The following is a 72,089-nucleotide window of genomic DNA, read 5'->3' on the forward strand; positions in this document are numbered from 1 at the left end:
ATGCAGAGGACTTGGTCGATCATAGGTGATCAAGTTGGGTTTATGCAAGAGGTTTAAGGCCTCCGATATTGAGCTTAACTGAAACTGTACTCAGGCATGGGAGATGCTATATTTGCAGTTCAATATTCATTCTGGATTGTTGTCTGATGTTTTATGTAGTTAGTAAAACTCCTTTTGTGATGAGCAGTGTGCTCTAGGTTGTTGGCCTTCCTGCATGTGGAGGCCCCTTATTGTAATATTTATTCATCTGATAAGTGGATAGATATTGTTGGTCTCCAATCCCACTGTGGTTTTTCCTCTTTGAGGTTTTCCAAGTATAAATATGTGGTGTTATGGTGTTTATCTTTGTAGTTGCATTGTTGATTATTGTTATATGCTTTTATGTTTATCGGTTGCTGAGTTGTTGTATTAATAAGGTTAAAATTCTCCATTCTGATAGAACACTGATTCACCCCCCCTCTCAGTGTTCTTGGATCCCAACAATTGGTATCAGAGCCTGGTGCCTCAAAGTAAGTCTAACAGCTTGAGGAAGATCCTGTATCCAAAATTTATAGAGATAAGTTTAAGGAAGGAACTTCAAGTAGCACTTGAAGACTATGATGTTGAAAGATTGAGGAACATGAAGATGCAAGATGAGTTGAGATCTACGAAGGAATTCATTTTTACTCTGCAAGATAGGTTGTCATCTGCCCAAGCTAAAAGGAAGGAACTTTTACAAAATCAGGATGATGAAGAGAAGGATTCCCTCAAGGAACAATGCCAAAAGCTGAGTCGGGAGAATATTGTCATGAAGAATGAAATGCAAGCCCTAACTATGAGGATGTCCAAGCAGATTGAAGACCAAAAGAATACTGAAGAAAATCTTGCTATATCTCTGAAAGATAGATCTAAGGAATGCATTAGGTTGGTTCATGAAAATGATGTGCTGAGAACTGAATTGGTGCAATCACAGAACAATGAGCAAGAATTGGAAAGAATGGTAACAATACTGAGAGATGATTTGACTATTTCAAATGAATACAAAGATAAGTTCAAGGTTAGTTCCGCTAATCTTGATGAATTATTGAAGGATTAAAGGGACACTGGAGACACTAGAGGTCTTGGATTTAAGCATGGAGAAATATTTGGTACTGCAAATGAAGATCAGACATCCGGTCAGAAGGTCAACCAGAATCTGAGGTCATCGGTAAGGCAACCCAATGCACATAAATTTATTGGTAGATTCTTTGTTTGCAATAAATTTGGTCATATGGCTAGGCATTGTAGAAATAGAGCGAATCATAATAATAATGCAGTTCCCAGTCAATGTTCAAATTGTAAGAAGTATGGTCATAGGACAAAAGATTTTAGAATGAATGTGAAATGTCATGCATGTGGAAAGTTTGGATATATGGCTAATCAATGCAGTTCAAGGAATGGTCAAGGTTACAGTAAGGAAATTTAGAAGAACAATGTCACTTTTTATGCATGCAACAAAGTAGGACATATTGCTAAATTTTGCAGAAGCAAGAAACCAACGACAAGAAGTGATAAATCTAATGAGAAGGGAAAGCAGAAGGTTGATGACATTTGGGAGGAGCATGCGAAGAAGTTGGTTATGAAGTCGGAGGCTCAACTGACATAATCAATTGCCCTAGATGCTCATTTGGTTGAAGGATATACCTCGGATACTCAATCGGCTGAGTAGAATGTTCCTACACCAGCAAGAAACTCATCTGGTAACTAAGGCATTCACCTTAGGGGGAGGCAAATTGATGACAAATCTTGCATTGCCCTTATTAGTGGTCTGAAAACCTGTTTCAGATCTTTGGAAGTCAGTTTGAAGGTTAACCGACAAAGATTTGTTGGATCTTGGATCTAGTTTGGTTTACTAGTAAGTCACTTTATGAGTTATGGTTTGGTCATACATCTACAGTTAAGTATTTCAGAATCTCTGGTAGTGAATTGGAAGTTTGATCCTAGATGTAATGAATGGATATTTATTGGTTATTATAATGAAAGCAAAGCATATAGATGTTATAATAAATGATTACAAAGAATTGTGGAGAGCACTAATGTCAAGGTGGATGAGCTGAATATAATCAAATTAGAATTTATGAGCAAGAGCTGACAGTGGAAATGGTCTTAACTGAACCGCTAACACCTATACCAGAACATAATGCTAAACCAATTACTCCGACAATATCAGAAAATTCAACAGTAACTGAAGATCAGCAAAGAGGAACAAAGAATCAAAAGATTCCTAGGTATGTACGGCTGAATCATTCACAAGATCAGATAATTGGACAAGAAGAAGGTTGGCAGCTGGTGAGGTATGCTTGATTTCTTTAATTGTGCCGACATCAGTTATTGAATCTTGTAAGGATGAATATTGGATGAAATCTATGGAAGAGGAATTGGATCAGTTAGAAAAGGACAACACATGGACTTGGATGTTATTGGAACTAGGCTTGATTGGTTTGCAATGGATATTTTTCAGGAAGGAAGGAATTGATTATGTTGAATCCTTGCTTCGGTAGCTAGGATTTTTAGATATTTTCAAGGATTTTCCGGTATGGTTTCTGTTTTATGATGACTTTACACATTAAGCATGTTCAGATGCGGATTGGGCTAGAGATATAGGTAACCAGATAGGCTAATCTGGTGAAGCTTTCTTTCTTGGAAAGAAACTTGTTTCATGGATCAACAAGGAGCAGTCATGTACTTCTTTATATACTACTGAAGCTGATTATGTTTCTGCTACTACTAATTGTACACAAGTTCTAAGGATGAAGCATATGTTGAAGGATATCAAGATGGATTGTAATGTACCGGTAGTTATTCACTGTGATAACTCTATTGCTATTGACATATCAAAGAATCTGGTATTTCTATCAAGTATAATTTTTTGAAGGAGTAGGTGGAAGAAAATGAAGTCAGATTGGTTTGAGGAATCATTTGAGCATTTGAGAGACAGGTTGAGTTTTTCTACCCCTCCAGTAGAGACTTGAGTGATGTTGATTGGCATCAGTCCGGTATGCATTATCAGAGCTATTATTCATTCTAGATTGATGTGGTGATGCTACTACTCAGGGGGAGTAGTTAGTCTTATGGTTCAAAGGATTTATAATTTTTGCTTTGATATTTATGTCAAATCTTAGGCATTGATGTCAAAGGGGGAGAGATATTTATGTGAAATACAGAGCTTAATAGAGATATCAGTCCAAGGGAAGATTATTGGCACACAAAGGAGAAACAAGATTTCAGATTGGTTGTTTCCCATTGGGGGATTTTGGTTGAGGTCTATGGATGGTTAATTGGTATAGAGATATTTGGTTCGGAACCTCATTGTCATATCATCTTGGGGAGATTGTTGGTTGTCTTCCATTGGGGGAGATTTGTTTGGCATTTCTTGGTACTTGGATGTTTTTCACATCTAGTGTTGCCATCAATGCCAAAGGGGGAGATTGTTGGCAATTTGAAGGAATTGATTATGTGTTGCATTGATGTTTTGTCATTTATGTCCACACTAGTTGCTTTGGCTATTTACCGGTATCCAGTTGGTCTCGATAGGATGATTGGTTTCTAGTTGGTAAGATCATGTTGATCCGGTATACTCTAGTATGCTTTGGTATGTGGAATTGGTTTGGATTGGTTATTCATGTGTTCCTGATGTGTATCACATTCAGTTGGTTCGGGATTTGATGATCCAGAAGCTATAACTTGTTTTAGTAAGCCTTTTGGTTATCGGTAAGGGTTTCACCGACAGAGCTTTGTTGAAGATCTTTTGATATTATGAATAAGTGGTGTTGGTGCAGATTCTAGAAGGGATTCAAGATGCTGATGGTTATCATGTTCGTGTTCCAGTTGTTCGTGGTGTTTCATTTGGTTTATGGCGACGTATTATAGGTCCGGTGGTTATTCTACTAGCTTATGGACCACTTTATGTAACGTGTGGGTTGATGCTTCCGATGCGTTACTGGTCGGATTCATTGATTGGATTATGTTGTTTCAGTCTTAGGCCAACTTGGTTGATCATTAGATTATGGGTTTAAGTTATGAATTCATTGTATTATCTTTTAGGTGGCTGACCTAATTATTTAGGTCCCGGGTTGCTATAAATATGATGTAAGGTCTCTTTGTAGATTAGATGAGATCATGGTATACAAGCGAATAATGTAATAATCATTCATGCAGAGGATTTGGTCGATCAATGCAGAGGATTTGGTCGATCATAGGTGATCGAGTTGGGTTTATGCAAGAGGTTTAAGGCCTCCAATATTGAGCTTAACCGAAACTATACTCAGGCATGGGAGATGCTATACTTGCAGTTCAATCTTCATTCTGGATTGTTGTCTGATGTTTTCTATAGTCAGTGAGACTCCTTTTGTGATGAGTAGTGTGCTCTAGGTTGTTTCCCTTCTTACATGTGCAGGCCCCTTATTGTAATATTTATTCATCTGATCAGTGGATAGATATTCTGGGTCTCCAATCCCACCGTGCTTTTTCCTCTTTGAGGTTTTCCACGTATAAATCTATTGTGTTATGGTGTTTATCTTTGTGGTTGCATTGTTGATTATTGTTATATGCTTTTATTTTTACCGGTTCCTGAGTTGGTGTATTAATAAGGTTAAAATTCTCCATTATGGTAGCACACTAATTCACCCCCCCTCTTAGTGTTCTTGGATCCCAACACACTTGAATTGAAGACACACATAAATGTCCCAAACATTCCTCCAAATCCGTAGATCAAGATATTACAATGCAAAGCAATATAAATCAGATTACTGACATTGTCACCACTGAACAATTGAGAAACTAGCCACAACATAGATAATCATAACTCACTCAAATATTCATGCAGACCTCTGAAAATTGCACTGAATTGTCTATACACAAACCTCTACAAACCCTTTAATCCGCAAATTGTGATCATCAACATGCTAAACAAATCAACTCATTGACCTTCACTGCAACACTATCACAGAGAAATATGTTGACATCAATGACAACACATCTCTTAGAGATCATTTAAGCACATATTTGCAACATACTAAAAACAATCTCCTCAAACATCCAAAAATCTCCCCCTTTGGCATTGATGGCAACATATGATGTGAAAAATAATCAATGTTAAGGAAATCAACAACTTTCTCTTACTACTCTCTCCCTCTTGCAGATAACTCTCTCCCCCTGAAATCACTACAAAATTTTTTCACATGAATCTCTCCCTCTTTGACATTAATGATAAAGACACATATTTGCACCACAACACTCAAAATTGATTTATTGACTACTCCCCCTGAGTAGCAGACTCCACTCATCAATTCGGATCACAATATATGATTGTGAAATGCACCAGACTAATGTATAACAATGCATCTTAGTTCTGATCAAGAGGGGAAATCACCCCCAGCTTCCCTTTGAGATACTCAAAGGTCTCCTTAGGCAAAGACTTTGTGAAAATATCTGCAAGTTGTTCCTTTGTAGGCACATACTCCAATTTGACTTCCTTATCATTTACCTTGTCTCTCAAAAAGTGAAACTTGATTGATATATGCTTAGTCTTGGAATGCAACACTGGATTCTTAGAAATGTTAATTGCACTTGAATTGTCATAGTAGATAGCAATAGGCTCATCACACACTACTTTTATATCCTTCAACATCTTCTTCATCCACACTACCTGAGTACAATTGTTAGCAGCAACAATATATTTTGCCTCTGCAGTAGATAGAGAAATTGAATTTTTCTTTTTACTCAACCATGAAACCAACCTTTTTCCTAAGAAAAATGCACCACCACTAGTACTCTTCCAGTCATCAACATCTCTTGCCCAATCAACATCAGTAAAGACACTCAAAGTAAAATTGTCATCTTTGGGATACCATAAACCAAAATCAATAATTCCTTTCAGATATCTATAGATTCTTTTAACATCTACAACATGAGATTCCTTAGGATCAACTTGAAATCTAGCAACAAGACAAACAACATTCATGATATACAGTCTAGTCTAAGTCAAATATAGCAATCCACTAATCATAGATCTATATTTGGTTTAATTTGCTTTAGGGGAATCATCATCCTTAGTCAACTTACATCCAGTCACCATAGGAGTACCAATTGGCTTTGTATCCTCTAAACCAAACTTCTTCAACAACTCTTTCACATACTTGGAGTGTGATATAAAAATTCCTTTTTCTGACTATGTAATTTGCAATCATAGAAAGAATTTCATCTCTCGAATCATACACGGTTGGGAAAAATGGTATCTCAACCTTGCATTTACATGAGGTTACTATTTATAGTAAGTTTTCATTTGAGCACGATAAGCATTCCAATAAAGTTATGTCACAAGATCGCAACTAGTTTTGAAGATATTAAATTTTACATTTTGGAGGGGTGCAATGAAAAGTTTAAACTTAATTTTGAGGACTTCAGAGGCCCCAAAATGCCTTGAAAATTGGGTGTAAGCAGCGTAGTAGCTTATGAGGCAATAGAGAACTTTGTGAGCTTTCTAGTGCTTCAAACGATTCGTCAATAGGACACACGGTTTTCAAGTTATGGCCTCTGAAAGTTTGTACTCCTGAAATACGAAATATAAAATACATCAGACACATAAATGAGCTATAAAAGGGAGGGACACATGTTGATGTGTGTTTTAACATGTCATAGGGCATCTAGAAGGGAGATAAGGTCGGCTACACCTTATTGGGTGGTTTTAGCCCATGGTTTTATAATAACGTTTGATGATTTCTTGTATTGTATCTCCTATATATGAGGTGTGCGAGATAGAGGTTGTGTGTAAGAGTCTTATGGATATTGAGTTACCTCTGAATATTTGATTAGTGGTACTCCTATGAAGAGATTGCTCTGCAAGTATTTGTAATCTGTTTTTGATTGCTGAATAATATATTGGGCGACTTTTGGAGTGTGGGGTTTTTCTATCGAAAGAGTTTTCCCCACGTAAATCACTGTGTTATGGTTTGAATGTTATTATGTCTTTTTTCATTTTTTGTAACTATTGTGACGATTTGTAAAAGTTTTTGCATTACCCTCCTCTCAAGGTTAGTGTAGGAAGTTGTTTTGCTACTTAACTTCATTACATAGACATCTCAAACTCATTCTACATTTCATTAGAAAGATCTTTGCACAAACTATCATTTTCTTCAAAAATAAAGTCATCAACAAAAACTTCAACAATCATAATGTTATCATGATCAATCTTGAAATATAGATTACTATCAGTAGTACCTTTGTTAAATCCTAGCTTCAGTATATACTTATCCAAGCTGGCATACCATGCTCTTGGTTCTTGCTTCAATCCATACAATGCTTTCTTCAACCGACACACCATATCCCTTTGATCAGTCAACTGAAATCTATCTGGTAGCTCTATGTACACCTCTTCTTCCAATTCACCATTTAGGAATTCAGATTTGACATCTATCTGATAGACTCTAAAATATTTGTAAGCAACATAAGCAAGAAATAGTCTAACTTCAATCCTTGCCACTAGAGAAAAAGTTTCCTCAAAATCAACACCTTCTCTTTGAGAATATCCATTACAAACAAGTCTAGCTTTGCTCCTAACAACTTCACCTTGCTCATTCAATTTATTCCGGAAGACCCATTTAGTCCCTATTATATTTTTGTCTTTAGGTCTAGGAACAAGAATCCATGTTTTATTCTTTTCAGTCTAATTCAATTCTTCTTCCATCGCTTTTACCCAATGTTCATCTTTACAAGCTTCATTCACATCTTTAGGTTCAATCTTAGAAATCAAACAATACTCAACATGATCTTCTACAATTCTTCTCCTAGTCTGAACACCTTTATTTCTATCTCCTATAATTTGATTTTTAGAATGATTCAACCTTACATACTCGAGAGTCTTAGGATTTTCTTGTTTCTCAGACTCTTGAGTTCTTTCTTTTGCGCTTTCACTAGTTCCTTCACCTCGATTTACTGGATTCACCAGAACAATCTAAACTTGATTCTGAATATGAGGTTGCTTCCCTTTATTTGTACTGTCATTTTGATCATTTGAATCATATCCACAAGATTTGATATGTCTCTCATTGATCTCATCAACACTAACATTAACACTCTCAACTATCTTTCTTAGTCTCTTGTTGTAACATCGGTAGGCCTTTCTTTTAGTAGAATAGCCAAGAAATATTCCTTCATCACATCTAGGATCTAACTTCCCTAAATCTTCATCTCTTTTGATATAGCATTTAATTCTAAAATTTCTGAAATATTTAACAGTAGGAGCATGACCAAACCATAGTTCATAAGGAGTCTTACCAGCATCACCTTTGATACACACCCGGTTAAGAGTGTAAACGACAATACTCACACTTTCTCTTTAATAAACATGTGAAACATTTCCTTGCATCATCATTGTCCTAGAAGCTTCCTAAATAGTTATGTTCTTCCTTTCCACAACACCATTTTGCTGAGGGGTTCTCAAAGAAGACAATTGTCTTCTTATCCCATGCTCTTCACAATATGAATTAAATTCACCATAAATGAATTCTCCACCTCTGTCAGATCTCAGACACTTTAGCTTCAGACCTATCTCAGTCTCAACCATAGCTTTGAAAACCTTGAACTTCTCTGAAGCTTCAGATTTCTCCCTTAAGAAAGTAACCCAAATCATTCTTGAATAATCATCAATAAACAACATGAAACATCTTTCTCCTTGCAAGCTTCTAACTCTAGAAAGTCCACACAAATCAATATGCACAAAGATCTAATAATCAACTTGAAAAATGCTTCTTACTTTTGAAAGATATTCTGGTTTATTTCCCTAACTAACATTCTTTGCACATAGGGTTAGCATGTTTCATCAACTTAGGAAGATCTCTCACATCCTAAGTAGAACTTATCTTAACAATGTTATCAAAATTTACATGGAACATCCTCCTATGCCACAACCAACTTTCATCAACTTGAGCAATCAAACATATTTTACTAGAGCTATTCAAGTGAAAGATATTACCTTTAGTCTGTGTACCTGATGCAATCTCTATTTCAGAGCTACCCAAGCTTCTACACTTGCCATTCTTGAACTGAAGATCATAACCTTTTTCTACCATCTATCCAACACTGAAAATATTATACTTTAGGCCTTCTATATATAAGACATCATTAGTATTGTGCTTACCATCAAGAGAAATAGTGATGAACTTATAAGGCACTGAGAGGGGGGAGGGGGGGGTGAATCAGTGCAAGTAAAAACAATATAAATCTTATCACCAACTTTAACAACTTAAAACTTATCAAGCATATGAGAAATATCACCACATAAGCAAATGACTAATGAAACAAATTCCACATAACACGAGATTATACGTGGTAAACCCAAAGGGGAAAAACCATGGTGGTAGTTGGTACCCACAAGATTCACTATCTGCATAATAGAAATCTTGACCGGTTAAGGTCTTACAACTATGCCCTATTAGGAGAAGACCCGGTTAAGAGTCACTCGGTTAAGGGATTAGAATGATAAGCCCTGTTAGGAGCAATGACCTGTTAGGATCAACCTCACAAGAGGATTTAACACTCTGATTCAGATCTAACCTGTTAGGGGATTTATAGATTAAGGTCTGTTAGGACCTACCCGATTAGGGGATTTTGCTGCTGCAAACTATTTGGAAAACAATAGTGAGAATATCTTTAAGTAACACCTTCTATGTCTGATAAGATCCACTTCCGATCCTTAAAACATCAACAACACTTCATTACATATCTTTCGTAAACACCGCATGATCACATTCACAATATTTGCTCATGAATTCTCTCTTCACACACATACCAACTGTATACCTCATCACACTTTTTATAAACATTTACATTTAGTCGGCTACAACCTTGGAACAATTTCCTAGGTTCAATGAATCTAGACAAACTTACATCACACACTTTACATATGTTGGCCACCGACATAACAATTTAAAACTTGTGTCGTGTTACCGATTTAAGTGACTAAATCACTATCGGTTAAGTGTTCTACCGATTTGTTTGTTCTGTAAATCAAATCTTGCTCATCCAGTTGAATCTACCAATTCGGTTGAGAACATAGCTCCAAATACCTATCACCAACATCACTGTAAAACCGCATCATCCAATTCTTCATGAATCGCCTGTACTGATTGTCAAAATGCTACTTTGTCTCAGTTTACTTGTTGAGATCCTAATTACTGGTTCTCTATAAAACTGTCTTTTGTATTGGTTAACCCTTATCGGTTGGCTTCTAAGACTTAGATGACTACAAAAACATTGTTACCATCAATGAAAACACAAAACTTAGTCATCAAATGTGAATCTCAATCTCTTCATCACATTTACTAACTAATAATATATCGGTTGCATAACAACAACAATCTTTACCGGTTCAATCAAATGCCAACAATCTCCCCCTTTGGCATTGATGGCAACACTTAGGAAAAAAAAATTATCAACTAAGTGTGCAAAACAAAAATTGACTACATGACATATACATCCCCCTTAGCAATTGCATGCTATAACAAAATAAATACAATACTCATACTATTACATACAAAATTTTGACTCAACTCTTACTCCCCCTTTGACAACAATCCCAAATGAAATAAAAATACATGCGATATCAAAATTTGCATTAGAGCATGTAAATATATATAAGAGTCATAATGTCTTTACATAGGAATTATGGGAAAAAGTTCACTAAAATGAGACTTCAAATTTTTAAAGTCATTGTGCGGAGTCTCTAAAATTATGCCTGCGATCTCCACATGAGACTTGATTTGTCCAGCTAGCTCCTCCATAGAATCAACAATGCTCATTTTCGGTGTAGCAAGAATGTCTTCACATTCCTTGTATGCTCTCTGCAATACTTTGACCTTCGGTATAAGCTGTGTTTGAAGTTCCTGCAGGGATTTGACTCTCTTCACCCATTCTTGCTCATATATTTTTAGCTTGTGCTAAAGTTATACAACTGATCTTCCAAAATGAATAGAAGAGTCATTAAGGGGCTTAAATGACTCACTTACAACCTCAAGTTCATGCTCAACTTCTTCTCTTTTCTTCTTCAAATCAACACAAAATAAGGAAAATGTTGAAATAGTAGAGAGGATTTTACCTCCGGTTTTTTATGCTTCCTTCAAATAATCCTTATTAACAGTAAGAGCCACTTTACCTTTATCAATTTCAGACATCAAGTGCTTCGCCCTCTTCTTCTTGAAAATTTTCTCCACATTGATATAAGTTGCATCCTCCAATGACTTCATTTTCTCTCTGGCATCAGAAACAAGTTGTCCAAGCTTGTCAATAGGTGTAGCAAAATTTCCTGTATCAGTCTCCGGTGGGAGACTAGACAAAATATCTACTGCACTCCTTATGGTCTCTGCCACCTTCTATTGTTCTTTCATCCTCTTCTTTTTAGCTCGGGATTGCATGGTAGTTGCAATCTCCATTAACTCAGTAGAACTCAGTTTATCCATGTCAAGAGGTCCTTGGATGCTTAATGCATCATCATCTTCTTCATTGACAACTTTCTTTCTGGAATCAAGTGACAAAGGTGTCACTATGGGTTCAGTCTTTTTTGCCTTATTCTCCTCTGTTCCCTCTTTATTTTTCAGTTTTCTCTTCTTCCTTTTCCTTTTCAGTTTCTTCATTCTTCTCTTCTTCTTGCTTTTCTTCATTATTGTCTGTTACCGGTGGTGGTTGAGTATCTACAGTCTAATTATCTATCGATGGATCCTTGTCCTTCTTTTCTTCTTCTTCATCCTTTTGTCCTTCCTGTTCCTGATTTTTCTCATGTTGTTCAGACATTTGAACATCTACATCATACACATCTATATTATTAGTATTATTATCAACATTATCACCAGTATCATCATCAGGAATAAACACCAGTTAAGTTTGTGTGTTCACTGGTTGGTCATCTAGCACAATGTCATCGGGCTTAAAATTAGTAGGTTTAATACCTTCTGGAAAATATTCACCCTAAGTTTTATAGGTTCAACATCCTTATCATATTCCTCTTTAGTAGGAATTAGACCCAAAGACTTCTTTAACAAAATTTCAATCTCTTGCTGGACTGATTGAGTCTCATCGACTAATATCCTTGTTGGTCTTTTCTTAGATCTAAAGGAAGATTTTGCTTTCAACAAAATATCATCTAATTCTTCCTTTGTGGCTTTCGGTTGAAGATTTTTGAGTGTATACTCAACAAATTCTTTGTCCCGCTTCATTGCAACTTACCACCTTGCATCAATTTTGTTGTATAATGAATTTGAGATTTTCCCTTGCAGCTCAATAAGGGCTTTACTATATTTATTCATCATATACACAACTGCAACTTCTATTAACCTTTGTTCATTCTCACCAAGATTATCATATAATTTATTCAATCCCTTAAGAACACCATATTCCATAATACTTCTTAACAATTTATCAAGAGCAGTAGGTTTATTTACTGGTTTCTCCACAGATTTGACAATGGAGGTTTCAACGACCTTAGATTTCTTGTGGCTAGTCCTTAGGACTTTCTTCTCTTTCTCAAATTCAGTGTCTTCATCATCTGCATCTGTCGATGCTGGTTTCTGAGCTTGTTGCTTCTTTCTTTTACCAATTTTAATTGGTTAAGTTGGAGGATCAACAACCTTTCCTCTTTTCTAGAACTGAATCTTTGAAGATTTTACTATTGGTTTCTCTTTCTTTACAGCTGTTGGTTTCTCTTTTCATGCAGCTTTCCCTTTTCCAGCTATTGTTTGCATACTGATGGAGGTGCTAGTTGGAGTACTATATGTTCTAGCTTGTTGAGTAGCATGCTTTGCTCTAGCTTCAGCAATGGCTTCCTTTGTGATTCCAACTTTCTCAGCAAAGTCTTCAACTTCCTTTCTAATTTTCTTAGTTATCACCGGTTTCTGGAGTTCAGAGTGTACTTGTAGGGATTTCTCCTTGTAAGTGCCAAATCTCTTTGTTGTTGTATCAATCGGTTGTCCAAGTAGATGGTCTGCGTATGCAATTAATAGATCTTTATCAACTTCATATCCCATCGGCATAACCCAAGTAGTTTGGGGTTCTACAACTTCATTCATACAAGTATCTGTGTCCACCATAAAACAAATTATTTTCTCATATTGGTTAACTACCTCTGTTGGTATCCTTTCTCTTCCATGCATTTTCTTCTAAAAATCCTTGAAGTATCTCCATGCAATCTTATCAAAATCATTACCTAGCATCCTAATGCCATTCTTCATTTGCATTAAAGCAGGTCTTCCTCCAATCCATTGAATATGTCCAATACCAGAAAAGAATTTTGAAAATAAAAGAATATACCAAGTATGAGTTGACCAAATTTGAACCTCAATATTTTGTCCTTCTTAATGGCCTCTAGGTTCAACATCAATTGACTTCTCAATACTTTAGATAGATCATAATCCACATATTATATGATCATTCGGTGAGCGGTATGAGTAGCATCTACCGATACACTGTTAATTCTATTTGAGTAGTATACTCTGTAACTAATCACCATTGAAGCATATTTCATTGCCGGATCACTAATATTGTTCACTGTCATAGCTCTGCCATCCCATTTGGATCTTGTTAGCTTTTCTACATCATTATTTGGAATGAATCTTAGTAAAGGTACCTCACTAGTTGCACAAAGTCCGGTGACTGTGTGAATAGATTCCTTAGAGATTTTATGTGGTCGATCGAGCCACATAAACTAATCATGTATCCTGCTAAGCACATATCTAACATGTTCATCAATAAAGTTATCAATAAAGTTAAGTGCATGATGAAAATCTTTGTCGGTAACCTTCTTGTATTGTTCCTTCAAGATACCATTTTCATCACACAGTGCTCTATATTGGTAAAAAATAACAACCATACCCAAATCTTCCAATTTGCAATGGTAATATGATCTAACATCTTCAACATGTAGTACACCGTAGGGTGCTCCAGATAGGGCTCCGACGAGATCATTTTCTTCGGATTTAAATGGATGTCTTTTAATTTAGGTCGTGGCCTATCGATAACATCGACTAGATGTGGTGTATCCATTTCCAACAAATCACACTTCAGAACAAGATTCTTGAAAAATACCTTTTCCTTCTTTTGCACTAGGGTTTCAGACACCGATGAAGTTCTCTAAACCCATTGCCAATCACTTTGAATCTCTGTCAAACAGGTTAGTTTCTGCAAACACAAGTTCTAATGTTCTCTATTCACTCTCCAAGTGCTCATACAAATACAATGTGACAAATAAAATTCAAAAAATTCCTTTTATTTGGCAATTATCTACCATATTAAATGCCATTACTGGTAAAACCCTAAAATGTCTTATAAGTCTATATCGGCTCTCATAACATCAAACCTATCAGTTTGATCACAAAATCACTTCTTAAAATCATATTACATCAAAGTATGCAAATTTCACATACCTCATGGTCCTTTAGGGGGTTTGGAAATAGGTCTAACATTAAGTTCCCCCTAAGCTGTGTAAACAACTTAGTTTATCGGTGAAGGGTTCTCCACACTAGGTTAAGAAATAGGATCCTCAAATAATTTTACTTCAGTTACCTCATCATCCTTCTTTTTCCAGATTCTATTCATTTCTGCTCTAGTCTCCTCCACATCAACTTTCATCTTCCCTTTTCGGTCACCAGATTGATTCACCGATTTGTTTACTTTAGCTCTGCAGAATTTTGCTATATGTCCCAGTTTATGACAATGATAACAAGCCATACCAGAAGTTCTCCAAGGTCAAGCATTGCCTCTGCCAGTCCTTCGACTTCTGTAGTTCATAGCCACATGACCAAAGTTATTACAGATTGTGCATACCACATTCATTCTCTTCTCCATCTCATAGGGACTCGATCGGTTAGCATAGGGTCTTTGCCAATTTGGACTTCTTCGATCATTTAAATTCCTTCTCCAATCACCAACAGATCTCTAATTCATGTGAGGTATTGGATTATTAGCTCCATACCTGCATTCAATAGATCTATGCCCATACATGTTGCATGTGAAACAATAACCTTCAAATCTTCTAGGCACATATCTCTGATAAGTATTAGGTCTATAACCAGTATTAACATCATATCTGCTTCTACAGACATTAGCAGTATGTCCCGGCTTATGGAAATTGAAACAAAGATGCTTATAAGATTTCTTACCAGTGGTTTTCTGAGTCTTAGGAACAGGTTTACCTTCATGCATGTTGACCTTAGTACCAAAAGGTTCTCCTTTCTCAAATGTATTGTATCCTAACCTGGATGTATCACCGTTCATCCTCTGAGATTGGATCTGTTCATCCAACATGCTAGAACTCTTCTTAAATTTTGCAAGCTTCTCATTAGCTTCTGCAAGCTCTTTAGTAAGATCTTCATTCTGCTTCATAAGAGTCTCTTTAAGAGACATTGCCATATCAAGATATTCTTTGATTTCTTCTTTTAATTCTTTTTCCTTATGATAGTGTGCATATAGAGTGCCATTTTCTTGATTTATCTAAAGATCTCATGATCTTTCTCTTTGATCTTGTCTTCAATTGCCATTCTTGATTCAAGCTCCTGACTCATCCGGATTGTAAGGGCTTCAAGCTCTCTCCTCAAGTTAGTTTTCTCACCATTTAGTTTCTCTAGTTCCTCAACCAATGCATCTATGTTTACTTCATCAAAAGAGCTGCTTTCAGAGACTTCCAATAGTTGTTTCATAAGCTCTTTCCTTTTAGCAAGTGAAGTTTTATACTTGCCTCTAAAAGTTTCTAGGGCATCCTTAGTTTCAACAAGTTTATGAGACAACTCTCTATCACTCATGTCCCCCATGTATGCCTTAGGAATCCATCTCAAGCGGTTAGGCCTCAAAGAAGGTTGGCTTTGATACCAATTGATGAACTTATAAGGCACTGAGGGGGGGGGGGTGAATCAGTGCAAGTAAAAACAATATAAATCTGATCACCAACTTTAACAACTTAAAATTTATCAAGCATATGAAAAATATCACCACATAAACATATGCCCAATAAAACAAATTCCACACAACACAAGAGATTATACGTGGAAAACCCAAAAGGGAAAAACCACGGTGGGAGTTGGTACCCACAAGATTCACTATCTGCAGAATAGAAATCTTGACCAGTTAAGGTCTTACAACTATGCCATGTTAGGAGCATACCCAATTAAGAGTCACACGGTTTAGGGATTAGAATGATAAGCCCTGTTAGGAGCAATGACCTGTTAGGATCAACCTCGCAAGAGGATTTAACACTTTGATTCAGAGCTACCCTGTTAGGGGATTTACGGATTAAGGTATGTTAGGACCTACCTGGCTAGGGGATTTTGCTGCTACAAACTATTAGGAAAACAACAATGATAATATCTTCAAGTAACACCTTCTGTGTTTGATAAGATCTACTTCCGATCCTTAAAACATCAACAACACTTTATTACAGATCTTCCCTAAACACCGCATGATCACATTCACAATATTTTCTCATGAATTCTCTCTTCACACACATACCGACTTTATACCTCATCACACTTTTTATAAACATTTACATTTAGTTGGCTACAACCTTGGAACAATTTCCTAGGTTCAATGAATCTAGACAGACTTACATCGCACACTTTACATATGTCAGCCACCGACATAATAATTTAAAACTTGTGTCGTGTTATCGATTTAAGTGACTAAATCACTACCGATTAAGTGTTCTACCAGTTTGTTTGTCCTGTAAATCAAATCTCGCTCATCCAATTGAATTTGCCAATGTGGTTGAGAACATAGCTCCAAATACTTGTCACCAACATCGTTGTCAAACCACATCATCCAACTCTTCATGAATTGCCCATATCGATTGTCGGAATGTTACTTTGTCTTAGTTTATCGGTTGAGATCCTAATTACCGATTCTCTGTAAAACTATCTTTTGTACCGGTTAACCCTTATTGACTGGCTTCTAAGACTTAGACGACTACAAAAATATTGTTGCCACCAATGACAACACAAAACTTAGTCATCAAACATGAATCTCAATCTCTTCATCAAATTTACTAACTAATCATATACCGGTTGCATAACAACAACAATATTTACCGGTTTAGTCAAATGCCAACAAATAGAACCTCTACCATGGATTATACTAGCTTTGTCATCTCCAAATTTCACAAGTCCTCCTTCATAATTTTCAAAGCTCGCAAATTTACTCTTATCATCTATCATATGATGAGAGCATCCACTGTTTATAACCCATTCATCTTTCTCTTCAACATGTGCAGCCAAAGCTCTTTCCACATTCATACAACTAGTAGAATCAGTAGGTATTGGATCATCTTCCTTGATAACAATAAACACCCATTCATTATCACTTGTATTCCTTTATCTAATTCATCATTGGCTCCTTTAGGTAATATCTTGGAAATCAGTGCTTCAAGCTCCTCAAGTACTCACTCTTCCTCTTCCATCTCCTTCATGTCTTTATCATATCTTGACATCCTCCTTGAATAAATTTCTCTTGAATCATATCTCTGCTTATACTTTCCAAAAACAATGGTTTTGAATGCAGATTCTACCTTAGGAAGGGAGTCACCAAACTCACTCAATTCAAAGGTTGATAACTTACCAATCAACATGTATTTGGTCACATCAGTCACGGTCCAGATCTCCTCAATAGCAACAACTTTGTGTTTGTAGGATGCAGGTAAGGACTTGAGAACTTTAGCAACAATCTCTGATTCTTCCAACTTTCCACCAACACATTTGATATTGCACACTAGTTCATTCACCTTCTGCATAAAAGAAGTAATAATCACATCTTTGCCCATCCTCAACATCTCATATTTTTCCTTTAAGCTCTACAACTTAGCAATCTTCACATAGTTACCACCTTCATATAGGGTTTCCAACTTCTTCCAGATGTCATGAGCAGTCTACAATTCCATAACATTAGTCATCTTAGAATCTGTCAAGGCACTCAACAATGCATCAGTAGCCCTAATATTGCATTCAACTTCCTTTATCTCATCCAGAGTTGAAGGTCCATTTGTAGGAATCGTATACTTGTTCTTTGTAATAGTCCAATAAGATTCACCAATGCATCTCATATGACACTCCATGCGACTCTTCCAAAGAGAGTAGTTAATTCCATCAAATCTTGGACTATCCTTCTTATAAGATGCCATCCTGGATCACCTCAAGCAGTTAAACTTCTCCAGAGAACCCGCTTTGATACCAATTGATGAAATATGACTGATTCTGGGCAGACAGCTGAGAGGGGGGGTGAATCAGTTGTCACAAAAACTTACACAATTCAAATTTATTCTCAGATCTGATTATTAAGCATGAATCAACAACACAACATGAACTCACATAACACCAAGAATTTTGACATGAAAAACCTGGTCAAAGGAAAAACTACAGTGGGAACCTACCCACAATATGATGACACTCTGTTAGAAGTATACAAAATATTACAATGTGAAATGTGCATGCATTCAGGCACAATACCTAGAGCTCATTGCTCAAAAACAAGAAAGGGCTACAACCCAGGGAATACTCACTATCTTACAAACACATTCAGATCACATCCGGAAGATCATGAACTGAAGAATAACATCTCTTAATGCCTGGTTATAGTTCCGGTTAAGCATAACTTCTTATTCACTCTTCTTTGCCTCCGAAATATTAATACATTATTCACTCATACATTTGATTCTCATCAATACACATCACCTCTCCATACCACACTCAATTACAAAAGCTATTACATATTGTAGACACCTAAAATTGTCTAGTCTAATTAAATAAATATTTTTATTTATTTAATTATCTTAGCCTAATTCATCTATTAATTAAATAAATCTTTATTTATTTAATTAATTCATTTATCCTCTTCTAGCCTTATTTCTCATTTAAATAAATACATTTATTTATTTAAATTATCATTCTCCTAAATTAAATAAATATTTTATTTATTTAATTATCCCACTTCTTCTATTAATTAAATAAATCTTTATCTATTTAATTAATTCATTAACCTTTTCTATCCATGACACATGTTATTCATCTCTTAATTCATACACTACCTACCCTCTCATTATTTTATTATTTTCTCTACCTACCCTCTAATCATAGCCAACCATTATCTTTTACACCTCTCAATCTTATCCCTCCATTTCATATAGTGTCTTCTATATAAGAGGATACTTCCTTCATTATCAACCCTAATCACTCTATGCATCCTAATCAATTGATTACCCTCACTATGCATTCAGCCCCGACTATGCTTTCGAACTTGCATATGCAATCAAGCCTACTTGCAACCACATTTTCGTTCTTTGTTGAGCTCTTGTGCACATAAAATCTGAGAGCAAATATATCAAGCAAGATCAATGGAGATAGGAAGAATGGAGATTCAAACCCTATTGGACATGTGATGGTACAATCTTTGTGATTTCATTTGATTTGCATTGTCTTAGGTAATCTTCATATGTTATGGTGGATCTTTGTTGTTGTTAGGCTAGGGTTTTGTGGTTGAATTCATTTAGCCTTTCAATCATTTTTGTTTCAATTTTCACCATATACATTTTGGCACGCTCGGTGGGACATGAATTTTTATTAGATCTATGTTTTTTGCAAGTTTTCCTAACCATATATTGCTGTTTTGTAAAACAATTTGGAGAATAACATTATGCAGCTAGGGTTTTGGACACAAAATCAAGATCTTGGAGAGATTCGATCATATCTCACAAACGGCTTGGAAATTTTGCACCAAAGTTGTTTTGCAGGTTGAAGACAGTATCAGGAGCTCTCAAAGAAAAATCCAGATCTATTGGAGCATATTTTAATTTTCTATGAATTTTTTATGAGTTTTCATAAAAAATTAATTTTGAGAGCAAATGAGCGAATTTTTTAGATTTTGATTTTGATGCAAAATTTTTCCTAAAAAAATGGATATTTAAAAATTAGGATTTTTCCTTATTTTGATCAGATCTCACAAACGGCTTTGAATTTTGGCATAAATTTTTTTGTACAGGTCAGGAAAAGCATTAGAAGCATTCAATAAAAAATTCAGATTTTTCAGATCAAATTTTCATTTTATATGAATTTTTTATGAGTTTTCATAAATAATTAATTTTGAGAGCAAATTAGAGATTTTTTTGGATTTTCTTACATTTCTGGAAATATCTCAGAATTATACATAGGATCTATTCTTTGTGATTTTAAATTTGATGCAAAATCATTCCTCAAAAATTGGATCTTTGAAAATTAGGGTTTTGCATTATTTTACTCATATCTCACAAACTGCTTGGATTTGTTGCAGAAATTTATTTATGCAGGTTTGGAAGACCATTAGGACTCTCCAATAAAAATTTCAGATTTTTTGGATCGAATTTGCATTTTATATGAATTTTTTATGATTTTCATAAAAAAATAATTTTTGGAGCAAATTAGCAAATTTTTTGGATTTTCTTACATTTCTGGAAATATCTTAACATTTTACAGATGGTATTTTTTTATGATGAATCAGATCTTTGAATTGGTCAACAAAATGCATTGTTGAAGGCCCCTATTTCACAAAGTCTTTTGGATCTAAAATTTACCTAACTTGTGTGCTTGTAGGAAGAGGTGATCATTTGAAACAATTCAAACTACTAACAAATCTTTGTTACAGGACCTTGACAAGGATTTTATTTTGATCTTTATTGTGTGCCTTGTTTTCATAGATTATCAAACACTTCAATTGGTGCACTAAAATTGAACCAGTGTCTTTTGTGTCTTGGGCAATAGGCTCTTTTTGTTTCATCTTTAGAGGGCTTGTCTCCCCGTGTGGTCATTAGGACTACTAGTGAGGAGAGAACGACCCAAGTGGTAGCGAGGAAAACCCACCTCTTCCGAACCACCATAAACATTTATATTCATGGTGAAAACTATGGATAACGTGTGCTGATTAGTTCATACCGACACTATGTCTCCCCATAAACCCGTTTGATCAAATTTATTTGATCAGTTGTAGGGCGTAACCCCTACCAGCTGGGAGCCTTTTATATTTATAGAGCTGAAAGTGCTGCATGTATGGCCACACAAGCGGATACCCTTACTAGCACCTTTTTGTTTTAGAAGCCAAAATCCTTCTAGTTGTTGGGGTAGGAGGTCGGACCTCTGGTAGCGGCCCACACACATATGGTTATTAGTAGAGATACAAAGTTCACCACAGGGAGTTTTCGTGGGGATTGATGCTTGGTTGCCTTGAGAAGTGAGTGCTGAGGGTGGAGCCAGTGGGGTCAAGCATCTAAGTATCCGCTCTGAATAGCGTAGCCTCGGGGGAAACTCCATGCGGGATCAACAACTATTGTCTTGGCCAGCCATAAGAATTGTGCTTGACTTATTTTAAACAATCAAACATTCAAGACCAAACAACAAAACATTGTGTCTTTTGTGTCTTCAAGTGTATGCAATTTTTTTTTTACATCAAACAACACATTTTTCTTTGAGTCATTTTGAGTCTAGACACTTGCAAACATTGAGTCTTCATCAACATTGTGTCCTCTTATCATGAAAATACAGTCAAAATTTCAGATTTGGTCACAACAAACTACTTCACAAATTGGAAAAATTTATAGTCCAACAAACAAGAGCAATCAGTTTCAGAATTCTTGAGCTTCCTAAAGTTATTTCTCTAGATTTTCATCTAGCATTCAACCTATCTTTGGGTCTCACAGAGTCCATCATTTCTTTACACCTTACATTACATTCACATTTGTCTAAACTTGAGTCAAAAGGTCACTTGCTTGTCCTCATCATACTTTGTCAACACACTACATACAACAACATTTTGCTAAGTGGTCCCTCATCAAGGTCTATCACCTTTGGGTCTCATTTGGTCTTACTTAGAGTCAAGGTCAACTTATCTCATCAAGAGAAACTATCATCTCTTTGGAAGCCACACCTACTCTACTACATACATACTTGGTCTTACACTTTGGACATTGCAAGTACACCTTAGATTCATTTACATTTCATCCAACTCTTGGTCTTCCATACTTTGTCCATTTTCATCTAGTCTCACACATCTTGGTCAATACCTAGTTCATGGTTGAAACCCGTTCCCAAAAATCTAGAAGAGAAACTAAAGAGGCTCAAGAGTCCGCAAACATGAGTGTTTATGAGTATGACAATGATGTATTTTTCAATACTGATCATAACACATTACCTGACATGGATGCCTATAGAAACATTCCAAATGTTGAGAACATGGACACTATAAACAACAATGATACACACAATGACAATATGGACAACATTTCAATACATTCAACAGAAGTGGAAGACTCCATTATGGATCCCCATTTCAATTGATTGGTTGAGGAAATAATGAGGAGGGATAGACAATATTTCTTACAAATGATGGCACAAAGTGGAACCAAGATCCCTCATGATTTTGACATGTCTCAAATAATGGAAAATTGACCTTTGCAACAACCTCACCTCAACATGGCTCAAAGGAGGCCTAATAGTGGAGGCAATAGAAGACCACATATGGTGCCTGAATCACCATCATCTTTGTTTGAAAAACCAGAGGTCCCATACAGACATGGTCAAGCATATGATACTCACCTTCGCAGACCATTATGGAAGTCTTATGCAGAAAAATATACTCAATTACATACCAATGCTAAGGACCAACCACCAAAGCAATTGGATATCCAAAGGCATGCTCAAAATTTGAACACAAGGAAACCCCGCGTCAAATTTGGGGGCAACACACTAGAACAAACTCATGACATTCCTATAGAGTATGGTATACATGGACAAAACAGATATGTTGTTCCTCAACATGACTCTATACCAAGTGGTCCATATACGCAGCATCATATAGACCTCTTCCATATGAACATGTGTATGATCAATATCATCCATATATGCAACATGCTCCTCCTCCAATTGGTGCCTCAAGCATGGGGTATGGTCCAAGAAGTCGATCTCCACCTAAGAACAATTTGGAGCAACAAATCGGGGACTTACAAAAGAAAATGGAGGACATAAATACACCGAAGCCAACATACACAATGAGAGACATATGCCCTTATCCATTTGACAAGAGCATTCCAATGCCTCCTTTTCCTACACACTTTATGACACCTAAGTTTGATAAGTATAGAGGAAAAGGGGATTCTAAGGCACACATAAGATAGCTTTTCACAGCTTGCATTGAGATAGCTTCAGAAGAGACATATTTGATGAGATTATTCCCACAAAGCCTATTTGATCAAGCTATGGAATGGTTCTCCCAACTTCCACCTGGTATTAAGTCATGGGGTGACTTAGCAGAGGCATTTATTCAACATTTCTCCTACAACATAGAAACAGACATATCAGTCACTACTTTGTGCAACACCAAGCAAAAGGATGTAGAACCTTTTTCATCATTTTTACAAAGATGGAGAAATCTAGCTAGCAGATGCTCTTGTGAAATTCCACAAAAACAAATGGTAGAAATGTTCACCCAGAATGTTAACAAAGACATTGGCTATGATCTAAGGAAAGCTTGTTTGTCCACCTTCAAGGACATCATTGAAAAAGGCTTAGCGATAGAAAAGGTCCTAATGGAACAAGGAGTCATTAAGATATTCAAGGAAAACAAAGATGACTTTAAAGGAAAAGACAAGCCAAGATTTTGGAATAAAAACAAGAACATAGTCAATGATGGTGTTGTTGATGCCAATACGGTACAACCAAAAATCATTTTTTCTAGATCAAGTTCTACAAACAATCAAGTGAATACTCAAACAACTTCAAAGTCACGAAGGAAGTACACCCCATTGGGAGAACCACTTGAGTTAGTTTTCAAAAAGCTAGTGGCAAACAAGATAATAACATTTCCAGATCCACCTCCATATGAACCAAAGGTTAAACCAAATTGGTGGAATGATGATGAGTATTGTGAATTTCATAAGAGCAAGGGTCATAAAACAAGAAATTGCCATCGACTGAAGAACATCATACAAGATCTCATTGATAGAGGTGACATTGAGATTGAAGGGCACTCATCCAATCAAGAACATGAAATATTTAAGGAACCATTCCCAAAATAGGAAAAAGGAAAAGCTAAAGCCACAGATGACCAGACCAACTATACCAGAGCATCTTATAACTATGATTCAACTATCAATCACATTTCGATGGACAATTATGTCTCTACCATTGTCATCAAGGACAAAATGCCCGAGAATTCTACCCAAAGACCCAAGATTGTCCTAAAAGTCATTGGATCTTCTTCCGAACCTACCTCTGAATGTAATGTTACAACTCGTAGAGGTAAATTCACTTTGCAAGGTGCTCCAGCTAAAAACACTGCTTCCTCATCAACCAAGCTTGAGTACGATCTTGTAGAACAATTAGGGAAGACACCTGCGCTCATCTCCATCCTTGAGCTCTTACGCATATCCCCCGCACATAAAGCATTCTTGACAAAATCTTGAGAGACACCTCTATCCCCACTGATCTGAACATGGACCAATTTCAAGCCATGGTGGGATACCTTTCCATTCCATACTCCCTTACATTCACGAAAGCCAATGACGCCTCCGTAAGTCAGCCACATAATTCACCTTTACACATTGAAGCCTTCATACACAAACATCGAATAAAACGAGTCCTGATAGATGGAGGAGCGGGTCTAAACATTTGTACATTGAGCACTATTAAACAATTGGGATATTCAGATAAAGTTGTGAATTCTACAAACAAAATTACCATCAAAGCATAGGATGATGAAGAGTGTTCATCCAAAGGCACAGTCACCTTACCTCTCAGAGTTGGGCCAGTTACAAAGGATGTGGTTTGTCAAGTCCTAGACCTAGATCTCACATACAATATATTACTAGGACGTCCTTGGATTTATGAAATGAGGGCAGTCCCATCTACATATCACCAATGCATTAAGTTTCCACACAATGGAGTTGAAGTGACTGTAAAAGCTGACCCAGACCCATTCATATATTGCAACAATCTGCGACCTAGATCAAAAATAACAATGCTAGTCAATCGAGAAGTTGTTTCTTCATCAGCATATGTTGATCCAGAATCATTGAAAGCTTCTACATCAAAACAAACAAAGATCAAAGAAAAATTCAAGGTTAGAGACCTAGGATGTGGTGAGTATATTTTTCATGTTGATCAACTCCCACTATCTCCTAAGGTATTCAGTCGATAGGAACAATCTATAAATAATTTGCAAGGAATTGGATGTGAACCACCTAGTGTTGTGGCTATTGAGTCTGAATGCAAATCTCCTCTAGTGGTGCAAGCAACTCTTGATATCAATAGTCCTAAGAGTGGATCCAACAAAGAATCTATTGAGTGTATCGCCAACCCTCTTGAGAAATCACATAGCTTTACCATTTCATCCACTCATTCCATTTCCACTTTGCTCCTAGACTTGGGTCAACAAGAATTACAAAAGCTCTTACTTATTGGGGATCAAAAATCAAGCTTTGAAAAGAAAAATCTAAAAGTAAAAAATAAAGAAAAATCCTTTAGTTCAAATCAAAATCAAAAGCTATTGGACTCTGCAAAAATCAAAGTCAAGGATAAAAATTCTATGAAAGAAAAAGAGAAAGAGATGATCTCCCCTAAAATCAAAATAACTGGGGGCAAAGGTTCTACAATTTCAAGAAAACAAGAATACTTGTTGATCCTAAATCTCCAACATGTCATGATACTTTCACTTCTTTTTGCAATCATAAGCCTTCATAACTCATCCACTTGTTTCACACATCCATTCCCTTTTGGCGATACATCATGGACCTTTAATGGAGCTTCCTTGAAGGACTTTGTTGTTAGGGATGCCTAGACTTCTTTAGGTGACATGCATATGGGAAAACGTAGTCCACACACTAGTAATTCTATCTCAGTTCCTTTATCAAGGAAGACAGTCACTCAAGCTACACATCATTCAGTCAAGGAATGACACAACTACAATCATAAAGTCAAGCCTCGCACATTTGAGGCAGGGGACTTAGTTCTTAGAGAAAATCCTAAAAATCAGCAAGACAGAGAGAAGAAGGGCAAGTTCGAACCAAATTGGCTTGGTCCTTACATCATTACGACAACATATGGATCTGGTGCATATCAGCTCTCAACCACAAAGGGTGAACCCTTGGATGATCCTATCAACAACATACACCTTTGCAGGTTTTACACATAGCTCGTTAGAATATCCTAATTTAAAAATACAAAAAAAAATTAAAAAAATTAAAAAAATTAAAAAAAACAAAAAAAAAAATCATAAAAAAAGAAAAAATCGTTACTTGGTGAAAACCTGGCAAACAGGCGCCTTGTGACAACAAAAAGAATCAAAAAAATAAAAAAAGTAAAGAGAAAACATTTTCATCCAACGGTGAAAACCACTTCGGTGGCGCCCTGGGCAAGTACCGTGGTGAAAACTGGGTCAACAATGCCATGCGTAGAGACATTGCTCCTCTCTCCTTCAGGATTCCATTTCATCCTTTCACTTTGCACACACTCACAACCTATCCATGCATAATAAACTTATCCATTCCCATCATGGCTTGTCATTGATCTACCTAAGATTGGTTCGCCATTCATAATAAACCCCCCTTTTCACCCCTTTCCATCCATAATAAATCAGCTCCTATCTGTGGCTAAGGCAAAGCCTACGTCTAGTAATAGGTGTGGAACTAAGAACATCACATGTTTCGAGGAGTACAATTTCTTCTACTTTTCTTCAGTCTATCTGCGCACAATCCACCATAAAGCAACACTTGCATCACCAATCCACAATAAAGTTTCGCTTTCTCCGCAATAAAGTATCAGTTTCATGGATTCAGTTAGTTTCAGATGAGACATAGCAGCAACAATGGGCTTCAACAAATCAAATCTTTCAGCAAACTCAAACAACATTATGGTTCAGTGCTATCTATCCTTTTTGTGAAAATAAACATTGTGACCACAATCAAATACGACTTATACAAGTGATAAGAGACACTAAACTTGAGGGTTACAATAGATGTTGGTGTCGAGTCTTGGTTTTCTTTTGATTTCATCTTTAGGTGACATGTCTTTTAGCTTTTCCGGGATATCTTTGACTAGAGATTTTATCTCCAGGATGTCTTTGACTAGAAAGGTGAGGATGGGGTATCGTCACCTATTTTTCTTTTGCTGTCTATGGATTGTCTCTTAGTAATGCTATGACTTGTCCAAGGATATGAGGACACTGAGAGTCTAGTGTGAACTGGGGCATTCCTTGTTTGCAACTGTCTTATCTCCATGCAAATAGGTACAATGACTTTCTGGGTCGAACATATGCCTCGATTGTCATAACCTACTTGCCATAATAAAGCTCAATGATGATAATGCACAAGAAGCTCTTTCACTTTCATATCTTCTATCTTCCATCCCCATTTCTTGATTGACCTCCATCATCCTTCTTGAGTCCGTGTAGCCTGCTATCACATGACTGAGTATATTGACACACCAAAAACATTTGCATTTCATGTAGTTGCACCTGCATTACCACATATAAGCATTTCATACATACATATAGATATCACAATTGCATCACATCCTGCATACAACACATGTTAGAAAATTATACATTTTCATCATGTAAATAATCATTTGCATTATCATATTCATCTACATTTCATACATTCACATTTGCATTGGCATAACATATAAAACATAAAAGAACAAAAAATATTGCATTTCATTATGTACATATTTGCATCCATATCATAAGAATCACATAGAAACATACATCATGAAACATCTCATCACATAGGTACACATGCATATAGCTGCTGCAAAGATGAATCATCTCATATATATATCAAAATCATAAGTGTCATGATACAATGATGTCAAAATACATATGGCAAAATCACTCGAAGGTGTCTACATCATTATACAAAATTGTACAAAATTGATACATAGGGAGCCCTCTATGGCTATGATGAACTCCCTCCCTCGGAGCCAGTCGGCCTCAACAGAGTCTGAGCCCTGGAAGGACCCACCCCAAGATCATCTCTCCCCCATCCCATAGCTAACCCTCATGTCTCCCTATCCTGGCAGAGGAATCCACAAATCACTACTGCTAGTACTGCTAGTAATGCTAATCCTGTCCGTGTCATGGTATCCCAAACCACGCGTCCAGCCGTCATCTCCAATCTCGGATCCTGGAACATTCATCTCAGTGCATCTGTCTCCGTCTCGATTGTAAAGAACTAACTCCCGATCGATCGATATCCTCAGAATCCTATATATATCCTCCAAGGTGACTGTCATCTCACCCATCGGCAAATGGAACGTGCATGTCTCAGAGTGCCATCTCTCAGCAAGCACAGTCAGCAACCCCATGTTCACTCGAAACTCAGGCACATACAAAATATGTCGCAGGCCCATAACCTCAATCGCAGTTCTGTCCTCAAATGTCAGCTCTGGTTGTAACCTCTGAGTCGACGAGAATCTCTCTCGTGACTCTAGCATAGGTAGGTACTCCTGCAGTCAAGCAAATCAACTGTGTCAGTCAAAGTGACACTCACTGTTCATCACAAAGTATTGCTTCTATTCTAGTGACATTCATTGTTCATCACAAAGTGTTGCTATTTATCCTAGTGGTACTCCCTGTTCATCACAAAGTGCTACGTGTTTTTGCACTCCCTGTTCATCACAAAGTGTTTCTTACATTTGCACTCACTTTTCATCACAAAGTGTTGCTCTTTTTTTTAGTACTCCCTGTTCATCACAAAGTACTTTGTCTTGGTACTCACTGTTCATCACAAAGTGCCTTGATCTATCCTAGTCTTCTCTAGAGGACCTTCTTGAGTGTATCCTCTCAGCAGCTTATCCAATCGACAACGTATGTTCATCACAGAACTGTCGATTTGCCCTAGAAGACATAAATGCGCATTCATGACATAGACGTGCCTAGCTAACCCAGACGTGTCTAGCACTGACGTAGACGCGCCTTAACATTTTTCCCTCCCACTTGACATTTTTCTAGACATACCTAAAGTGCATTTATTTCCCTACCTAGCATGCATTTATGAAAATATTTATTGTGACAAAGTACAAGGAGGTTTTGTGGTACTTAGCGGCTCTCGTGCATCTACTGGCCTTTGAAATCAGCGAATGCGATCGAATCTGTGCACCAATGCCATCATTGCTAACTGTTGCTGCTCTATTCTCTCTCTACACTTTGATCTCTTGGATGTGTGGATGATAATGAGGATGTTTTCCCCTCGTGGTCTATCTTATAGACTACCCTAGCCCTAGCCCTAGCCCTCATTTCCCGAGTCAGTCTTCTTTATCCCGTGACTCTGTCACTCTATCCTATCCGGTCAGTCCATTCTAGCCTTTCTTTCTTCTCGAGAAATTGTTTACGATCTTTTCAGACATTTTCATCCAATCTCTCGAGGGGGCATATCATTCCCATCTTGGGGCAACTTTGTATCAGTTCATCTTATCTTCTTTGAATCAACACGACAAGCTGCATTGTCTCAAAGAGGGGCAAAATGTAGACACCTAAAATTGTCCAGTCTAATTAAATAAATATTTTTATTTTTTTAATTATCTTAGCCTAATTCATCTATTAATTAAATAAATCTTTATTTATTTAATTAATTCATTTATCCTCTTCTAGCCTTATTTCTCATTTAAATAAATACATTTATTTATTTAAATTATCATTCTCCTAAATTAAATAAATATTTTATTTATTTAATTATCCCACTTCTTCTATTAATTAAATAAATCTTTATTTATTTAATTAATTCATTAACCTTTTCTACCCATGACACATGTCATTCATCTCTTAATTCATACACTACCTACCCTCTCATTATTTTATTATTTTCTCTACCTACCCTCTAATCATAGCCGACCATTTATCTTTTACACCTCTCAATCTTATCCCTCTATTTCTTATAGTGTCTTCTATATAAGGAAATGCTTCCTTCACTAACTAACTAACTCACTATGCATTCAGCCTCGACTACGCTTTCGAACTTGCATATGTAATCAAGCCTACTTGCAACCACATTTCCGTTCTTTGTTAAGCTCTTGTGCACATAAAATCTAAGAGCAAATATATCAAGCAAGATCAATGGAGATAGGAAGAATGGAGATTCAAACCCTATTGGACATGTGATGGTACAATCTTTGTGATTTCATTTGATTTGCATTGTCTTAGGTAATCTTCATATGTTATGGTGGATCTTTGTTGTTGTTAGGCTAGGGTTTTGTGGTTGAATTCATTTAGCCTTTCAATCATTGTTGTTTCCATTTTCACCATATACACATATATGTATACATGACATCAACCTTGAAAAAGATCAACAAGGTTGGCTCAACACTCGTCACCTATTTACAAAATATAGTCACACATGCTACAATATCAGATGCGGATGAAGCAATATTGTCTAAGACATAGCACAAACCTATATCACATGCCTCAAATGTGAAACACCTCCAAGAATTATACATCGAACATCCGCAACATGCTACAAGCATCTGGTCAGCCAAAACAATGAAGAACACCAACACATCAAATAAAATCATCAATTTTCGTGCACAACAATCAATGCGGACCACCAACACAAAAGGTACACGATCTAGAAACATCCACAAGCATCATGAATTACCACTGCAATGAATCAAATTACTAGAAACATCATCATTATACTGAACTTCAAGAACACTAACTGCAACGATTGCCAACCTGGAAAAATCACTTATGAAGCACTAAACCACAAACCACTTGAGTTGAAGACACACATCAATGTCCCAAACATTCCTAAGATATTACAATGTAGAGAAATGAAAATCAAATTATTAACACTTTGTCACCACTGAACAACTGAGAAACTAGCCACAACACAGATAATCATAACTCACTCAAATCTTCTTGCAGACCTCTGAAAGTTGCATTGAATCATCTATACACAAACCTCTACAAACTCTTTAATCCACAAAATCTCATCATCAACATGCTGAACAAATCAATTCACTGACCTTCACCGCAACACTGTCACAGAGAAATATGTTGATATCAATGACAACACATCTCTCATATATCATTTAAGCACATATTTGCAGCATACTAACAACAATCTCCTCAAACATCCAACAAAATACTTGTTGGAAACAAAATTATAAAGTTATTTATCAAAAAATAAATATTATTTGATTTCTCTACCTTGTAGATTGGGTCAGTGGGTTGAAGATTACATAATTGTCAGAAAGAAAACTACGGTTGCTAATTGCACTTTTGCAAAAATGAAAAACTTGATTTCTTATAAATGAGTGATTGTTCAAAGGAGTTAATTGATGATGAACCTACTCCATCTTCAAAAAGCCAAAAACCAGTTGTTCAGAATGTTAAAGAGCATACTCATGTAATAACAAAAATAATTGGCTTGTAGAAGTAGGAATCAATGAGGAAATTAGTGAGCCAATATATATGAATGGACCCTTTTTTTCTCAACAAAAATCAAAACATGAAGACAAATATTTTGTAGATTCTGTAATTAGTCTAAATATTGATTTAGACAATATTCTAAAAATTTTGTACAAAGTTTTGATTTTTCAACCTTACAACAGAAAGACGAATGGGAACAACATGTATTGGTTAAGAAATAACTTTTTGAGTATGAGAAAAAATAGTCTTTATCTTAGAGTGATCATTTTGAACAATTAAGGCCTTATACTACTTCAGGCTATATTTTAAACATTGATATATTAATAGAACCTTATGATGTTGTTTGTACATGAACATGTACTTTAGAAAATTTCTTTAACACAAGAGGAAACTAGAATGATCCACCCAAGGTGCTATATGTTGCTAGATTAATGTTTGGAATACTTAGGCATTGGTGGAATTGTCTTCCAAATTCAAGACCTTCCATATAAATAGATGAAAACAGTGTTTGTATTAGAGATATTGATATGGGTCAAAATGACATTTCTACTAGTAGTTTTGGTCAACTCAATTTGTTGTAACTGTTGGCAAGAGACATTGTACCAGTGAAGATTCATGTATGGAGATTGCTTCGGGGTTGTCATCGATGGCAACTCAGTCAATAAACTCTATCTGGTATATGCAAATTAGATCTACCGAAAGTCATATTGTTTATCAGGCATAAGTCTGGAAGGTGGAACACAGTATCCAGTAGAGCATGAGATCATGGTGCATATCTTGACATTGGTGTTGTAATTTGGGTTGCAGTGATTAAGATAGTTGATTCATGATTTGAGGCAACTTACTTTGCAATTCCAACCTCCAGTGTCAATTCTAGTGCAAGATTCAAGGTCCGGTATTCGGTGATTCCGAAAGAACAGAGCTAATGTGTTGATCAGTTGGGTATTGTGTGATCCGAAATGCTTGAGTTGCTACCGGTGATTGGTGTTGTGTTTGAGGTAATTGGGTCATTATGTGTGAAGCTTGTCATCATCTATTTTGGGTCTGCATATGCATTTGTGGGTGGATTGAGCCGACATGATGATACTACACGTTTCATATTGTGTAGTTTTGTGAAGCCGACATGGTTAGTGATTCTTTTTGTTGGTGCAGATATATAATATTGAATTGGTTGATCATTTTGACATATGTTATGTGTGAAGAGAGTTTATAAGAGTGAATTTGCAAGGTTGGTGAATGTGATTGAAGGTTTTGATCGTCTGGTGAGTGTCCGAGTAGGAAAAGAGAGTAGAGTGACAGATCAGGTGCAGGAGACAATCTGAGCCTAACCGGAACTGCATTTTGGCATAGTTAGATGCTATAATTTAGTTCATTCATCATTGTAATCATTTGTATTAACCTGTAAGACCATGAGCTTTCCTCCAGGTTATAGCCCCTTTGTAATTGAGTAGTGAGCTCTAGGTAGTGTGCCTGAATGCAAGTGCATTCCCATTATGTAATATTATCATACTTCCGTCCATAGTATAATAATATTGTGGGTTCAAATCCTATCGTGGTTTTTCCCTTTCCGGGTTTCCATGTAAAAATTCCAGTGTTATGGTTGTTTGGTTGTTTGCTTTGAGTTTCAGCATATTACTTTCTTTCTTATGCATCTAGTGGATTAAGAATCAACTTAATAAGTTTGCAAATTATAAAACACTGATTCAACCCCCCCCTTCTCAGTGTTCATTGATTCCAACAGTAACTAGATCAATTTTGTGGTGATTGAAAGAATATTGCTATAGAAGTTGATTTTTTTGTTTAGTTTAAATCTTCAAAGTTGAGGTGTCTTCCACACAAACAATTGAGTCTTTGAGAAATACTTGTTGGAAACAAAATTACAAAATGATTTATCAACAAAGAAATATTATTTTGTATTCTCTACCTTGTAGATTGGGTTAATGTGTAGATGATTACATACTTGAAAAAATGAAAACTATAGTTGCTAATTACTTATTTGCAAAAATGAAGAACTTGATTGCCTATAAATTGCAAAAGCAATGTGTAATGGGTTCTTTAAATGCAAATACAAAATAATTTAATTCTAGTTGCAATTTGAAATAATTTTGTAATAATCCACCAACAAATAGTTTTAAAGGATTTGCTAATATTAGACAATTCGATTAGAAGACGTGTGAAAAGAGTTACATTTATAAAATATGAAGAAATTATATAATAGTTATAGAAAAAATACCCACTATGAAGGCGAAAAAGATTTTCAAAGAAAATCTAAATACAAAATTGTTCCTTTCAAAAGGAAACAATTTGGAAAAAAAAGGGTTAAACAACTTCCTTATCTCCTTAGGTAAAAAAGATTAAGAAAAGTCTGAAAAGGAATAAAATGTTTTATTTGCAATTTAAAGGACCTCACTATGCTACAAATTTTATGTTTGTACCTAAATAACATGATGTTGATGAGCCGCAGATAGACGGATTTACCGAAAAGGGCAGGATTCAACAATTGTAGAACGACTCCAAGAAAAAACTCGATCACCAGATTATTCATCCAAGGGAGCAACACATTGGAGAAAAGAATCCTGATAAAAAAGAAATAAAAAGACTGGCACAAACATTAGAGTCATTGCGTGAGGTTTCAAAACGAAGCTATAGATAGGGCACAAATAAATGGATGAAAAAATTAGAACTTGCCCAAGAAACGAACCGCTAAGAATCAATTTTCCCATAGGAATGCTTTTATCACCATTTATATCTAAGATTAAGAGAATATGATAAGGACCAAAATTGGAATATTATCTCATCCTTAAAAGCTAATTTAGAATAAACCTTATTTTATGTATTAGTTAAAATTATGAATGACTCATATAGTATGATGAAACATAAAAATAAAAATATTTCTTATTTAGATCATTACTCTTCTAATGATGAAGATGCTTTTTTTAGTGTCATAACTTGTCATTTGTCCAATTTACACCTCATGTTTGTGCCCCTAATTTAGCGTGCCCTCTCCTCATCACCTTTCTAGGTCTGTTTTGTGCCTATTCTCTAGCTTTGAGGCCATGAACACCCATTAGTGGGTCCCATGGTGAGGTAACCCTGCCCTCTAAGCCTTATCTTGGTCCTGTATGTAGAAGGACTATGACGGCCATGGTCTACCATGGTCCCTCTCAATGGGGCCCAAATTTAAATTGGGCAGGTATTGTCTTTCTCCAATAGGAACTGATCCCCGTGGATTTGCATGACCGTTGGAGGTCGTCCTAATTAATAATTTACCTTAGAGATACCCCTATATAAAGACGGTATATCAATTCATTTTAATCTAAGTCTCTTTCTACAAGTAATCTATCCAATCTAAGCAATCTATCACTCTTGCATCTATGAAGCATTCATTATCAAGCATTTTATGAGATCTTCAAGGCTGCATATTCTTCATTTAACCATTGTGGAGAAAATTACATCATTCCTATGCAAGCATGTGTGTATGATTAGGGTTTTGTCATGTTCATGACATTTCATATAACATATGTGATTACATTCAAAGAATAAAGCATCATCATTAACAATTGCAAATCTGAGGTATATCTTTCTAGTATTTATTTCAGTATTTGCAATATTTCATTCAAGGTTAATTCCTAAATCGGGGTTTGACTTAGACAAACTCCCATTCCCAACAATTTCCCCCTTCTTTCTGTGTGTAGGAAACATGTACCAAGCTGCATTTGAGAGAATTGATAGGATTCATAAAGACGAACAAGATGAGAACTTCAGAGGACCGACAACAAAACGGTATCAAAAAATTAGGTTGAACATTTGTGAATAGGCCCGAATGATCTTCTTTTGCTTAGATCTAGGTTGGTGTCTTTGTACGACGATTGTAGATCATTGTTTATGTCCAATCTCTTCATATTCACACATTTACCCTAATTTCAACATTTTCACAATTCAACTTAGAAAGAGGGAATCAAAACCCTAACCTAGGTGGAACCTAATCATACTTTCAGAGCTTTTTCCTTAGAGGGATCAAGCCTAGATCTATTAGGTCCCTCCCTCTTTCAATGTGATAGTCTTTTAAGAAAAATTAGTGGTTTTCTTACCTTGATTGGTGAAACCCTATTTTTTACCATTACAATTTTATTATTTCGTGTTAAAACAATCTCTCAAAGACGTCCAAAATAAAATTGAGATGGAAAAAATACAAGATCCTTACAAAAATGGAGGCATAAGGGAGGAACAAATAACCACAGTAAAAAAACACATGCACAAATTAAAAGACTTGCAAGAGAAAAGGATAAAATATATAGAATACACAAACATTTGTATATAGTATATATATGTATGTATGTATATATATAGTCTATATATGTATGTATGTATTTATTTTTACTTTTCATTTTATTTTCCAATTGTTTCTTTGTACATTGGTCTTTTTTTAATTTTTTCTATGTTTGTTATGTTACTTATTTCACTTTCTATATTTAGACTCATGTTTTGTTTTCCCCCAGTTGGATGTCATAATTTGTATGTCATTTTTCATTCTTAGCACTTATGCTTTCCTATGTTCTTTCTCCCATATTTTACTTTATTAATGGTTATACATGTCTAGATGTGTATTTTGATTTTGCTTCATCTTTCCCACTTTGGGTGTTCTTTTATTCCTTATTTATTTATTCATCACTCCATTCTTATCATTTTATCATCTCCATGCATTTATATATATAAGCCTTATCTCATTTCAATATTTTATCATCACAAGATATTACACCACCTTATCACCCTTCTAGATCCTCTTATCATATTGCCTCTATTTGGGGTTATTATTAAATTACATGTACTTACATACTTATAACCTACTTATTTATGCTTATATACTTATATCATTTTGATATTTTATCATTACAAGAGACTAAACCTTCTTATTATCCTTCTAGAACATCTTATCATATTGTCTATATTTGGGGTTATTATTATTACATGTGCTTCCATGCTTATAACTTATCAATTTGTGCTTGCATACAAGTTATATTTTGATTTTTACTACATTTTGATTATATTTCTATGGTTTTAATCTAGCCTTTAGGGGACCACCTTTGTTTCATAATTTTCCTATATTGGGGGCAACTTCACCTTGACAATTATCTCTACCTTATGTGCTTTACATCACTAGCATTAAGTATTTTTCAGTTTGTTTGTCACATAATGACATTTATCTAATGATTTAAGTGCTTACATGCATACATAATATTCAATTACCTTTACCTCATCATACATCATTTCCCCCTCTCCTTTAATTCCTTGTACATCCATTAGACACAATCAATTGAAGGGGCACTTGAAACTATCATTATTAGTATTTGGGAAGTGATTTATATTACACCATGAATCATTATTATACTTAGACAAATCTTGATCACATTATACTCTTGCAGCTAAATAGAGTTCTATCTCATTATTGTAATTGAGCATACAATATTTTTCATGATTGAGTGAAGCTACACTACGTGACCATATTGAATCTCTCATATATATATTTTTGCAATTAAAAAAGTGTTTTTGTATTTATTTTTATATTCTAATCCTTGTCTCTTTATTTCTTTTTTTCATAGACAATTGAAGCTACTTGTTTCTCAATGACCATCTCACTTGTGTGATAAAAGCTACTTATTGCATATATTTTCTTTGTTTTGCATGTTCCTATGGAGCACCAATGTCAAAGAGGAACACAAGAAGAATCCAAGATTTTTCTATTACTTTATATGGACGAATTATTCTTTTGAAATGTGTAAATATTTACTATCATGAGTGGTTAAGAATGATCATATTTTGGAGTGTATGCTCATATTAGATTTACATTATCCTCAAAGCGAGGCAAAACAAAATAGTAAAATTTGCATACCCACACCAATTTTCATTTAGTTTTGGACTCATATTGATGGAATTGCTAATTATAATTAAATATCAACAAGTGACACTCTCCTATTGGGTTTGCCTCACAACTCAATGCCCTTCCCTATCTATTTTACATTCATTTACATCCATTTTCATACATTTGGTCTCATCCCATCTCTATTAGTGAATATTCACATATATCCATTTTGGCGACTCTGCTGGGGAGCGACATACCAGTGTGCTTTGTTCCTCAGACATTGTAAGGTACCTTCTTTAGAATGAATGTTGGTGACTCTGTTTGAAAGATCAAATTTAGAACAATGGTTTGGTACAAAGGAAAGTTGGAAAGTGATAGTGAAAGTGACGATGAAGACTATATATATCCAAAGAAGCAGGTTTCTGATGAGCCCATACAAGTTGAATTCTTGAAGAACTTTTATGGTGGCATGCAGTTTACTCCTGATAAGATTCACCCTGCCTTACATCAAGTGTTGCGAAGCATTGAAGAAAAAGATGGAAAGGAGATTGGTTTTCTTGCGTGTGATCATTTACCTAAATCAACAACAATCAAGATAGACAAAGACAAAAGTGACCTTCCTCCTATATCAGTTGCTCAACAGAATCAAAGTCTTGATAATCCCGAACAAGTCAACTTCTTGAAAAGTTTCTATAGTGGAAAGAAACTTGATCCTCATAAAATTAATCCTTCTCTACTTCAAACTCTGCAAAAGATTGAGGAAAAAGATGGAAGAGAGAACCAAATTTTTGCTCGTAATTGTATTCTTGAATCAACAATGGATAATAATGTCGATGCTCATTCTCCTCCACCCATTTCACAACAAAATCAGATTCTCGATGATTCACATATCAAATTTTTGAAAAGCTTCTATGGAAATAGGAAACTTGATCATGCCAAAGTACATCCTTCTTTGCTTCAAACATTGCAAGAGATGAAACAAAAAGAAGGAGAAAATTGTTTTCTTGAAGATGTGCATGCTCCTGATGAGATGTCTCGTGATCCAAGTTTTGAAAAAGATCCATCACATTATGCATGTGTTAAGGAAGATGAAGCCATATTGGCTCATAAAGGTACATTTAAAAAGAAAGATCAAGATGAAGTGTGTGAAGAAGAGAAAAAAGGTTGCATTGAAAAATGCCATGAGCATTATGAAGATCACCATAGCAAGGACGAGGTCTTCCATGAACTTGAAAACAAGGAGCTTGAAGGAGAAATAGATGATTTCAAGACTCCCATGCAACTCAAGCTTCAAGAAAATGGTGAAGAGGAGAGAAGTAAAGAAGAATCCCCTATAGTTCTCATTCCAACTTGGTGTCTCAATTCTTCTGATGATGACTTTCTATGTGGAGAGGATATTCTCATTCATCCATCACTAACAGTGGAAGATGAAGACTTTTCCGAGGAAATCAAAGGTATGATACCTAGTGGACAACTTTGTACAGATATGACCAATGAAGAAGCAACCATAGGTAAAATTTTATAGGCATATTCTTTATCTTCAAAAATGGAGACCTCTACTGAACTTCTAGATCAACCCCAAGAGAAAGAAGATGAACCATCAAGCATCCACTCTTTACCATTTATGCCACTTGAGTATGAAGTTTTCAAATTCCATGAAGAGTGTGATGAAGAGGAATCATTGGGACAAGAGAACACAAAAAGTAATACAGATGTCTATGAGCAAGTTGAAAATGAAATCTATAAAGGCATATCAACAAATGTCCTTATCTCGATGGAATTGCAATCTATGCCTTATGAAGTTTCCAAGGTTCAAAGCAATCCTCCTTTTGAATCTTTAAACCAAGAAGACACCCCTATCAAAGAGGATAGTTTTGGGAACTGTACCAAAAATGCAGAGATAAATGAGGTAATGGATGATTTAATGAAGGAAACCAATGAAGTTAATTCCCATAATGATTGTATTCCAGATTGGTGTTTGAAGGCTTCAAATGATGACTTCTCCTATGGTAAAAGTGTGTACCTCAATCCTTGGTTTTCAGATGAGTGTATTTCTACAGGTGTTTTTCAAGCTGACAATCATGAACAAGATTCGATGGATGTGTCAACTCAAATTTATTCACATTATAGATTATATGAAGGTTGTCCAATTTGTGGATTAATTTATTGCAAACCAGACTATTAGAGGGATCTTCAGATAGAGGGTATAGGCATGCTTGAGAATATTTCACAAATTGCCAATAATGTTCTACGTGGTACCCAAATCTTTCAAGAGAGCTCGTAGATTTATGATGAGATATGGTTATTTGGTTCATTTCTCAGAGATATTTCTCATCTTCAACATGTTTATTTTGCCAGTTTGATGAGCTTACAGGTGCCACATGGATGCACGCCACTTATCCGCAAAGGTGCCTATTTCTCTCAGCCTGTGAATGGTTTTGTATAACAATCCTGAGGAGGTTTGAGGTAGGCTTTTCCTACCATGTACATACTTTAGTTAAAAGTTTTGTTGTGTTCGTCCCATTTTTGTTTTGTGTCTGGTTTCTCTAGCTATTCCCTGTGTTGTTTCCTTTCTAACTCTATTGCCCAATGGACATCGCACTAGCCTGCGAACCAGAGCTTTTGAGTTCATCCTGCGTCCTTTGCAGTCCTTGTCCCCAGTCAAAGCCAGCTGTTGCCCCCATATTTGGCCTGCATAAAATTTTAACTTCAAATCGGTCTCAATGTTGAGTAAAGATCCAATCGTTGTTTTTGCGTAAACAGTGAACACACAATCCAAGGTCCTTACTAGTCAGAATATGAAAAATGAAAGAATTTTGAAAATTATCACAAATTGAGGGAAATCACTTGACAGTCAGGATTTAAACACCATTTTATATCGTGTGGCCAACTTTCACCTGAACCCAGTTCATACTTTGTTATATTTTAAACTTTCATTTTTTTGGTGTCTATTGCTCCCAAATGATTAAAATATCTCATTTAAGGCTTCGTCATGAGGCGTAAATAATTGTGTGGATCTATTTCCCTACCATTGACACGTGTTTCAAATTTTAAGACCTAACTCCCTACTGTTTGAAAGTTATGCCATTTTTCTCGAGCCAAAGCGATATATTTAAAATATTTAAATTATTTCTCAAATGATAATTTAATATTTTAAATTATTTCAATATTTTTGGTCATTTGCGATAAGAAAATCGTCTTCAGACATTGGTTGCAATCTTCCTTGTTTCCTCTCAGTGAAAAAACGATAGCTTGCTGAACTAGAAGGTTAGAAATGCTCAAAAAGTGAGCATTCTTAACCTCATTTCTTAACCTTTTGCCAAGAAGGTTAGAAATGCTCACTTTTTGAGCATTCTTAACCTCATTCCTAACCTCATTTCTCAACCTCGCAGACCCCACTTTGTCAAGAAGGTTAGAAATGCTCACTTTTTGAGCATTCTTAACCTCTAAAATTACACAGACATGTCCCAAATTCTGGATATGAATGCAAAAGTATGAGAGAATGTGGTCAAGCCATACATCGTAGACCAAATGGAGGGAGACAATTGAAATGATTGCCGGATATGCACCGTACTGTCTGAGTCACTTGTCAAAACATAAAAGTTAGAATGGTTTGCATGCTGGCAGATGTAACCACTTTGATAGTCTTGCGTGCAGAATGAGAAGCAAAAACATCTAGTGAATTGTCCAAAATGCCTTAAGGAGATGTCACCTTGCCACGTGATGTAAAAACTGGAGAATTAAAGCCATATAAATCTGCTGCAACCTTCATTCTCCGTACCGGCTGGTCACATTTCACGCCATGTATGATGTTGGAAGTGTATGTGTAAATAACGCTGGAAGTGAATGTGTAATTAACGCACGCGAACTGTTTGATGCAATACCTCGTGAAATGCCATAGGTTGAAGGTTAAAACCAGCAAGTGAAGTATTTGACAAAATCTCTCAAAGAAAACGTGGTCTCATGTAAACCACGCATGTCCACGCATGAAAACTGTTTGTCATAATCCCTCAAAGAAACGTGGTCTCATGTAAACCACACATGGCAGCGCATGTATGCTTTGGTAAATCCCTCAAAGGAACGTGGTCTCGTGGCATAAACATATGACAATGCATGTAGACTGTGGTAGACGTTAATACCAGCAGATGAATTGTTGGACAGAATTCTTCAATGAGGTTGCAGATCATGGAGCATAGGGGAAGCATAGACAACGCACGTGAACAGTTTGACAAAATTCTGCAAAGAAACGTCTCTTTGGCATGTTTTGATCGCAGAAATGTGGTCTCATGAAACGCGATGATTGCAAGATATCCACAAAATGGATTTTTGAAACGCGGTATAATATCCATCAAAAGACAATTCTAACGTTGCGATAGGCGTGAAATCTGCAAGCTTAGAAGAGGAATGCGAAACGTGGAAGTCCAGACAACGCATGTGAACTGTTTTGACTGGTTTGAGGGCAGCGTGGGAGTATTGATAGCGCATGAAAACTGTTTGATAGACTCCCTCAAAGAAATGTGATCTCCATGCATGAAAACTGTTCAAAGGCGTTAACTCCAGCAGGTGAACTGTTTGACATAATTCTTCAAGGATATGTTGCTGATCGTGGAAAATGTGGACGCACGGACTAATGCAATGAATTGTTTGATAGAATGTCTCAAGGAAAGGTTACTTCATGAGTACGATATGCACTAAAATGGATGCATTTAAAATGCTTTAGAAACATTCAAGTGAATTCAAATTGTAGGTATAAAGCCAAAATTTCACTTCTTATACTCTGACAGCATGCATGTAGGATGTGAATGCATGTAGGATGTGAATGCAGTAACAAGGCAAGTGAATTGTTTGACATAACGCCACAAAGAAATACAATCTTGTTGCATGCCATGATCATAGGGATTCTCTCAAAATGAATTTTATAAAAGTATTAAAAGCATCCAAGCAATGCGAGTGGCAGGTGCAAAGCCGCATTCTACAATCCGTGCTCTACTTGAGACATATGCGAAATATGCAACCATTGACATCACACCTAAATTGTTTTGACAAAATACCTCAGAGATATGCCAGCTCAAGGAATGCAATGATTACAAAATCATCACAAAATAGACTTGGCAAAGAAACTCTCAAAAGTTTTGATAAAATGAAGTTGCATCATAGACTTTATATTTAGCCCTACCAAACTATATCCAAGAAAAGGGTGTGATGTTGAAAAATATGTTGTTTGTTGTTTGTTGCTTTCTTTACCTCGAAGCCAGATTGAGTTTATATAGTTTAGATGAAATCTTGGATACTCTTATTACAAATTTGTTTGATAAGCATGAAGGTGCACTATGCTGGAAATCTTCCATGACAAAAGAACTTGACTTTGGAAAAGATTCTACAGAGAGGATTCATTAATATTTAACTTTGTGATGAAAAATGACGAAGATGAGATTTTCTATGAAGTCATTCCCACATAAACTTGAAGGAATATATCTCAATTATAGGTATATGAATCACAATATGATTTATTTTATGTAAACATGAGAGCATGTGATGGATTACAAGGTCCAATATATTCACAAAATACGATGTGTACTCAAAAGATTTGTTCTTTTTGGTGTTGCCTCTTTAAGAGTCATAAAATATGGAGCTATTGTAGGAGGGAGAAAGAAGTGAATACTCTAGTTCCAATAGAAGTGAGCTTAATTCAAATGCATCCTCACCGCATGGTCAAGGTGGCAATGAAGTTGGGTATTATTGGATTGATCATGTCTTTTACAAGCCTACATGTTATTTTATTCAAGGAAATAGGTGTTTAGCAAATGCAGTTAGAATGTATGATTCGGGCATGTATTGAAAAAAGACATAATGGTCATCTTGACAAATCAAGTAACTTGCACTTTCTTTGGAAATATTGGTTTTAGGTTACCATTTTGGTAAAGGTGACTTTTTGTCACTCATTGTAACTAAAGGTTAGGAAGTCGACTTTTTCTGCACATAAGTGTGTAAGTTATTAACTCTTTGAAATTCACGCAGAAAAGAGTTAGTTATTAACCTAGGATTAAAGTTAGATACTAAGGTGGTTATTCCAGGAAGCCTATAAATACAAGGCTATTTGTAATGTAAAGGGGAGACTCTTATAGAGGGGAAAAACTCTGCAGAATTTTGTAGAGAAACTAAGTGAGATCTTTTGATGTTCATACCTTTGTATTAAGGGGTTTTTGAACTTGTATATTTTCAAAAAGGATAATGAAGAATGCATTAAGTTCGTGTGTCTTGAATGTACTCATGAGTTATCGTTATTAATTTCTCGTGTGTTGAATTAGTAATCTCTTTATGTATTGGTGAAATCTATTGATGAAACACATCATTTCATGGTATCTTGACTTGCATGTGTTGGTACAACCTATCTCTTCGTGTGTTGAGGTTTATTGTACTTCTTTCATCATTGTTGCATGACTAACCTTTTTGGTTGTAACCCCTTTTGTGATTGTTATCATTTATGGAGTCCTACTTGGTGTCCGTATGTCTTCTAGTAGGTTTTCTGTTATTAATATTGTTTAAGTTCTATGTTTTCTCCTTTATGTACTTTTAGGGTAAAAGTACACGAAAATCCTAAACACCCCTATCATACGAGGGCCCCTCTCAAATGCAGAGGAAGATTGTGTTTAACAGAACGATCTCTCCAACTGTTGGAACGTTTGTCACTGCTCATCGGGCAAACAGGGCCAGTTTTAGGTAAACGACTGCAGTGACAAATCTGTTTACCAACAATCCATCAATTACACACCATTTCTTTACCTACATCCATACCCATATTCATACATTTGATCCTTGCATCTAAACTAGTACTTTCTTATCAACCCCAAAACTTTGATTTTAAAATTCAAATTCCAAAGTTGCTATCCCTTTTTACTAGTTATTGGGGGTCGACTTAATACACATTTTTACAATTTATTGTTATGTTGGTATTTAAATATACCCATATATGCAATTAATTCATATGTAGATATAATGATAAGATTGCAAAGAAAAATAACATGGAGAAAACACTAGAACACGTTTCATTTTCTTAGGACAAAGATTCTTAATTTGCATCAAAATCATATGGGCTATCTACAAACATGTGCTTCTTGTTGTCAATCATTTGATCAAAATCATGAAGCTAGTTTGAAGAAGGGGTTGTTCTAAAAAAAAATTGACCCTAGTGATCCAACAATCTCCTCTAGGGTTTTTTGTAAACATTGCCTTGATAGATCTAGGCAAGAAAGGTAAGGGAAAGAGATTCACTACTACAACTTTCTATTATAGGCCATAATACTTTGTTGCATATAATATCATCCTCATGACACTAAAATTCAATTACGAAAGACTTGTATTTCAACCCATGTAGATTTCTTTAATTGCACAAAGCTCAAAACATTTATTAAACCATAAGTATTGAATCCTTTTACCTTAACAACCTAATTTTATATAACATTAATATAAATTATTCACCATTATTTCTAAAATTAATTACATCCATTCTCCTATTTTTTTAACACATTTCTTATTTATTTATTAAGCTAACTATCTAATTAAATCTAGATCAATTATATAAACTATACAATGACACCACACTTTCTTATCCCATCATCATAATAATAAAAAGCTTCAAGATAAACTACTTATTTATTGTATTGAATATAATTTTTTTATTCATTTATTTATTTTAAATTAATTTTTTAATATTTAAATTGTAAATATTATATCAATACTAAAAAACTATGTTATAATAAAAAACATAAGAAAAATATGGATAAAGATATTCTTAAAAAAAATGAATTTTCTTTAAATTATTAAATATAAATCTTATTTATATTATAATATTATATTATTAATTAATATTTATATAATATTATATAAAATATTAAATATATTCATTAAAAACTAAGAATATTATAATACAATATTTAATATTATATATAATATAATATTTTATTGAATATACTTCACCAAAGAATAATAATCATTAACAATAACAATAACAATAACAACAAAGTCTTCTCTATAATGATATCTCTCTCGATCTTTACTTAAATTTTTATAATTTAAATATGCTAATTATTATTTACATTTATTTAATCAATCTAATAATTAAAACTTATAACATAATTAATTTAATTATGCATGAAGTTGCTTTGTAGAAATTATTTGTCAAAGTAACTGTGTCTTTAGTTCTCCCAAAAGATTGAGATGAAATCTCTCACTTGCAATTGAATATGATTTTTTTAAATATAAATATATTAATTATTATTTACATTTATTTAATCAACCTAATAATTAAAATTAAAAATAATATGACTTATTTTTGATAAAAATATACATAATTAAAATCTATAACATAATTAAATTAAATATGCATTATCTTCATACAAAACTTTAAGACAACACCTGGAAACGGAAAGAATTTATCGAGAAGCTAGGGGCACTCATCATTACTTTGCATTAAAGAAAATGAAACTCCAGAAATCAATCTGATCTTGTGGCTGGTCCTATAGGTTATTTTTAACCTCGTCAACTTTAAAATTTCTTTTCTTCTTAAATATTTAACTGCATCTTTCACTTACAATAAATGTAGAATTTTAATCCAAACTCTCCTCTCCTACAATGAACCCACAATGCCACTGTTTTTAACAAAATATTAGATGTTTCTATTTTGCAGTAAAACTGGGTTCATTCCACATCAACATAGGAATCATCCCACTTTTTTTTTTTGAGGCCCCAGTCCGTTGCAGAATAAGAATAAGGCTCACAACTTTTGTTATCAGGTCCGTACTGGAGCACACTTTCTCCATGACAGGATGAATGTCGGCACGAGGCGCCATGATGGGAATCTTAGTGGGACTTTATCAGTGCTAATTTTCGCTTGTTTCTTACGCCACCTTAAAAGTAAAGAAAATTGCAGCATCAATTGAATTTTCAGTTACAATTGTCAGTCGTTGCAGGTAGTACACAACCTTGAGCATACTTCTTTCATGACTTTTTTTTTATTATAGTTTTCGGCGGTGGGGAAAGTGGTGTTTGTGCAGTCCTTCAGCACTTAGAAGAAAATCGCAGCATCAATTGAAGTTTCAGTTACAATTGGCAGACAATGCAGGTACTACACAACCTTGAGTATTCTTCCTTCATGACTTTTTTTTTGGCTTTTTGGTTTTTGGGGTGGGGAGTATGGTATGATGATGTTTATGCAGTCCTTCAGTAACCCATTGATTGATGGTGGCACAGACTTGCTGTTCTCTGGAAGATGGTCTAATGACAAATTTGTTTGTTTATCTGTTCTGTTTGAAAGGAGATAAATAGAATCCAAGTTATAATTCTAAGCTAGGCCGCGAGGATATTGTTATTTAGCAAACTTGTGTTTTTATTAACTGGCAATCAATGTTTTTATAGGAAACCGCCATTAAATAGGCAGGCTCAGTTGGACATTACAGTTTTTGCTCTGAAACGTCTGCACTAGAATAATCGTTCATGTGTAAAAACATTGATTGCCGCGAAATAGAATCCAAGTTATAATTCTAAGCTAGGCCGCGAGGATATTGTTATTTAGCAAACTTGTGTTTTTATTAACTGGCAATCAATGTTTTTATAGGAAACCGCCATTAAATAGGCAGGCTCAGTTGGACATTACAGTTTTTGCTCTGAAACGTCTGCACTAGAATAATCGTTCATGTGTAAAAACGAAATCCACGGGTTAGGTATACTTATGGTATTGGAGTGGTGCACCTGGATCAGAAATTTACAAAGCTTTTGCAGCTGAAAATCATGTTTTTATCTTCTTGTATTCAAAATACCTAATTTTTACTGTTCTGGTTGAAAATTAAATTTTAAAGACTCCTGGTGGATGTTAGAAGCTTCTAATTCCGCATCTTAAATGCTCGGTGAAAGCTTCATGCTTAAAATATGGTGCATTTCATGAAATAATTCTGTTTAATTCTTTTATACATTTCCACACTTTTTGATAAAACCACCTGTAAACAATAGACAAGAGCTGTAACCCTCTCCACAGAACTGCATCTTTGTTGAGGGCTTTAAGATTTCTTAACATAAGCGTTTGCGCTTTTTCAACAAAAAACGAAGTGAAAGTGAAAAGTGATTTGTTGAAAAAATCCTTCAGAAGTATAAGAAGTCCCTACAAATTCCTTCCGTAACCCGTTAGAGTTGTAAATTTTTTATCTTTTCATGAGAGCACCTAGAAGATAAGAACAGGAGCAGTAGTCTCCTCATAGAGTCCTTTAGCCTAAGAATCATTTCTTTCAAAATAGGAACAATGATTTTACAGCATGAAGTTTTGAGGCTGTAGAGAAGGGTGTTCAAGTTTTCACAGCACCTACACATGATTTCAAGAAGTGTTCATCCCAAAAGTTTAGATTCTTGAAAACCTGTGCCGAGAGCTGGTTATTTCATGGGTATCATTTTTCTTTTTGAATTGTGAAATGGTCATCTCATGCGACCACTCTGCAATGCCCCCTGCAGGTGGTACTACAATACTATTCTCAGCAGGTGCTATTGAATGAATTTTGGAACAACTTTATTTGAAATGGTTCCATGGAAACAAAATTTATCGCTTTTCCATCAGGTGTAGATATTTTGTCATGTTATTTTTTGTGCTCTAATTTTCTGTAAGGCTTCCTGGTTTTTGTCTAGCTAATACAGAGAATTCAAAACTTTATGATATAAGCCTTATGCATGAGGCCTTGTATTTTCTTATCAGCATTTGGTGAGAAAAATACAGTAGCCCCTGTCCATGGAAGTTATGGTAGGAATGCTAAATTGTTTAAGGAGAAGATTCTATGTCATCCCACTTCACTGATTCAGAGGTTTCATGCTGTACAATCACCTCAGGAAAATAGCAGTTTTATCCATTTTCATGGAACCACTTATTAAGTTAATCTATGCATCTCTCAAAATTTCATTTTGCTTCAAATATTTTGATCATTATTAATGTTATATCCACTCGGTGCTGCCTCTATCAAAGGGTATGAGAATTATATAATTACATGATGGATGCCCGTGGTCAGTCAAGTGTATAGAGTTCCGGGGAGGCCTGTGCGGGGCTCATATTCCTTAACAATTTTGTCTCTTCTATTAATATTATTAAAATTTATAAAAATGGTACATCTCACTCTTCTGTTTGCTTGTAGAGGTGCTCAGGGTGACGGTGCAGAGTGTTCATTATGTTGATATGAGATTGCAACAGGTCCACATTAAGATGAAGGTATTCAGAACATGAATATATTGGGCAATGGCTTTAGATCCTGCATATGTTTCACAAAATTTGCAATATCCAGATGACTCCAATGGTAATCCTCTCTTCTAAATTGTAAGTTGCAGTAAGAAAATGAAAAATGAATTTTTTTAAAACAATCTTAGGATGTTCTACAGTAAACTCAAGCTACTTCAAACTTGCAAAGCATGTGCTATGTTCTCATATGAGTTGAAGTTGATGGTGGGTACAATGTGAGATGAAGTTAGTTGTAGCCTGTAGGTATAATGTGAGATGAAGTTTTCAGTTCCCCTACCATTTTTCAGAAATTTGGATTCAAAACACCACTTAATAATGTTTAGAAAAATCCACCACTCTTAAAGATTGCACATAAAACAACTTAGAGGTTTCTGGCAAAAATCATTCCTAAAATAATTGAAACAGAATGTTTTGAATTAGTCCATGTCTCCATGACACTGAATAGCCTATGTAACCACAAATTTTTAAGCTGTCTTGAAAATCAAAAGTGGCCAAAATTCAGGAGTCTACTGTTTTGGGTTAAAAAGCATCCTCTGGACTCTATACTCTCACCTCTTGAAAGAGTTCTCACAGACAATCCACTATTAGGATTTCCATACACCTTTCTTGAATGTCATTGTAAGCTGGATAGTTTATCATGAAATGTTTCTCTGTTTCTGCTGCTCCTGTCATACAAAATAGATGTATCTTATCCTATTTCCCCTTAGGTGTCTCATCTACCTACCTCATATATGAGTTAATGTGAACTAGTTCTTATTTATGGTATAAATATATTCTCACTCTATTTGATTTCTGGGCATGTAAGGCATCTCATGATGTTTGTGGTTATTGTATTCAGTGAGACAGATTCCTTCCTGTGTTCTTTCAGTACATGGCTGTTATAAATTCTTACTTTTGGTTTTTGTTACTGTTTGGGCATTTACTCGAGCTAATATTTCTCTGTAACTCCTCTTCCCATCGTGCCATGGGTCACCTATTGAGTTCTACAACATCTATTCTTATTAGTGGATAGTGTGTTTGGATCCCTTTCTATCTTCATCCATATTAGACCCAGCATATTGCTGTCCTGTAAAGCACCTTTAGAGCAATAAGCAACCCAATAGAAATAAGAACCTGGTGATCCTCCATCTCCAAATATTTTGTGACTTTTTTTTTTTGTAGTGAGCATAATGCTTTCCACCTTTGTCATTTCTTCTTTCTAATGTTTACTGTCTTTTTACCATGTTGTTTAAGTGCAGACCATACTAGTTGAAATATTCCTAGCCAATTCTCAGAAGATTTATTTGCAAAAGCTTAAAAAACAATGCTCTCAGATTTGAATGAATTCTCAGGACACAAAAACTGAACTTACTATTATTCAGATATCACTTCAAAAACGGTATCTATTTCTTTATAAAGACTGAAAGAATTACACTGCACTTGTTCAACAATCTCTCTCTCTCTCTCTCTCTGTCTCTGTAATGTCCCCTTATGTTAAAACTTAGGAAATAGGGACAATAACTTACAAAGATCAATGTTAAAACTAAGGAAATAGGGACAATAACTTACAAAGATCAATTGCAATAGACTTCTTTCCACCAAAATCTCTAATAATACTTAAAAATAATGATAAACAATGCTAATCAGTGTAAGAATGATAGACTTGATACACCGTTGATATTACTTATAATATGATGATATCAGTACCAATATCATTGATGTCTCTGATTCAACACTTAGATGTATGCGGGAGGATTTTGACCTATATATCTGTATTTAGTGCAATGTAATCAATGTTAAGATTGTCTCTGCTGTATCGAATATGTTCACTGATAATCTTGCAAGAATGATCTCCTTTTTGTCCTCCTCCCTTCTACATTTCTTACTCGTCTTTTATATCTTTAAGTCACTCAAGAAGGGTTGCGATTCAATGAAAGGAGGCATTCCTTCCCAATGGACATGTCTTTATTAATTAAGTGCTGCTTTGTTATATACTTAATTGTTGCCGCCTTGTATACTATTTGTTTCTTTCTAACATATATACATAAGTCTGATTGGTCAACATATAATTCCCGACGTAGTAAATACCTTAGCCTTCTTTAATGCGGGCCGGTATGCTAATTTGTTTGCCATATGGTCATTATGATTTGTTAGGCAAATTGACACCTTAATCTTTATATCCATTAGTATTACTAACGTAGTCCCTACTCATGCTCGAACAATGCTTTTAAATGATCATTCTCATCTCCGTGAAAGACTTCAATATTCTTCTTTGACCGGTTCATGAGAATCCTTCTAAACGGTGGAAGTGATTCTATGATTCTTAGAGTGCCCGACCAATATAATAGCACCTTCCCTTCACAACAATTACATATAAGATCCGATATGTCCTTAATCAGGATCACTGATTATTATCGGTGATGTTCAATGTGAATATTGTAACAATTGGTATAGGAGTAAGATTTGTGATAACTCATTCACCCCCTTCGGTCAATACCATACTTGGACTGTCTTTTCTTTTGCAAGTTTTGTCTGCAGTTGATGGGGACATCACTCTCTCTCTCTTATGGAACACTAGAACTCTAGGATTTACAAATGAATAAACTCCATCTCAGTGAATTACTACCTAGGCTAGATGCAAAAATACTAAAGCAGAAAACAATAAATTTAAAAAAATTGTCTCGTTCTAAAATAAGAACAGTAGTTTCTCTTAAAATTAAGAATCCAATCTAATATAAGAAAAGAAAACACAATGCTTTTTTGTGCCCAGCTAAAACTAGGAAAAGCTGAAATAAAAACTAAAAAATGATTGCTATGTTGCATTTGGAGAGTGCACCCTGCTGAAGGAGAACATACTTAAAAAATACTGTGCCCTTTAAGCTTTGTCCCTAAGGAAATGATACTGAATATCTATGTTTGGAGTGATCCTAAAACACTAGATTCTCAAAGAGCTAGATTCAACTCCGATTGTCGCAATACATAATTGCTGGCTCCCACATCTAATCAGTAACCTTTCTATCAACTTGCAAAGCTAGATAACATGACAACTAGCAGAAGAAACTGACATGTACTCTATCTTTGATGCAACTCTGATTGTCACAATACATATTTGTTGGCTCCCATATCTAATCATTAACCTGTCTGTCAACTTGCAAAGCTAGATAACATTACAACTAGCAGAAGAAACTGCCATGTACTCTATCTTTGCTGAACTCAATCCATTGCAGCTTGCTTTCTGCTGAATAAGGATATCATACCTAATCCCTAGTTGGAACAAAATCTTCAAGTGCTCTTCCTAGCACTAGTGTCACCTACCTAGTCTAAATCCACAAAGATTTGAAACATCAACTTTTCTTTCCAAAATACCTTAATTCATAATAACTTGTGCCCTTCAAATTTTGAAACACATGCTTTGCAATAGTCTACTAAATTTGCCCTGACTCAACCATGAATTGTTTCAATTTGTTCACTACAAAGAAAATATCAAGTTGAGTATTCACCAAATACATGACGGAACCTATCAACTGCTTGTATGTAGGAGGATCCACTGAATATAATTTTGAATTATCAACCACCTTCATATTTAGAATCATTGGAGTAGCCAAGGGCTTACAACTCATCAGCTGAAATTTCTTTAGAATCTCAATTCTGTACTTCATTTGACCAAGGAAGTACCCTACCACACCTCAAGATCCAAAACAGAGTGCATAGGCTAATGTCCTTCATATTGAACTTAGAGGTCAATCCCTTGAACTTTTCAATGTTACCTATGAGGATCCATACCCACATACAAGACCAAAACTAACAAATCAATTTGATCAAACAGATAGTAAAGGTTAGGATCTATAGCATTTTTGGTGAGGTCCAACTTCAATAAGTACTCATCAATGCCAATCTCATGATGCTTGTTTCAACCCATACATAACCTTCAATCTGCATACATGGGTCTCTCATCCATGCACCTCAAACCTTTCAGGCTGATTGACGTACACATCTTCATCTATCTTGTCATTCAAAAAGGTTTTCTTTACATTTATCTTATTTAAAGACCAACAAAAATAAGATGCAAGTGACATAATTACCTTGATAAAGTGTAACTCTCAGTTGGAGCAACAGTCTCGTCATAGTCAATTCCCACTCTGTGGGAGAACCCTCATGCAATGATTTTGGCTTTCTACTTCTCTATGCTCTTGTCTATTTTATGCTTCACCTTGTTTAGTCACTTGGAATCAATCACTAATTTCCCATCTGGTCTTAGCACAATCTCCCAAACATTATTCTATATAATGGAGTTATACTCTTACCACAACTATGTCATGCCTACTCTAAATCTGCTGCCTCAAAATCGGAAAGCTCTTATTTGTTCCTACGCCACCTACAATGTCTAAGCTATTTCGGCTTATTGCCTATACCAGAAGGTTATTGGTTATTTGTTATTGCATTAGAGCTTGGTTGAACTGCAGTTGGTACTATTGTATTTTGTTGATCAAAACTTAGGATACTAATTTGTTCACTTTCATCAACCTCCATAGCTTTTGAGACTTTGAGGACCAAGCATCCTCATCAAACTTAACATCTCGATGCTATCTTTTGTTGTGGTGAAACATAGATCTTGTAAGCCTCAAAGAACTTATCATACCCCACAACACACTCTTCAAGTTAGAGGGCTCAATTTCTGTCCTCTTCCCCTCTAGCACGAGTGCTCTTCATGTTAGAGGGTTCAATTTCTGTCCTCTTCCCCTCTAGCACATGAGTGTAGATCAGATTTCCAAAGACTTGAAAATGAGAAACATTAGGTTTCACTCATGTGAAAGTTTTCTTTGGAGTTTTGTCCTTCAACAGCCTGTGAGAACACCTATTTAGAATTTGAAAAACACAACTGCACGCCTCTGCCCAAAGAAGCCTAGGTAAATCAAGGTCATGAATCATGACCTTTATTGTCTCTATATTTGATTTGTTCTTCCTCAATGCAACTCTTCATTGAAGGTTGAAGGCACAATCAACTCCCTCTTGTTCCCTACATCTTTGCAAAAAGGCGTCAGTCCTATGAAGTATACTTGCCTTCATTATCAAACATCAAAACCTTAATTTTCCTTCCCCTCTAATTCTCCACAAAAGATTTTAACTCTTGGAACTTTCCAAAAACTTGTATCTTTGGCCTTCATGAGGTAAATCCAAGTTTTTTTTGATGAATCATCGCTGAATGAAATATAGAAAATGTTTCTTGCTAATGAAGTTGTTGACATAGGTCCACACACATCTAATGAATAATTTTGATTGATGCTCATTGTTAGGGAAAATAGTCTTGACATAGCTGTTAGAGTGCACAAACCTAAATATTTTTATCTTCCCTAACTTGAAGTTAGGCAATCTCTACACTTTATCCTTCAAGAGAGGTAATGCTTCATGTTGTGGGTGACCAAGTCACTATCATGTACGAAGGTTCCATTTTTATTCAATTAGCAATCAATCTGTAAAGGCTGCCCTTTCACATACCTCTGCCTAATATTTGACTAATATCTTGGCTGCAATCTTTGATAATCGCTTGTTTATCATCAAATTCAGTCACACAATTAAGATTTATCATAGTTAACATTGAAAGTAGATTCTTAGTTGAACTGAGAACATGTTAGACATCATGGATTTCAAGAACATCGTCTCAAGGCATACAAAAGGAAACACGCCCTATCCCTGTAATATAATATATAGCATCATCATCAAGCTTCACCCTATACTGTTGACGTCTGTCGAAAGCTTTCTTATTGAAAGTTATGTGTTTTAATGCTCCACTATCCACATACCAACCTACACCAAAAATGTTGCTAGTGGATAGGCATGACATCGTGGAGAAGGTTGTTTCAAGCCTAGATGAAAGCTCATTCATTATTGAAGGTTCTAGACTCACTAAAAAATGTTTTTTCTGTTGTTGCATGCCCTTTCATTCTACTCAAGGTAATAAGAAGCACGGTGCTCATTCTTGTTGCATTTGAAGAACTTGATATGACTTGACTTCCCTTGTTGAGAAGAATTTGAGTCATCCTTTCCCTTTTGAACCTTTTTGGATTCTCTTACTATCTTTCCTCATCTTCCCAACGAGGGCTTGGTTTTTTTTTTTTTCCTGCTTTGGCTGAAATAGTTTACAGTCTAGTCTCCCCTAGATAAAATCATCCCAAATCTTTTCAAAAGTGAGAAGCTTCCGGTGAGCACAAACACCTTATACAAATGGGTTCTAGTATAAGTAGAACTCATTAAGAGCTACAGACACCAACTCATAATCATCCATGTTCACCCTTATAGCTGCAAGCTAATTTCAAAGTTCAAACTTCAATGATCCTCATAAGATAAGTGGCCACTGAGTCTGTTCAGTCACGCACATGGCAGTGAGCTTCTTCTTTAGCAGCATCTTGTGGGAAATGGTCACAGTTGACACGTTGATATAGAGTAGTCATTGCATGATAGATCTCCTTTGTTGTCTTCTTCTTTGCAATGTGAGGGATTAAATGGTCCTTCATCAAATCTAGGATGATTCTTTGCTTTGCAATTTTAGATTCTACAAAATGTCAAAAATTCACTTCCTTCAGCAGCATTGCAATCTGCACTTCCAAGTTATAAAGTTGGAAGTGCTCTCTATTGTCACATTTTGTGAAACTGGGAATGATCATGACTCTAGCTTTTGAAACATGCTGAAAGCAGACAGATCAGTTAAGAATAATTCAGATCAGCAACCTATGGCAGGTGCAGAGCAGCACTTGAATTAGAAGAGCATTTAGGGCATGACACCCTACAACCTCTTACAAGTTTGGATTACTTAAAAGTTAAATCTCTAAAGCAAGGACACCAAAATCCTCCGACAATTCTCTCTCACTGGTGTCAACACACTCCAGACACAGACCTGGAGGATTTCAGTCAATGTGCTCTGACACCATGTTATATTTTCAAACTATAGTAAACAGATTCACTTAAAAAATTAACCCTCACTACCAAACAACTTGAAACAAAATTCCAAACAAAACAGGATATCTATTATGCCAATTTACAAATACATACTGATGAAAATATGAACAGAAAATACTCATGAATCTGAACTCATAAAACTGTATCTATCTTTTTATTAAAACTGAAAGAATTGCATTGCACATAATTCGACACTCTATATCTCTCTTATTTCAATGGTGTGCCCAAGATCTCTTTTACAAAACAGGAGAACACTAGATTTTATAAATAAAAAATCTCCATCTATTGAACACATGGCTAGAAGAAGAAAAACTAAAGTAGAAAAACAACTAAAGGCTAAAGCAAAAAAGTGCCTTGTTCTAAAATATAGGAGTTGAGGAAAAATCAACTCTACAGCTCCCAAAGATCACCTGCATGCAAACCTGTCACAGAAGGAGAGAAGCAAAAAAGCTATGGAGGCCAGAATTCAAAGATCCAAAAAAGAGGAGTCATATTGATTGTGCAACAAGAATGCAATTCAATAATTACAATTGTTATGAAATTACAAAGAGAGAATCCTTATAAAAGGATACTCGAAACCCTAAAGGTGAAAACCCTAAAGAATTATAAGATTCTTAAGTTTAGCTTAAGTATAGAGTATAATAGACTAATAATTAAATAAATAATTATTAGCTAATAAAAGATAACTCTAACCCCCCCCCCCCTTAAGATGAACTTAGGGAGTAGCTAAAAAACAACTAAGTACTAAAAATGCATAAAAGTAACAATGGGTCCCGACAACTAGGCCTGATGAGGTACCCAAGTACAAAAGAGTCTCTGTAAGGTAGAGAAATAGAGAAAACCACTTGGGAAAAAAAACTCTACTCCAAAAAGAGATGAAGACTAGTGAAGGTTTGAAGAAGCCTCCAAACAAGAGAATGTCCTAGACAACAGGAACAAAGGATGATCATGAAGAACACCATTGAAGCATGAAGAAGCTGCAAACACTGTCGAATAGTAACTGCTGATCTAAAGAACCTCCACTGAAATAGAACACGACCAGGTAGAGAAGACTGTAATCTGCATGAGTGCCCTCAAATGACACTACTCGAATCAGATGGCAAACAAAGGCAAACAACTGAACTCGAAGATACAGATGGCATAAAACACCAAAGCCCAAAGAGCTGATCAATCGAACCAATGAAGCATTAGAACAACAGAAGAAAACCCCCATAATGTTGACAAGGGAGAGATGACAGGTACACTGAAACTGAATGCCAACAAGAACTGCATGACGAAGAACCAAGAACATCGAAGGTGCAGAGAAAGTACATAGTGTCGTGAAAGGAACACTCACTTGACACACATCATGAGGCGAATGTCGTGGAAGGAACACTCACTTGACAAAGGTAGGTGGCAAACAAAGGCAAACATCAACCCCCCATGGCACTTTATAAAGTAGTGCATGTACAATAAGGCACAAGATGTGCAAGATCCCAAGTATACAATGCATAGTGGCACTTTATCTTAGTGTGTTTGCATAAAGAAAAAGATTACAAAAAAATGTCTACAATGATCAGAAGAGACAAAAGGTTGGAAATACAGAAAGAACAGCCAAAGACAAGACATCCTACTCAAAGAAAGAGATCTCAGGACTTGAAACATCCAAGATATTCACTAGAGTGCTGAAAAGCAAAAAACTGAATAAAATGTACCTGGAGCAAAATCTAGAAATAAAACTCATATGACTGGAAAGTGCATAGAACAAAATTTCCAACGATATAAATTTTTTGAAAAAAGGAGTTTGGATGCTCAAGTTATGTCTCCCGGAGTGCAAAAACGAATCTCTGGCTTTGACAGCAAAAAACACCATCAAAAATGCAAAATAAAAAATTTAAACTTCCAGATCTGGATAGAGCTCGGAAAGAGCTTTTCGACGATATAAGATTTGTCGAAAAACGCCTCCGTGTGCCAAGATATGGCCAAAAAACTGAAGGTGCTTCGGATAGGCCCAGAAGGGGCCTGAAGGTTGCCTACACAGTGCTGACGTCATCTGACTGCGAGCATAAATTTGACGGCCGTATGACCGTCACCGCAAAAAAACCAATCTGCCTGAAAAAACTTGCTGGAAAAAGAATTGGATGCCTGCAAAAAAACGATCACTGGAAAAGACAAGGGAGGGTCGGAAACAAGTCGACAGCTCTTGGGTGGCGCGGGAGTGGTCAGGGGCGGCGGAGGCAGAGGGCGGAGCGGCGGTTGGGCGGTGAGCGGGTACTGGGCGGCGACCTGGCGGCGGATGAGCGGCGAGGCGGTGTGTTGACCTCCTGCGGTGGGAGCTGGCGGTTTAAAAACCGTTGAGTGGTGACTGCCTGGGAGACCGGTGGTAACCGCCAATGCAGCCCCGACGGTTAACTGACCGCTAGCAGTCCGCGTTAACCCCGTCAGCCTGGGCAAGCCGTTAAACTGCACCCAAATTTAAAAAAAAAAAAAGAAAACGCTCTGTGTCCGTATAGAGGGCCGTACGACCCTAAACCAATTTTTTTTTGCCTCTGAGTACACCTTCACCAAAATATATCGAATTTTATATCAAAATTTGTGGAATCAGCTCCCTGAATCCAACTGTGAGGTCCTTTTGGAACCAAAATGTACCAAAAAATCAGCTACCCCTTGAAATGGAAAAAAACAACTGCACAAACCCCCAAATACACAGACCTGAAGAACAAGGCCCAAAATCTCTCATGAAGAGAACAGGGGTGTGTAGATCTAGAGCTCTGATACCATATAGGAATTGAGGAAAAATCAACTTTACAACTCCCAAAGATCACCTGCATGCAAACCTGTCACAGAAGGAGAGAAGCAAAAAAGCTATGGAGGCCAAAATTCAAAGATCGAGAAAATAGGAGTCATATTGATTGTGCAACAAGAATGCAAATCAATAATTACAATTGTTATGAAATTACAAAAAGAGAATCCTTATAAAAGGATACTTGAAACCCTAAAGGTGAAAACCCTAAAGAATTATAAGATTTCTAAGTTTAGCTTAATTATAGAGTATAATAGACTAATAATTAAATAAATAATTATTAGCTAATAAAAGATAACTCTAACATAAAATAAGAACAAAAGCTTCTCAGAAGTTAGAATCCAATATAAATATCAGAAAAGAAAATAGCATGCTTCCACAAAAAGAACAAAAGAGATCTGTGCCCAGCTAATGATAGGAAAAACTGAAGCAAAAACTAAAAACTGATACCTGTGCTGTATTTGGAGAGTGCGCCCTGCTGAAGGAGAACAGCTGCAAGGCAACAGCTACAGAGAAACTAACAAGTAGGCCCCTTGCGGAATCACATCCCAAGCCAACTGCTAGGATAACTTGGAAAACCAATGTAACTTTCTCTTATGAATGCATTCTTATCTGGAAGTCTCAAGTAGGAGGAATTTCTGCAAAGTGGTTCCCTAGAAGATCAGATTTTTAATTCTACTTCATCAATTTGGACATTAGGATAACATTCTGCCAGTTAATAATTTGAGAACATTATCAAACAAATTTTGCTTGTACTGCTACCTATTGCTTGAATTCTCCTTCCTGACAAATGGCTAGTCTGCATTTCAAAGAATTTTTTAAAACTTTTGCAGTTTTTAGTTTTTCACAGGCTACGTACAACCTCCTTCAGCAAAATATATCTGTTGTATCCCCATCCATGGAACCCAACCTTCAAGTGTTATGTAACTGTAACCTTCGAGTGTTATGTAACTGTTTACAATTTGTTGTGCAGTTTGTCACAAAAGGGAACCATGCTTTGGATGGTTATCGGATGATGAAAATTCTCCAGAAAGATATGATATGACAAAGAAGAATGTGCAATGGGTACAAAATACTGGTGAGAATGCTGCTAGTTCAAGATCAGTTAAGTCTCCACGTAAAGTAATGTTTTCAGATGATATACAAATGCATGGATCTGATGACATAAAGAGCAGAATGGGCAGAATATATTCTGCCAAAATGAATAGTAGAACTGGCAGAAAATATGTTGGTGACATGAATAATAGAATTGGCAGAAGACATTCTGATAAAATGAAAAGCAGAGTGAGCAGAACACATTCTGATAAAATGGAAAGTAGAATGGGTAGATCACCTTTTGATGACATGAATAGGGGAGTTGGCAGAACGTATTCTGATGACATGAATGTTAGAACGGCCAGAATTGATGATGATGAGAGAAATATTAGAAAAGACAGAAAACACTCTTGGGTTCATGCAGAAAAATATTCATCCTACCCTGAGAGGACATCACCCTTCTCTCTGAGAGCCTACCAAAGAAGAGGACCCAAAATGAAGGACCGGAATAGAGTCCAGAATCATCACATGAAACTTTTGGAGCAGGGCATTTGTTACGATTTAAAAAGAAACTTACATGAATGGCCTTACAGGAAAGATAATCAGATATATCCAATAAAAGATAAAAGAATCCTTTATAGCAGGAGGTACTTTGCTGATATGAGCCATGAAAGAGAGGAACAAACAGCTATTGACAAACCAGTCAAATCCTATAAGAAGCGTAGGTGCCATGTGAAGGAAATTGCTTGTCCGAGAAATCGTGATGAGGCGTTAAGCTCCTTTTCAAGGAGAATTTTTTTTGACAATTTCCAGAATTCTGAAAGAAAAACTAGATGGACCATGAAATAAAGTAAAATATAAAAAATATTTATATTTTCTGTTTTGTGGTAAAGGCAATTCATTTTTCCTTTTGTTCCCATGACAGCAGCAGCATAAATTTTCACTTGGGCATTTGCTATTTTTACAGTCTAGTTGAGACTATCTTTTTCCATTAATAATGAACATTTTATATTTCAGCGTGGTTTCAAAAACTGTGGATCAGGAAATCTGTTGAAATTTGCTTTTGGCTTTACCATTTTCAAATGTTAGCAAATGAGGTAATTCCTTCCCAAACACAACCAACATTTAAATACCATGTAAACATTTTGAAGCATTAATCTTAATGTTGTGCATCACAGTGATGTGCCATAGTCCTTAGTAGTTTTTAAAGAACCATTTTTGTTGGACAACATGACCATGGTTAATAATTTATAAAGTATTAACTTTTGTTGGTGTAAATAAGATTTAAGGTTATAGTTGTGTTGCATGAAACTGTTCTTGTGATTTCTGTCTTGTTTTATCATAATTATTGTTATAGTCTTATAAACGAATCTATGTGATATAATGTTTATTAGCTCGCCCGGTTGTGGATCGCAACTTAAGGCGTGGGTATGCTCCCCATGGTCTTGAGTTCGAGTCCCCGGCTGTGTTAACTCTCTGTGTGTTACTACCTTGTGAGCGGGTCGTACACACTGGGGGATTAGTCTCGCTTCGGCGAGGACACCTCCAGATTCCACGATAGTGAATATAAAAAAATCTATGTGTGAATATACAGTTGTTTTAAGATTGGTATGTTGATTTTAAATTTATGTTTGCTTTGTGTTCTTAGTATAAAAAGAAAATGAAACAGATGCGATATCACTTCGATACAGACCAGAATTATGCAAAAACAATGAGCAAGACCCAGTAATTCAGCCATCAGGCGAACTACGAACAGTAGAAAAAATGTTTCATGACATGTGTCATTATTATATAGCTTCAAATTACATAGTTTATCATTATCACTATAGAAGATTATTTTTCAAATTACTTCATTGTTGAACTACCAATATAAAAATCCCAACCTCTGCCGAAGTTTGGAATGGATAATGTAGAGGATAGTTTGATATACACCTTACTTTCACTTCCACGAAAGATATAGGAAGAGCAGGTTTCTAGTCTTTCTCTAACAGGGGAATGGTATGATTTCTACTCGGAAAGGTTTGATGTGAAATCTGAAATCCAAGCACATTACATTGAGAATGTCAGCAATACCAATAATTTAGAACCAAAGCCATCTTAATTTGTGAGTCCTTATCTTTCATAATCATTATCTATTTGTTATTATTCGCAAAACACACCCTCAATACATATATTGATAAAGAGTATTAATGTGGAAATAAATCTGTAATACTTGTTGCATTTGCATTCTAATAGCTTTGTTTTGGACTTGAATTTGGATATCCATACTTGATTATTTTGATCTGAGATGTCCTCATCTTATCATTTTGAATTGGCAACAGGATTTGGGTGCATATTGTGAGACACTTATGTTATTACTATGCTTATGTTTATGTTTGGAGTACAGTGCTAGTAAAGACTACAATGCTGTTTTGGACTCTGGCATTGGAGCAAGACATCTGTGTCAGTCTGAGACATTTGTGTTTAGGGCATTGTAGTCTCTCCACACATCAAATGAGTGTTTTCGGATCTAGCATGGAAAAAATTGTGAATGGAAGTTGTTCCCCATGGTCTTGTCCGTCTCCTAATTTTTAGATCACATTCATAGGTGTCATCATTGAAAAGTTATGTCATCTTTTATTTTGGGATACATGCCTATCTTGTTGTCACCTTAGCTTAGGAAGCTCATTCTCTTAGCCTTGTTGAGTCTTGCGAGGACTGAGACCTTGTTCTTGTAACCCTTGTTGTGCCTATTGCATCCCTTGGATGTTAGGGTGTGATTGGTTGGTGTCAAAGTCTTTTGCTTGTGTGATGTCGCTTGGTCATAGTGGTGTCATGTAGTGTTGTGCATTGTTTTAAAAAAAAAATGTGTTTCTCTTGGTTAATGTCATGTGGGTCTTTGGCAGAGCATAACATCCAGTATCAAAGTGCCATATTTATATGCTAGGTTTTAGAATAATGTAATGTTTCTTTAATGGTCATCTTAGTTTAGATTCTTTCTAATTTTGTCTTGAATGAATGATTTTTTCATTAAGAAACATCGTCTTTGTAAATTCTTTATATAAGGCTTTCGCCTCTATTGTTAATACATCGATTTTTTGAACGAACTTTGGTTTATGTGTTTAATATTGAGTGATGTGTGGTTTTTAATTGCAAATTCACGCATCATATTATTTCAGCTCTATGATTGTCATGTCTTAGTAAGGTCGTGTAATTGATTTTATATATGTTATGATCTATGCAATGATTGTCAAATTGAGGATGCCTCTTAGACGTGTCACTCATCAAGTGGAAATGAGGAGTAAGTTGAGTATCCACTCGATAATTCTATTGGTTATAATTTACATTATTAAATAGATTTAAATCATTACAAAAATATATGCAATGATTGTCAAATTGAGGATGCCTCTTAGACGTGTCACTCATCAAGAGGAAATGAGGAGCAAGCGGAGTATCCACTCGATAATCCTATTGGTTATAATTTACGTTCTTAAATAGATTTAAACCATTACAAAAATATGACACATTTGTAAAATATAAACTATAAGAAACATGTGAAATCACAATTTCAAAGATGTTTTCTGTCAAAAAGGCACAATCAAAAGTCAAGATTTTAGAACTTCAAAAAAGTTCCAAGTCATCAAGAGCACTTGGTTGAGATGGTGTAGCACAATCGTATCACTACCCATTACATCATCAAAAAAGTCAAGCTCATTTGCAACTGACATTGTTGTCTTCTTAATTTTTTTGTTGTAAAAAAGATGAGTTATTTGGTGATTTGTTCATGAACAATTTTAAATTTTTATGAATACAGACAAGATCTCTCAACTTTTTCAACAATTTGTTCCTCTTTTTGGAATGGATATGGTCAAAGCAACTCCAATTCATCTCATAAGTTGATGAACTTGCTCCTTGACTCAATATTTGAATAAAAAAGCATTGTAATTCAGGAGTTTGTGCTCCATGGTTCGTCCACCATCTATAGAAAAATACCTCATCTCGTGCCATATCATATTTGGTTGTTGATATTTTGAGCATCCCTTCTGCTCTCTTGTATTTTAAATATCATATTTGGTCTTTGATTAGAGTTGCAACTATTGGATCTAGTTCAGCTTCAAAAAGCTTTGTCAGAATTTCACAATCATGATGTTGATCAAAATGCAATAGATTAGGCTTCAAATAGCAAGCCATTACATGTAAAGGTGTGTGCATCACTCATTTTCCATTTTGAGTCAACTATCTTCCATATCTCTATGTACTATGCTTTTACATTATTTAGTTCTCTTTAAATAGCCTCCTTAGAATAGTTTGTGCTTTTATAAAGCATGTCGAGATAAAGAGTGTCACCATCAACCATATGAAGCACATCAACAATTGGCCCACATATATTCAAAACTTTTGCTCCACTTTTCTAAAAGTTTTTGTTGAAAGTGATTTACTCTGTGTTCTTCCCTTTAACACCTTTTGAAAGTGTTGAATATTTCCACTCAATGTAACAAATAGCATATCTCAAAGTTGATTTTTCTTTAACCACTCTTTTCAAAGTGATATAAAATGAAGTGAATCTTGTGTTACAAGGCCTCAACAACTCCTTAGATGCATGCTACCTATAGAGACACAATGTGAGACCATGATTTCTTATGAAATTTACAATTGCTCTTCCTCTATGAATTGCTTCATGTATCCATGGGAGTTTAGTCAAGTCATGAAGCAACAAATCTAGATAATGGACTGCACATGGGCTCCAATATATTTGTGGATACTTTTCTACAATCAACTTTCCATCTTCCACACAATTTGTTGCACTATCAATTACCATTTGAACCACATTTTCCACCCTTACTTCAAAAATGACTTTCTAATATTCAAAAAATACAATATGAAGTTTTCTTTTGATTCATCGTGTCAATCACTTTCAAGAACACAACACCTACAACACAATTCACCAAAACATCAATCAATAGCCTTTATCATATATCTGGGCCTCCATCACTCAATATATTGCAACTTTTTACCTTTCAAGTGGCTTTGACCTCAACTAATTTCTCTGTCACTTTGTCGTTTGACCTAAAGAGTTGTCTTGGAAGCCTCTAAAGATGGAGGTATGTACCCTTTTTCAAACTCTACAACTTTTTGAATTGCATTATGTAAACATGAATTTTCTACTACATTGAATGATATACCACTTGAATAAAACAAATCCTCTAATGCATCATCTACCTATTGTTTCTTTGTTGGTTTCCAAAAGTTGTTCAATGTCTCACTTTCTTTTGATACACTCGTGACCTTGGGTAAGCTCAAGAAGGCAGCATAATAGATCTTGTGAATATAGACACATCTTCAATTCTTTATTTTTTTTTGTGTTCATTTTTTCGTAGCTTTCATTTTTGTAGTCACACCTTGACATGCACTAAAACCTCCTGGACCAACAACACCAAGTGGTTTACATATTTCCATGCCTATGCAGTTAATTTTTTTGGAATATTAAATTACAATTGCATATTTCAAAAGAAAAATAATTAATATTTGAAACATTAACTAAATTTATTTAAAAATATCAAAACACTATATATGCATTTTTTTTGGTTAACTCTAAAAAACAAAATAAACAAATACTAAAAAATGTTTAAATAATCATAACAACAAAAATTTAATATATTTTTACTTTTAACTTTAAAAATAAAATTAAAACACCAAACTTTATTTTTAAAAACATAAAATAAAAAATATAATAATTTTTTTTATTTTGAACTATGTAAAATTAAAAAAATTAAATTATTTAAAAACTCAAATTAATACTAAAATCTATTTGAATTGTAATTTTTTAATCACCACTAAATTTTTTATTTAAAATTAAAATGAAAACAATCACAAAATTTTATTCTCTCTAACCCTCTTTTTAAACTAGTCATAGTTTGCAACTACTCATATTTGTCTCTCTTAGCTCTCTTCTATCATGATGATAGATCTCGGATTGTGATATCATTAATTCACTAAATTTTATTTTAAACAATTATATAAATATTTTATTTTTAACTCTAAAAAAAACTAGTTTCTATTTTAAAAACATTAAACTTTGGAAACAAAATGAAAACACTAAACTTTATTTTTTTTAAACATAAAATAAAAAATATATTAATTTTTTATTTTAACTTTAAAAAATAAAAAAATACTATTTCTATATTAAAAAACATTAAACTTTAAAAACAAATCAAAACAAATCAAAATGCTAAATTTATTTTTTAGACATAAAATAAAAATATATTAATTATTTTATTTTAACTTTTTAAAAAAATATTATTTATTCTATTTGATAGATTAATAAGTAAATAAAAATTTAATAGATTAATAAGTAAATTAAAATAAAACAAATTTAGAGTGGAAAATTTAAAACCTAAAACAATACCTTAAGTTAAGTGGTGATCATACAAGATAAGAAAAAACATAAAACTTAAAAAATAAAAAACCTTAGAGTAATTCTATGTGACGGCCTACCTAAGAGATTGTAGACACGATGACAAGTAGATGAGGCACTAAAATGTATTTGTGATGCAAGTTTTAGTGGCATCGAATGGGTTTCAACTTTCAACAAACTTTTGTGAATTACCCTTAGACCTTTGTGATTTTGTTGTTGTTCCCTAGTCAGGGGCAATATAAAATGCATCTTCAACAGATTGAAACTCTCTTTGGCGAGGTTGGGGCATTCTTTATTAAAAAAAATTAAAATGTTTTATTAAAATATATTAAAAAAAATTAAAATGTATTATTAAAATATATTAAAAAAAAACTAAATTAGCTTTTAACCCATACAAATTTCAAATGAATTTTATTATTTTTTATAAATTCATTGAATTTCAAACTTGTAGCTGAAAATTCAACACACCTTGTGACACGGGTATTATCTATCTAATTTCACTATTAGGTCCTCTTCACATCTTGTTTTGCTTAGGGTGCACATAAGATACTTATCACTTTATGTCTCATACCATAAGATTAAGACACTCGTCATAATCCTATGATATCCCATCTCTCACCTTGGTCTATAGAACCAAGGGTTCCTTATAGACCAAGGGGTTGCTTTTGTAATCTCATATTCATTAGAGATCTATTCTCAATGCATATTTGCAGTCATTGATAGGAATACAATTTATTCTTGTCATATGGGTCTTCTCATTTCTTTATGCTTTTAAACCTCTAGACTAGGGTGGCTATCTCCATACCCATGTCTTACATGGTATTAGAGCATGTTGGATGCCTTTGGTTAGTCTTCTTGAGAGATTTGAGTGCAAATCTTGGTAAATAAGTCTAGGTTAAGTAGTTAATTAAGCCATTGATTATATGATCGATTGTAATGGTAGTCAGTAGTTGCACCAATTCTTGATTGTTGATCTAGAATTAGGAGATTGTGATTAATAAGTCATTGATCCATCACTAGTAGTAGGGTAAGTATAAGTAGCTTCACTTGCTTCAATGAGTCTCGATTCTTAAACTTGAATAATGAATTCCCTTGGGGCTCAATTGAATCTTTTTTGCTAGTGGAACTATTGGTTGCATCTTGAAAAGTTGAGTATGCTCTTTTTTTGCATCAAATGATAATCTGGAGAAACAAAAGAAAAATTGATAGAATGCTAGATTTTAGAGGGTCTTCTTTGTGGCTTTGTATTGCAAGTCAAAATTGGATATTTCTAGTATAGATCTAAGCTCACCATTAAGTTTAGAAGGTTTGAGAAAGTTAGTTTTGCATTTTGCTTTGTCCAAATCAAACATATGAGGCCAAATCTATGAGGGTTCAAAGTTGAGAGGTGGTTTCCAGACATAGAAGTAGCTACAATTTTGGAACATTTTGGGTCAAATCTAAGCTTTCCATCACGTCTAGAACACCCAAGAACCCTAAGATCGATTATCAATTTTTCAAAATCAAACACTTCATTTCAAGGCCATTAGAGACAAATTTTGCCCATCCTCAAGTGTTCATATGATTGTACAATCACTTGTATCCATGATTGCACAATCACTGCATTCATCTAGGTACAATCAACAAAAATATAAATTCAATATCTTGATTATATTATTATTATTATTTTTTAAATGTCCTATGCATGCCTACATAGAGGCCAAGTATGATAGGCCCACACAAGTGCCATGTGGTGACCTCTCACTAGTCGATGCCTTAAAAAATAAAAACCTTAAAGTAAATCTGTGTGACCTCTCATTTTGTAAAAGTATAACTTAATTTTTGTGGCCAAAATTTGATATTTACATGTATCAAGATCAAGATAACTTTGTTGTTTTTTGGCAAGTGGCATTTGTAATTGCACTAGTAATAAAGTTTCAAGCTCATAAATTTTTAGAGTTATCTTTGATTGTATAAAAAAGGGGAAGGCCTCTTATGATTGTGGTTGCATTCCTCTTGATTTGTGTTCTTTCCTTCTTGTTTCATCATAAAGAAATCTCCAATTCCACTTCTAACACCTTTCAAGTATCATAAATGAAAATATAAAATGAATAAATTACCAAGAGATTAAATTTTGTATTAAATAGTTCATGAGCTTGATGGTGAACCAAAAGATGATGAAGCTAAAAATAATAAGTGGTTAAATATTTGTGAAGAAGCAATTGGCTATTTATGCTTGTATGTCTCTCTTGAGTCATTTCACATCAAGAACTTTGATATACTCATGGCTGTGTGGAACAAATTGTCATATTTGTTTGGGCAAACCAATGAAATTCAAGGACATTTGTTGAAGAATGAGTTAATAAGTTTCAAACCATGCAATTTTGACAACATACATGACTTCATGATCAACTTCGAGTCACTAAGAACACAATTGAAGGAGCGTAAAATTGATTAATAGGAGACGCAATTGGTCTTAAGTGTTCTTTCAAAGCTAGGACATGAATATTTAGTGTTTATGTCTAATTTCTATGCTACAAAAAATGCCTTTGGGAGAAAATTTTACATGCCTTCATTTAAGAATTTTTCTATGCAACTCACTATGGATCTAGATAAGACTTTTCCGATGGGTGTTTTGAAGTCTTCTAAATCCACATCTAATTCTATAGAAGAACGTTAAAAAAATAACAAGCCTAAGTAGGACTTACAATACACATCTAATTCTATAGAAGAACATAAAAATTTCACTCCTAAAGAGGAATTATCTAAAAAAGAGAACACTACTTGTGCATATTGCGAGAAGATGAGGCACAAACACTATTTTGATAAGAAAGATATTGATGAATTGATAAATCTTCCTGAGAAGAATAGTTTCAATTTGCCTTCTATAATATTTTTGATTAAGGGAAAACAGGTTTTGAAGGGCCCCTGAAACCCTTTACATCAGAGTATAAAATAGATATAGAATTGAAAGATCAACAAGATAGAACAACCAAAAAACAGGGACTACTCCAAAACAGAGGAGATAACCCATACAAATCATACTAGGGATAGAACTTGACTTCTTAACAAAGAGGAGAGAGCCACACCCAAAAAACAGAGACTACCCCGAAAGACAGCAAGTAACCCATCCTAAGACAGGGCCAAAAAAACCAGCCCAAGAAGCCCACTACGAGGGCTCTCAAGATTTACAACTAGCCTTGTGGGAATGAAGAGTCATATCGAAAGAAGGCTTGGACTTCTTTGAATGTTTCCCCTTTACAGTAATCCAACCCTCTTCAACTCTAGTAGCCGCCGCAGACCAATCCAAAGAGCCCAACACCAATCTATCCAGATTGGAAGAAGGAGCGAAAGGAGAGGGAGCTACGACCGTCATAGGTACATGGCCACCATCAACAGATGGGGCAGGAGAAGTAACAACACCTTGTGAAGCTGCCGATGGGGTAAGAGACAACAAACCTTTTTATGTAGAAGAGACAACACCATCCTATAATCCAGTGTTTTTAATCACCGAGCCATCCTCAGTGGCATCCAAAGAAACATTCTTCGCCAATAAGGAGACCGCACCAACCATCGAAACTCCAACATCCAACGAATCATTAAAAGGGTCCAGCGATTTCTTAACCATATAATGCAGGTAAGAGGCCCCCGACCACCATGAAAGTGCAATATTTTTCTTCTCAAGCCCACAATTCCCAGCCACATGGCTGGTTTTAAAGCATTTTCGACACGTGAATGAAATACCTTCATAATCCAAAGTTTGGACCCAACTGCCAAAAGAGGAGTTAATGACAATCTCAGTTGGTAGTCCCTTAGACACATCTAGCTCCACCAAAATGTGAGCAAAAGTAGTGCGATAAAGCTCATAGGATTCATTATCCACCATAATGAAACTCCCTATAGCATCAACAATTTCCTCAAAGAGAGACTCAGTCCACAAATGGATAGGAAGACAAGGGAGCCGAACCCAAACCGGGAATTGGTTCAACTTTTTAGAAAGGGGGTTAAAATCAGAGTGTCAGGGTTTGGCCAAAAGCGACATTTTATCTTTCTCATAGAAAAAAATTTCATACAATTTTTTTTTCCTATCCTTTGAATTCTAAAATTTAGCTACAAAAAAACCTTTAGCCATAGGGTATATGTGGACAGTACCAAAAATGAGTGGATCCCAGTGATGAGAGATCCATTTGTGCAGCTCCGGGAGGCTGGGCCAAATACCCTTGAATCTACAGATAAGACCATGCTTCGTAAAAACCTTCACATTATTCTCTATTTCCCGATTTGAATCCTTTTTCACATTAATAGAGGCCGCACATGAGATGGGGATAAACCCCTCCCCCCCCCCCCCCCCCCACTGCGAAAGAAAGTAGACTGCATCTGAACAGAGCCATTACGAGGATCTTCGCAGCAACTACCGCCCAGGAAGGACGAGCCATGTCTGCAGTCTGGGACGAGGTGCTATTAGGGAGAGTGGCACCAAGGGAATGAGCAAGAGCCATAGGTAGGACAACAACAGAGACATTAGGGCTACACTTTGCGAGAGCCTTCTATAATGTTAGCTTCAACTTCCAAATAGAATTTGATAAGGAAAAGAGTCACTCCGTTGAAACAAGAAAGAGAAAAGGACAAGCTCTTTGTGCTTCTAGAAGTCGTGGATTAGAGGGATTGCTTCTCGATTTAGGAGCTTCTTATCATATGGTAGTTCATATTATGATGCAGGAGCACTGATCTAGTTCTTACCGGTTGGGCAGTTTTTAGTGGAATTGCTTGAGAGCATGGCATTTCTTCATGTTTGAGTGTTTGGCATTATGGTTTTGGGTTTATTCCCTTTGTGTTCGTGGTCTTTATCATGTTTGAGTTTCATAGCATTTGGCTTTGTTTCCGGTGAGATGTGGATCTCGGTATTGTCCCAGTTAATGTGTTCTTACCGGTTAGCTTGGTTGTAAGTTGAGCGAAGATGATTTTGGGTTGCGGCCGATCTCCGTGACTTGCGGATCGATGGAGGTGTTGCTTTGGGCCTTGGCCGGTATTCTCGGAAGTTTATGCATCATTTTTTATGATTTGGAGATTGTTCTTAGTGATTCGAGCCGACATGTTACTGTTGCACGTTTCATGAACCGGTTGGTCTTTGGGTCGACTTGATTGAGTTGTAATCATTTGCAGATGGTATAAATGGAAGCTTGTGAATCATTTGAAGACAACAGAGAAGTTAGAAGATTGAAGACAGAGCTTTGAGATTAAGCGAAGATGTAGAACCGACAAGATTATGATTCGGTAGGACTGAGGTTGGAAGGCTGAGGTCCGGATTATGATAGAATCGATAGTCTGTTACTAGAAGCCGATTTGATATGTGGACGATATGCGGATCTTGTAATTGCATCGTAAGAATTGTTTGTATCCTGGACTACGATCCATCATGTGGCATGTATAATTCATCTGATTGTAATAAGATTCATTCACATTGTTTATCGGTTATGTGTTTTGTGTTGCTACTGGTTGTTCTTCTTGCTGTTTCCGACACCTTGTTACCGATTACCAGTATGCTTTGCATGGTTTATGTGTTTAGCTGCAAGGTTGGGCTGTCCTTCATTGGATCTCCCTGCCTTGAATGTGTCATATTATATGCTCTCATCTTTCGAGCCTTATACTATGCCACCTATTTTTATTGAAAATCATAATTATATGAATGTAATTGGGAGGGGATCTATTGATATTGGGGATGAAACCTTAAATGATATTAATGGGTACCTAACTTGACAAACAATATCATTTCCATCTATCAAATCACTTGTGGAGAAGCTGGGAAGATTGTGGAATCTACTCTTGATTCAATTATCATTAGAGACTTGGAGAGAAAAAAGGTCGTTGTTATAGGGATGGTTGATCATGCCTATTAACTATACTCTATTTTAGACCTTTTTCTTAATGAAAGTTTTGATCCTTTAGATGATTATCACATTCTAGTGTGGACTTTGATTTTAAGAACTCTAGCTACTTGAGTTTAGGTATTATCATATTTGATCTAGTTTTTGAACCTTGCATTTCAACTCCTCCATCTATTGTTGCATTTGATGATGCTTGTTTTTCTATAGCTATGACTACTTGTGATTCAATGCATCAAGATGTCCATTGTCTTCCAAATAAAATGACTTGAGATGACTTCTTGATAGGTATTTCAGACTTGTATGCTCTTGCTCATTCTTTACATGATCATTCATGTAAGAATTTGCCAATAATAACCAAGATATAGAGGCCAATGAATAGTACAAAATAAAGAGAGAAAAAAATAGACAAGAACAAATTGTATTCTCATCAAGATGCAAAATGCCCAACTCGATTGTCAATCGGATTACATACAATATTTATGAGCCTGCTTATAAAGGTAGGGATATGAGAGCACACAATCATGACATGTGTC

At 35.4% G+C, this 72,089-nt stretch overlaps 1 protein-coding gene across 4 annotated transcripts; it reads left to right on the forward strand.

Annotated features, from left to right (window-relative positions):
• The first annotated feature begins 45,919 nt into the window (after nucleotides 1-45,919).
• LOC131060052 (uncharacterized) lies at nucleotides 45,920-60,314 on the forward strand. Of its 4 annotated transcripts, XM_057993149.2 has the most exons (4): nucleotides 45,921-46,195; nucleotides 46,303-46,403; nucleotides 48,448-48,606; nucleotides 59,237-60,314. In XM_057993149.2, the coding sequence occupies exons 3-4, from the start codon at nucleotides 48,549-48,551 to the stop codon at nucleotides 60,145-60,147; spliced, it is 969 nt and encodes a 322-aa protein (XP_057849132.2). In that variant the 5' UTR covers nucleotides 45,921-46,195; nucleotides 46,303-46,403; nucleotides 48,448-48,548; the 3' UTR covers nucleotides 60,148-60,314. The 4 variants fall into 4 exon arrangements, with proteins under 4 accessions (XP_057849134.2, XP_057849135.2, XP_057849132.2 ...); XM_057993151.2 differs by having other exon boundaries at nucleotides 45,920-46,403; nucleotides 48,448-48,626; XM_059209669.1 differs by having other exon boundaries at nucleotides 45,921-46,403.
• Nucleotides 60,315-72,089: the final 11,775 nt, after the last annotated feature.

Source organism: Cryptomeria japonica, chromosome 8, assembly GCF_030272615.1.
Source record: "Cryptomeria japonica chromosome 8, Sugi_1.0, whole genome shotgun sequence".
Classification (NCBI taxonomy): Eukaryota; Viridiplantae; Streptophyta; class Pinopsida; order Cupressales; family Cupressaceae; genus Cryptomeria; species Cryptomeria japonica.

Coding starts and splice junctions, on each gene's coding strand:
- LOC131060052 (XM_059209669.1), top strand. CDS start 48,549: ATGGCTTTAGATCCTGCATATGTTTCACAAAATTTGCAATATCCAGAT. Junction 48,607..59,236: donor ATATCCAGATGACTCCAATG/GTAATCCTCTCT, acceptor TTTGTTGTGCAG/TTTGTCACAAAAGGGAACCA.